Source organism: Aulonocara sp. 'chitande type north' Nkhata Bay, linkage group LG18, assembly GCF_057382095.1.
Source record: "Aulonocara sp. 'chitande type north' Nkhata Bay isolate Kocher_YH1m ecotype deep benthic linkage group LG18, A_spYH_male_GT1.1, whole genome shotgun sequence".
Taxonomy (NCBI): domain Eukaryota; kingdom Metazoa; phylum Chordata; class Actinopteri; order Cichliformes; family Cichlidae; genus Aulonocara; species Aulonocara sp. 'chitande type north' Nkhata Bay.
In genome coordinates, this window is record NC_141361.1 from 39527025 (window position 1) to 39599113 (window position 72089).

A 72089-nucleotide genomic window follows, 5' to 3' on the forward strand; every position below is an offset into this window, starting at 1 on the left:
ATTTGAAGGTAAAGTTTAATAAAGTTATTTGTTCTGTTTTTGTAGTCTGGCCCTGGACAAACGGCAGCTTAAGACAAGCTGAGTGTGTTTCCTGAACTCACGGAAAAAAGTATCAAGAAGTCTTTGAAAGACACATTCAGATGCAGAAATCAAAAGAAGCTCTGAGTTCAGATGATGCAAACAATGTCATGGCTACATCTCCTTTACAGACAAGCAAGCCAGCTATGCATGCACGTGCGTGTGTCGCGCACACACACACACAACATAGTTTTTAGTCTGAGAACCAAAATTAAACTACCAACATACAGAATAAATCATTTTATAAAAATAAGGCAAATTATAACGTATCACACTTAATATACAAAAACACTCTAGAATTGTTTACTGTCGCTATATGCACAAAGGCTTATTGGGACTAATTCATAATTATTTTAATTCATGCCAAAGTTCTTAAAGTCAAAGTACCAGAAGTAAAGCACAAACACATGAAATAAAAACACAAAGAAAATTAAGAATAAATAATATCAACATTTGAAAAAATATAATATCAATAAATAAATACATTACATACTGAAATCAAAGTCAGAGCGATATATATAAAAATATAAGATAAAAGCAAATGAACATACTGACTGATCCAAGGCCTGAAACTTTATGGCACCGTACACTGAAGGCCGTCCTTCCATCATATGAATCACTCCACACTGTCGCTGCCAGGCACGTCTGCGCCCTGTGCTTTAATACCCAAGCTAAAATACCAATGGTTTCCTCTGTCTCTAAAGTCCTCAGCTCCTCCAGGGTTAGTAGGTCGTCACCTCCAGCTACTCCCTAAGCTTGCAAAACTACATCCTAACGTGTGTCCGTGTCGACGAGGGTTCAGATGAACCACTCTTTCTTGCTCTCATCAATGGTTTCGGTGAAGGCCGGATCGTTGACAATGATCGCTGCGTCGGCACAGTCTGCTGACTCGGCTCCCTTTGCCTCGTTAGTGTGGTAGGAGCCTTTGTGACGAAACATGTGACGGATCACGAACACCATGATGCACAGGACGCTGAAGATCACCATGGAGATGATTCCTGGAAGAAAGCATGAGCAACGCAGTGAGCACTTTCTCTAACACAGTGAACTTCAAGTATATTTGATGCAGCATTTGAAGAACGGACTGAAGACAGCATTGTTGAGCATGTTGAGCTAGTCATTTTTAATGGCATGCTAACATTGCCAGAAATGACTAAACTGGTAAGCAATGATCATTTTGGAAAATGGCTCACTGAGGACCAGTCGCGGTTCCAGGAACCAGAGATGGAATTAAGGTTAAGAGATCCATTGACTTCCACTTATCCTTCTCAGGGTTGTGGAGGGGGGTTGCCCTATGGTTCATACCATAGGGCAAGATGCGGGGGACACCCTGGACAGGTCGCCAATCTGTCTCCGGGCTAACACGCAGAGACATACAACCATTCACGCTCACATTTACCTACAGGCGATTTAGAATCGCCATAACTGGTGAATATTTTGCAGCTCTGTTTCCTGCTTATTACAGAAAACTACCACAGCTGTTTCCTGATGATAATCACTTTTTAAATTAGCTTCAATAGCTTAATAATGTGTTATTAAATGGAAACAGGCAGCTCTCTTTCCTGCTTATTACACAGATGCTACCACGGGTAACAGTGGTAATAACTTAGAAGTTACCACATTATTACAATCCTCTTCCTTCCTCGTTACCCTACTATTACCACTTTATTACTGAGCTGTATTTCCATATTATTACCCCAGTTTTTGGGCTCTTATTAGCCTATAACATATATTTCAGAGTAATATTTCTCAGCTTTAACCACTGTTACTACCGTTATATTACTTGGCTATTTAGTGGCTATTACTTTGGTAATTGCATAGTAATAACTTAGACACATTATACTCGTTTCCCCCTTGTTACCCTACTATTACCACTTTATTACAGAGAAAGTGTAGAAAGTGCTACCCTTTATTCTTAATTCTTAATCAAAGACATATAAAAATAAAATGAAACTGAATTGAATAGATAAAATCAAAGATAAGTCTAATTAATACGTTGAAATACAGAATATTGAAGTATATATATGAGAAATACAGTTTGAGTAATGGAGATTTTTCTAATGTCTAAATTATGTGTAGACACGATGAAGTGTTTGTGTGGCTGCAGGAAAGTGGAAAGATAAGAAATGTGACTCTGGATAAGAGAAAAGTATGTTGTAAACAGAATCATAGCTGATATGATAGTTAATCAAGCTTAATACTGATGGGAATCAGGTATAAGTTCAACCACTACAATGAGTATGAAAACATTATAATGATTCAGGCGTCTCACTGAGTGTAGAGGCGGCCTGTGAGGCTGTGTGATCACATGTATGTAAGCAGGATGGGGAGTGAGGGCGATACTAAGGAACCACTAATCGAAAGTAATGTCTGACTTTGATATTATGGAGTCATCTTCATGTTCTGAAAAGAAGATTTCACATCTCACCAAAACTGTCCATGTTTGGTTCAACCACAGAACTTTCTGACTTCCCCATAAAAATGAGACATCCTGGCCCTTACACAGCTAAAGGGATTCTGCTAAGACACTGCTGGGAAAGCCGCCGGCCTCGCTATGACGAATGGTTAATGGTTAAAATAGCATCGTACAAAAAAGTGACTTGTGGCCTATTAGACAAACTGTATTTGGTCTCCTTTTAGTAGCTGGCTCTCTGCCACCTGAGGTGCAGAGGTGTGTAATGGGGGGAGTGGGAGGTGAGTGTAAAACAGAGTATGATAAAACTTATTTCTCTTGTTTTGTTTATGTCTAAAGTTTAATAAAAAAAGTTGAAAACAAGAATGTCTGACTTTGAAATGCATGACTTCATAAAAGGAATCGTATGTTGTCGTTGACCAACACAGACTGATAAAAAAAGTATCCCTGTGTTTTTGAATTAAAAAGAGATTATGTAGAAATGCACAGTCACGTTTGAATGAGCTAATGATCCATCTAATTAACGTAAAAGTGCACAGATGCCAGATGTCATCTCAGAAGATGTAACATCAAGCAAGAAAGGCGGGAGAAAGGTCACCGAGGTGTAAACGTTGTGTTCTGAAGAGTTTCCCTTTGATTAGCAGTTCACACGATTTGAACTGAGAGTTACACCAGAGACCAGAGGGATCAACCGCAGCTCAAACTGTGAACTTACAAACTGGGTTGATGTCTTTTGGCTTTTGCTCTGCTCATTTTTGCCATGTTAGATTATAAAGAGGATTTGAATTCTCACTGTTTCCTACAGAGAATATGTGGATCACCTCATGCAGTGAAAACAATGACTTGGATGTTTCTAACCTCTTTCCTCTCAAACATCAGAACAACGCCAACATTAGCTCAGAGCAAGATATAATTTTATTATTATACACGACCAGTCAGAGGTTTGGACAAACCTTCTCATTTAGTGGTTTTCCTTTATTTTTACTACATGTATCTACAGTATTATGTAGAAAGAAAAAGAAAAAAAGGAAAAATAGCTCTAAATATGTTTTATATTTTAGACTCCTCAAAGTAGCCACCCTTTGGTGCAAACACTCGGCCTTCTCTCAGTGAGCTCCATGATGTAGTCTCACCTCACAGGTGAGCCTGTCAATTCAGTTTTATTCATATAGCGCCAAATCACAACAACAGTCACCTCAAGGCACTTTATATTGTACAGTAGATCGTACAATAATAGATACAGAGAAAAACCCAACAATCATATGACCCCCTATGAACAAGCACTTTGGCGACAGTGGGAAGGAAAAACTCCCTTTTAACAGGAAGAAACCTGTAAAAAAACTTGGCAGAACCAAGCTCAGAGTCAGTCTGTCAGGGTTCGTTTGTGGAATTTCGTGCTTTCTTAGTGGGGTTGGGACCATCAGTTGTGTGCAACCCACTGGACGCCACGGCTGCGCTTTAAAGATATCTTTAAAAGAGACATGAAACTGTGCAGCATAAACTCCACCACATGGGAAATCAGCGCAACTCTACTCAGTCACTCACATCAATGCCTGAAAGATGTTTCCACAGCGGTGTGGACGCTACACCATTGCGCATAAGTGCAAACTACATTCAGGACCCGTTCAGGGATACAAGAAAATCCATCCCTGGCCACCACCTCTCACCGAGGGCAATAGCAGCCTGGAACAGAGTCTAGCCTCTCTCTAGGAGATTGGTTCCAGAGCCCAAATGTTGCATTGAGGTGAGCCCCACCATATAAAAGACTCCTTTCCCTACCAGAGAGGTGACCTTCCGTGTCCTGATAGCCAGCCTTGGTAGCCGGGGATTGGACCCCTGTCTGCTTCCCAACACACATTGCACCCGGACCTAATGGTGCCTCCTGTGGGTGGTGGGCCTACAGCAGGGCAGGCCCATGTCGCTGCTTCAAGCTGTGCCCGGCCAGGTCCCATGGGCTAAGGCCCAGCTCCCAGACACGCTCCCTCCAGCTCCATCCTCAGGCCTGGCTCCAGGGTGGGGTCCCAGCAATCCTATTCCAGACAGGGTACACTCGTCCGTTGGTCTTCTTTTATCCATAGCAGTCGACTGAATTGCTCTTCGTCTGGCCTCTCACACAGGGCCAATTTGCCTTGGGAGACCCTACCAGGGAGCAACAAAGCCCCCAACAACACAGGCCCTGGGATCACTGGGACAGACAAACCCCTCCACCACGGTAAGGCAGCGTTTCATGGAAGGACTTTTACTTCTCTCATTCCAAATTAATATTCCTGGTATCAAATATCACACACATATCGGGTGCAAAATAAGACACTTTTTCATGAAATTTAGTGTAATGCACAGTAAACTCAGGTGTGTGTTTCACATTGTGCTGGAACAGACAAGTTGCACTTATCAGTGCTGACTGATTCTAATGTGTTGCAACGGTTAACAATCTGTATTAATAAATTAGATGGTGATTATTTGCAGATGGCAGTCGCTTTGAGTCACAATGAGACAGGTTAGGTTCCACCAGGTGACCTCTGGGCAACCTTCAACTTGTCCCAGACAGCATAAAAATTCAATGTGACCGAAAAACTGAAAAATACCAGCGGCTCCGGGCGTTCCCCCTCAGCCTCCTGAGGCAGTTTTCAGAAAAGTTGACCTGTGACCTCGACCTTGAAGACAACATCACTGAGATTCAAACTGCTCAGAGATTTTTAATAGATACACCTATGGTATCAGTTTTAAAATCATACATCACCTCGTTTTATGTACATCAATCTGTGCATTTTCCAATTATATCGACAAAAACAGCAGCTCAGAATCCTGGTATACTTAAAACTAAACATACCTCCTATGACAGCCGAGTTGCGATCCACACCATCACCACTGAACTTGTCCTCATTGAGGTTGAAAACAGCTCCAGCTGTGAACAAAGCAAACATCTGTTATCTATCTGAATCCTGAGAAACTTTAGAATTTTACAGTGGCATGCCCCTATGTATGCTGAAACCCTATGTCAGGGGTGTCCAACGCCAGGCATCAGGGCCGGTGTCCTGCAGGTTTTAGATCTCACCCTGGGTCAACACACCTGAATCACATGATTAGTTCATTACCAGGCCTCTGGAGAACTTCAAGACATGTTGAGGAGGTCGTTTAGCCATTTAAATCAGCTGTGATGGATCAAGGACACATCTAAAACCTGCAGGACACCGGCCCCCGAGGCCTGGAGTTGGACACCCCTTTCCTATGTTCTATGTGTTTCTACCACCTTCTATGTGCCAGGGGTCTCTGGCTGAAGCCATGGGGGAGATGGTCAGGGGGGAGGCTCCACAGTTTGAAGGAACCAGTATCCCATGGGTGCTGACAGGTGCTGCTATGCTGGAGCGCAGGGCAGCTTTCAGCGGTGCTACACTGTTAAACTGAACTCTTGACAGGCAGCCCATGAAACCCGGTGTGTTGTAGCGCTCGATCAGGATGGGGTCAATCTGGCCTGTTTCTAAAAGAAAGAGAAAGCAGCTTTAATATTTTTTTTCTGGAAGCAATGCAAGTAAGCAAAATTTATTTATATAGCACTTTTTAAGACAAGAAGCTATAACAAAGTGCTTCACATGGGAATATAAAAGCATATCAAACAAAACAACATATTACACACAAACATCACCCAAACGTGTTTTAAGCTGTTTTTTAAAAGAAGCCACAGAGTCGATGGAGCGTAGCGGGGGAGGTAAACAGTTCCACAGTACTGGAGGTAGGGTTTGAAAAGCGCAATCCCACTTTGTTTTTAAATGTCTCCGTGGAATAGTCAGGAGACCACTATCATTGGAGTTGGAGAGTAGGGTTGAAGAAGCTCAGTGATACAGGCGGGGGCCTCGCCCAATGCAACTACGACTGAAACTCTTTTTTGGGCCTAAAAGCATGTTAGTCTTTAAAATATTCACTGTGAATAAATATTTAAATATTTTAAATAACAAAAATAATATAATAGCAATATTTTAAATGTGTTTATTGTTCACAATCCAATAAACTTACCTTTTAAGGTTAGGTTTTTAAAGTTAAACCCTCTGACTTCTAGGCCACCCTTACATCATCAGAGCCCTGTACTACTAAGTGAGATTGTCCTTTTTTTGATATACAGGGTGGACCATTTATATGGATACACCGTAATAACATGGGAATGGTTGGTGATATTAAAGTCCTGTTTGTGGCACATTAGTATATGTGAGGGGGCAAACTCCTCAAGATGATCGGTGACCATGGTGGCCATTTAGAAGTCGGCCATCTTGGATACAACTTTTGTTTCTTCAATAGGAAGAGGGCCATGTGACACATCAAACTTATTGGTAATGTCACAAGAAAAAAATGGTGTGCTTGGTTTCAACGTAACTTTATTCTTTCATGAGTTATTTACAAGTTTCTCTTTGTTCACAGCCATTGACATGTTGAAGAGGTTAACACGTGAGGAGCGGATGGAAATTGTGTTGATATCTGGTGAACGCAGTAACCGGGTCATTGCAGCAGATTTCAATGCAAGACACCCTACGAGACCACCCATCTCCCATGCTACAGTCAGCAAACTGCTTGCTAAGTTTCGTGAAACTGGTTCAGTGTTGGATTTGCCAAAATGTGGACGCAAGAAAACTGTCACTAATGAAGAAACATCAGTGGCTGTCCCAGCTTCATTCAGCAAGAGCCCGCAGCGTAGCACTCGCCGCATGTCACTGGCATTAGTCGAACATCCCTTCGGCGGATATTAGCTACTCACAAATGGCACCCTTACAAACTCCAGCTACTGCAGCATCTCAATGAGGATGACCCAGATCGGCCACAGAATTTGCAGAATGGGCAAAACAAAAACTGGAACAGGACCCTCAGTTCACGCAGAAGATTTTGTTCAGTGAGGCAAACTTTTATGTGAATGGTGAAGTTAACAAACAAAACCACCGCTATTGGTCTGACACTAACCCACATTGGATGGATCCCTCCAAGACTGTTGGACCAACAAAAGTGATGGTTTGGTGTGGTATATGGGAACAACAATAGTGGGTCCATTCTTCATCAATGGAAACCTCAAGGCCACTGGATATTTGAAATTGCTACATGATGATGTGTTTCCCTCTTTATGCACTGAAGCTGGCACGTTCCCTGAGTTTTTCCAGCAGGATGGTGCACCACCACATTATGGGTGCAGGTCCGAGCATCCTAGATGAACAGTTTCCTGGAAAGTGGATTGGTCGTCGTGGGCCAGTTGAATGGCCCCCAAGGTCTCCCGATCTGCCCCCTTAGACTTTTATCTTTGGGGTCATCTGAAGGCAACTGTCTATGGTGTGAAGATACGAGATGTGCAGCACCTGAAACTACGGATACTGGATGCCTGTGCTGGCATTTCTCCTGCGGTGTTGCTATCAGTGTGTGAAGAGTGGGAGAAGAGGGTTGCATTGACAATCCAACACAATGGGCAGCACATTGAACATGTTTTACAAGTGGTCAGAAACTTGTAAATAAGTCATGAAAGAATAAAGTTACGTTGAAACCAAGCACACCATTGTTTTTCTTGTGACATTACCAATAAGTTTGATGTGTCACATGGCCCTCTTCCTACTGAAAAAACAAAAGTTGTATCCAAGATGGCCGACTTCTAAATGGCCACCATGGTCACCGCCCATCTTGAGGAGTTTGCCCCCTCACATATACTAATGTGCCACAAACAGGACTTTAATATCACCAACCATTCCCATGTTATTACGGTGTATCCACATAAATGGCCCACCCTGTAGTGTTGCTCTAATGATATTAGAAACAGTAAAAGCTAAATGCCATTTCTACTTTTTACTTCATTTTTATTTTATTTTTTTTCAACACAAAACATATTTGGATTCTAAGAAGTAGAAGCTCATCATTTCAGGTAGGAAAAAAGGCACACAAAAAAGTTAATAAGTGACTGGTACAAGAATAAATAGGACAATATTCAGATCATAGAACATCACTCAGCATCCCTTCATGGAGTCAGTCATGCAAAAACAGGAGCCATATAAACACACACACACACACACACACACACACACACACACACACACACACACACACACACACACACACACACACACACACACAAATCTCTAGACTCACCAAAGACTTTGCCAAGAAAGATACTTTTGACCAAAGTGAACTGGGTGTCAGAGGCCTCAGGCAGCGTATATGTGGACACTGGATAATGGTCCAGCTGGATAATGTGGACAGAGAAAAGCAACAGTCAAGTTTAACTGATAAACTGAATCTTCTTTAAACTTTGGCAAGTTTTAAGACTCCTGTCCTTGATTTGGTGAAAAGAAGTTTGTTTAAGCTAAAAACTAGTTTTTTAATATAATTTGATGTACTTGATGTACTTTTTATAAAGAACGCCCTAAATGGGCGTTCTTAAAGTCAGCAAAGAGGCACAGAAAAGAAGATCAGACACCAGCGAGGGAGGATAAGAAGGACAGACGCAACAACATTGTCATCCCCTATGTAGCCGGTGTATCAGAGAAACTCAGGAGAGTTTTCTCCAAGCATGACATCCCGGTGCATTTCAGACCCAGCAACACGCTCAGACAGAAACTGGTTCACCCGAAAGACAAAACGCCAAAACACAAACTTAACAATGTGGTGTTTGCTGTACAGTGCAGCGAGGAATGCTCAGACCTCTACATTGGAGAGACCAAACAGCCACTTCACAAGCGCATGGCACAACACAGAAGAGCCACCTCCACAGGACAAGACTCAGCAGTCCATCTGCATCTAAAGGTCAAAGGTCACTCTTTCGAGGATGCCAATGTTCACATTTTGGACAGAGAGGACAGATGGTTTGAAAGAGGAGTGAAAGAAGCATCTATGTCCACTGTGAGCGACCATCTTTGAACAGAGGCGGGGCTTACGACACCAACTCTCTGCCATCTATAATCCAGTTTTGAGATCCTTCCCAGACGCCTTAACGCCCACTCACATCCTGGGCCATCTGACCTCAGGAATTCGCATGATAAGGTGGGGCCAGGTTTCACAATGAACCCACCCGAAACTCTGGTTGATTGGGACCCACGCCCAGTTTCCCACCTTGACTCAGGCGATTAGAGGATCATCAGGGGGTCCTTTTGTCCCTCTGTGGGGGGAAACTCCCACTAGGTTTATATCTGGGACTCTCCACCATTTGACCTTAGAACTGAAGAAGCTTCTCGGATGAGAGGTGAAACGTCTTCAAGCAACTTAAAGAAGTCCAGACGCTTTTCTTTGCAAGCTCCTTAGACTACGATGACCTGGATGACTGAGAACCTTCACAGACATACTTTTTATAATAGAATTATTCTTTCAGCAGATGTAATTTACAATTGCAACTAATTACAATTTGCAATTCAGGTGAACTCAGGGTTTAAATACATTTTTCTACTCTGACTATCAATATATCAAACTAGCACCTTTAGCAGCTTATCTCAAAGTAGTGACTTTAAGAAATATATACACTACCAGTCAAGGGTTTGGACACACATTCCTATTTAATGGTTTTCCTTAATTTTACTACTTTCTTTTTTATTATCATGATAATAATAATAATAATTATGATAAGATATAAGAGTTGGAAGAAAATAATACAAGTGTGATTGTGAGTAGTGAGAGTGAAGTGAGCGTGACGTGTTAATGTATTCAGTCCAGGATTAATGTAATTTAGGAGACAATTATAACAATAATGATAATAATAGTTAAAGCAACATTAACTCAGTATTATCACCATCAATCATAATAATGACGATAATAATAGCCATAAGTATGACCAATGACCAGCTATGAACAATAACAGTCATGACCATGACAACAGTAACATCGTTATAAGAAGAATATAATAGCTCACAGCGGTATTCTGCTAAAATAAGCTGGAGGGATGATTCAGAGGCTTTGCCTGCAGGGTAGGAAAGGTCTTTTTCTCTTTCCTTTCATACGCCCCCCTCCTTTTTGGTAAATGGACTAGTTCGTATATAGCTCTTTTCTAAACACTCAAAGTGCTTTACTTAACTTGGTTCATTCACCCACTCACACCAGTGTTGAAGTCTTGAATGACTGGTAATAATACGACTGGTATGGAGCAGAATTCGAACCACCAGCCCTCTGTTTATTGGACAATCTGCTCTACATCCCAAGCCACTGGCACCCACTGCTCTCTTCCTTTTTGGAGTTAGGACCATAGAGCTCTGGGCTGCCCCCAGACCTGATTGGAGGGAACCCTGTGTATGGCCCCCTTTAGATTAGCCCCCAGAGCCAAAGGAGAAAGCCTGTTTATAAGTGGATCGGTGATCAGGTTAAACGGTTTTGCGTTTTTGTTTTTTGTTTGTGTACAAGGGGGAATCAAAGGTGGTTAGAGGTGATTAGGATGTGAAATGGGAGACGAGGAGAGAGGGAAAAAAATAATTAAGATATATCAGGCAGTAGCATACATTATTTTAGTGATGATAATGGACCAGTTTTTATTGAACTCAGCTGATTTTTGTTTGAGAGCAGGTGACTTTTTTTCTTAGGATATATAATCTAATAAAAGGTTCTTTCCCTGTGAAATGGACGGATGGACGGACGGATGGATGGACGGACGGATGGATGGATGGATGGACAGATGGATGGACGGATGGATGGACGGACAGATGGATGGACGGATGGATGGATGGATGGACAGATGGATGGACGGATGGATGGACGGACAGATGGATGGATGATTCTTTTGAACCAATTTAAGCAAGGGGGTGAAATTCATGCTGAACAGGATTTGGTCAGCTTGGAGGAAACATTAATATTTAATATTTAAGATCTGCCCGGTCCTCCTCATCCATACAGAGTGGCAAAATAGTGGATTTCGACCAGGTTATAGAGAAGCTGAGACTTTTGAAAGCAAATCTATAACCCAAATGTTTGCTGCAAAGAGTGGGGATCCTGAAGGAGCAATAAAACATCTACATAAAGAAGAATTTTGTTGTATATTAGACATTGAAATACCTTTAATATTGCCATTTTGTCTTATAGTAGCAGCTAGACATATTTGCCTGGCACCAGTGTGAAGAGTAACGCTTTGTGTAATTAACCCATTGGTGGTGACTGTGGCCACTGGCGATGTGTAAAACGCTCTTATCCAACTGATAAATGATTCTCCAAATCCAAATTTCTTAAATATTGCAAACAGAAATTTCCAGCTTACTTTGTCAAATGCTGCATTGAGTGATACGATTAGTGCCAGTGTTTCTTTTTTGATACTGTGAAAGCTGCGTTAACTTGAACATAAGCCATACTAAATATGTCTTATATTTTAGATTCCTGTAAGTAGCCACCCAGCTGCAAACCCTCGGCCTTCTCTCAGCTTCATGATGTCGTCACCTGAGATGGTTTCACCTCACAGGTGAGCCTGTCAGGGTTCATTGGTGGAGTTTCTTGCCTTCTTAATGGGGTTGGGACCATCAGTCGTGTTGTGCAGCAGTCAGGTTGGTGCACAGCTGACAGCCATGTTTGACAGCTGTTAGAGTTCATATTATGGCAACAACCAATGAGCTAAGTAAAGAGAAACAACAGCCCATCATTACTGTAAGAACTGAAGGTCAGTCAGTCCAGAAAACTGCTAAAACTTTGAATGTGTCCCCAAGTGCAGTCAGAAAAACCATCAAGACTACGATGAAACTGTCTGACATGAGGACGCCCCAGGAAAGGAAGACCAGGAGTCCCTCTGCTGCTGAGGATACAATCATCCGAGTCACCAGCCTCAGAAATCACAAGTTAACAGCAGCTCAGATTAGAGCCCAGATAGATGTCACACAGAGCTCCAGTAGCAGACACATCTCTACATGTTCAGAGCAGACTGTGGGAATCAGGCCTTTATGGTCAAATAGCTGCTGAGAAACCACGACTAAGGAAAAGCAACAAGCAGAGATTTGTTTGGGCCAAGAAACACAAGATGAGCCCAAATTGGAGAACTTTGATTCCACCCGCCGTGTCTTTGTGAACGATGGTCTCTACATGCACGGTTCCCACCATGAAGCATGGAGTTGATGGTTTGCTGGTGTGGGGGGCTTTACTGGTGACACTGTTGGGGATTTATTCAAAACTGAAGGCACACTGACCCAGCATGGCTACCACAGCATCCTGCAGCAACATGCCATCCCATCATGTATTGTTCAACAGGACAATGACCCCAAACACACCTGCAGGCTGTGTGAGGGCTGTTTGACCAAGAAGGAGAGTGATGGAGTGCTGCACCAGATGGTCTGGCCTCCACAGTCACCTGACATAAACCCAGTGGAGATGGTTTGGGATGAGATGGAGCGCAGAGTGAAGGCAAAGGACCAACAAGTGCTCAGCACCTCTGAACTCCTTCAAGACTGTTGGAAACTATTTGAGGTGACATGAAGCTCATGGAGAGAACGCCAAGAGTGAGCAAAGCAGGAATCAAAGCAAAGGGCGGCTGTTAGGAAGGATCTAACATATAAAACATGTTTTGAGTTGTTTCACACTTTTGTTTACTACATAATTGCATGTGTTCATTCATAGTTTTGATGCCTTCACTGAGAATCTAAAATGTAAAAAGTCATGAAAATAAAGAAAAACCGTTAAATGAGAAGCTGTGTCCAAACGTTTGATAGTGGTTAGTGTATATTTTCTAATACTAAGTTTTGAAGCAGCGTGTATCGCCAGCTAAAGAAAAATTCCTAGTTTCTGTTATTTCTATTTACACATGGAAAAAAATTTGTGAAAGCGACAAAGAACTTACACATACATATCTCAGTAACACAGGGGTAACAGCATGTAAATAATTATTCTATATAATAAGTCTTTGTTATAAATTGTGTCTTTGATGACATTCCAGCAAAAAGTGCTGCATTAAATCACTCCTAATACAAACTTAATACTCACTATTAAATATTTGCTACAGCTTCAAACTAAAAGAATTTTCAGCTGAAGACTTTTATTATTAACTTGACTGCATTTTGCAATTCATCGCGTATTGTAGTGGCAGGATTCACTAACCTGTAGCCGTATCTCCCTTAAGTTCCTAGTTATGTTGACAGAATGTGGCTGACCGTTGGCCATGTTACGATGGTCAACATCTATGGTATACGGTTCTGTGAGTCTTCCAAGGCTGTAGCGGATCTGGAGAGTGCCTGAAAACACAAAGAAATACGTACATTTCTTACAGTTCATAAATGGTAAAGGGACTGGTTCTTACATAGTGCTTTTCTACTCTGAGCATTCAAAGTGTTTTCTACAACTTGCCTCATTCATCCATTCACACAAGCACTTTTTTTCAATTGTTCTTCTACAAAGGTGCTTGCTATCTAACATTTACACCGACACTCCGATGCATCAGAGTGCCACTTGGGCTGAGTATCTCTCCCAAGTATATTTGGCATGGAGACCACCCTAGATAAAGTTTACAAAGATGAGAACACATTAAATGTATCAGATACGACACTAATAAGCCTACCATTGTGTCTGAGAACCACAGCCAAGTAGTCCTGAGTTCTGGAACTGATGTAGACAAGAATGCTGGGAGCACTGTAGGTGCTGAAGCTGAACACAAGCTCCTCCTTAGTCAGGTTGGCCTCACTTGAAACACCAACACCTGACAGACTCTTCACGTCCCTCAATGCAAAAGGTCCCCCCTCTGGCAGCAAGTCGTAACGCACCAATGTCCCCGTCTCAAAGTAGCCGCCTACATCTAAGGTATAATTAAAGAATAAAGAACATTAAAACATAGCGGAAATTCTTATTGATTATTAAATCTGAACCCATCTAATCTCAAACAGGGTGTTGGTCATACCATCAGTGCAGAAGGGTCCATCGTAAGCAGTAAGGGAACAGTCACAGGAGTAACCATTGTAATGCTCTACACACTTTCCTCCATTTCTGCAGTGCATCCTGTAGCTGTTGCAGTGGCCCTGGCAGCCTGGATTCACACCTGGAGTCCCTTTTGCCCATTCCTCCAGGTCAAAGGTCACACCATTAATCTTCAGAGCTCGCATGCAGCCCAGAAAACCCCTTTGACCACTTGAAGCACCTGGTATAGATGTAAGGCAGAATAATCCAGAACAGCATTAAGAACACCTTCAAATAACGAGTAATTCAATGTGATATGCAGATTAGCACATTACTGTTGAATGAGTTTCTTGTTTTTCGTGTGCTCCAGTCTGCAGTGGCTTCCAGCTAACGGTACAGAAATCAGAAAATAATGACATCTCATGCCCCACTTAGACTGGAGGTGCCAGGGATCGAACCTAGACAACCTACTCTACCTCCTGAGCTACAGCCACCCCAATTGAAGTCAGCAGCGAAGTCAGCACACTATACACAGTGCAGGTAGAGCACCACTTTTCCTTTCTGAGTCGCCTGACAGTTTGCCAGAATCTCTTCAAGGCAGTTTGGAAGTTTTTTTCCATTGTCTTTCCTCCCACACCCGAGTTTTTGCTTCAGCCACTGCCGTCACCACATTCCACTTGGCCTGTTAGTACCTATTGGCTGCCTCCAAAGTCCCACAGGCTAACCAAGCCCGATAGGACTCCATCTAAAGCCTGGTGGTTCCCTTCACCCCTAGTGTCCACCTCTGGTGTTCAGGGTATACCATCACAACAGGCACCAACAACCTTGTAGCTGCAGCTCAGTGCAGCAGTTTCAGCAATGCAGGTCCATTTAGACTCAGTGTCTCGTGTCTCAGAATGCTGTAGATCAGGGGTGTCCAACTCCAGGCCTCGAGGGCCGGTGTCCTGCTGGAGGGCCTGGGTCAGCACACCTGAATCAAATGATTAGTTCATTACCAGGCCTCTGGAGAACTTCAAGACATGTTGCGGAGATAATTTAGCCATTTAAATCAGCTGTGTTGGTTCAAGGACATATCTAAAACCTGCAGGACATCGGCCCTCGAGACCTGGAGCTGGACACCTGTGTTGTAGAATGCTCTGCTGGAGGTGGGAGCTGAAGATCTTGTGGCGTCTGCCAGGCATTCCCAGCGCACCCTCGCTATACATTTAGGTCTAGCATCCTCTCCTATCACCTGATCCAACTCACCACCCTAATATTAGCATTAGAGTAGGGTAATTAGTATAAGTACATAAGCATAATTCTGGTGATTTGATTATTATTTTGTCCATCCATCCATCCATCCATCTTCATCCGCTTTATCCGAGGCTGGGTCACGGGGGCAGCAGCCTAAGCAGAGAGGCCCAGACCTCCCTCGCCCCAGCCACCTCCTGCAGCTTATCCGGGGGAACACCAAGGTGTTGGGACATGCCCAGAACACCTCACCCAGGAGGCGCCCAGGAGGCATCTTTGTCAGATGCCCGAACCACCTCAGCTGGCTGATTTCAATGTGGAGCAGCAGCTGCTCTACTCTGAGCCCCTCCCGGATGGCCGAACTTCTCACCCTATCTCTAAGGGAGAGGCCAGCCACCCTTCGGAGGAAGCTCATTTCTGCCGCTTGTATCCGCGATCTCGTTCTTTCGGTCACTACCCACAGCTCGTGGCCATAGGTGAGGGTAGGGATGTAGATCGACCGGTAAATTGAGAGCTTCGCTTTTACACTCAGCTCCCTCTTCACCACGACGGACCGGTGCAGCGTCCGCATTACTGCAGCCGCAGCCCCAATCCGTCTGTCGATCTCCGGCTCCCTTCTCCCATCACTCGCGAACAAGACCCCGAGATACTTGAACTCCTCCGCTTGGGGCAGGAACTCATCCCCGACCCGGAGTGGGCACGCCACCCTTTTCCGGCTGAGAACCATGGCCTCAGATTTGGAGGTGCTGATCCTCATTCCCGCTGCTTCACACTCGGCTGCGAACTGTTCCAGTGCGAGCTGGAGGCCCTCACCCGATGAAGCCAACAGAACCACATCATCTGCAAAAAGCAGAGATGAGATTCTGAGGCCACCAAAGTGAAATCCCTCCGCCATTTGGCTGCGCCTAGAAATTCTGTCCATAAAAATTATGAACAGAACCGGTGACAAAGGGCAGCCCTGGCAGAGCCCATCACCCACCGGGAACGAGTCCGACTTATTGCCGGCAATGCGAACCAAGCTCTTGCAACGGTTGTATAGGGATCGAATGGCCCGTAGCAATGGGCCAGACACCCCATACTCCCGCAACACCTCCCACAGGACACCCCGAGGGACACGGTCGAATGCCTTCTCCAAGTCCACAAAACACATGTAGACTGGTTGGACAAACTCCCATGCACCCTCAAGTATCCTTGAGAGGATAAAGAGCTGGTCCAGTGTTCCGCGACCAGGACGAAAACCGCATTGTTCCTCCTGTATCCGAGGTTCGACTAGCGGACGAACTCTCCTTTCCAGCACCCTGGCATAGACTTTCCCAAAGAAGGCAGAGGAGTGTGATTCTTCAGCCTGGTGGCTCCCTTCACCTCTGGTGTCCACCATTTGGTTCGGGGATTACCACCACGGCAGGCACCAACCACCTTGCAGCCGCAGCTCAATGCAGCAGCTTCGGCAATGGAGACGCTGAACACGGTCCATTTGGACTCAATGTCCCCCAGTCTCCCTCGGAATGCTGTTGAAGCTCTGCCGGAGGTGTGCGTTGAAGATCTCGCGGACTGGGGCCTCTGCTAGACGTTCCCAGCACACCCTCACTACGCGTTTAGGTGCACCGGGTCTGTCCAGCGTCCTCCCCCGCCACCTGATCCAACTCACCACCAGGTGGTGATCAATTGACAGCTCAGCCCCTCTCTTTACCCGAGTGTCCAGAACATATGGTCGCAGGTCTGGTGATACAATTACAAAATCGATCATCGACCTGCGGCCTAGCGCGTCCTGGTGCCACGTGCACTTATGGACACTCTTATGTTCGAACAAGGTGTTCGTTATGGCCAAACTGTGATTTGCACAGAAGTCCAATAACAAAACACCGCTCGGGTTCAGATCAGGGAGGCAGTTCCTCCCAATCACGCCCCTCCAGGTCTCGCTGCCGTTACCCACGTGAGCATTGAAGTCTCCCAGCAGGACAACAGAGCACCTTCCAGCACCCCCCCCCCCCCCCCAGGGACTCTAAGAAGGCTGGGTACTCTGAACTGCCACTCGGCGCATAAGCGCAGATGACAGTCAGAGCCTGTTCCCCGACCCTAAGGCACAGGGAACAAACCCTCTCATCCACCGGGAAAAACCCCAACATACCGGCAGCAAGCCGAGGGGATATTAGAATACCCACCCCAGCCCACCGCCTCTCACCAGGGGCAACTCCAGACTGAGACAGAGTCCAACCCCTCTCCAGGAGGCTGGTTTCAGAGCCCAAGCCATGCGTAGAGGTGAGCCCGACTATATCTAGCCGGTACCTCTCAACCTCACGCACTAACTCAGGCTCGTTCCCCACCAGAGAGGTGATAATAATAATAATAATGGATTGGATTTATATAGCGCTTTTCAAAGCACCCAAAGCGCTTTACAATGCCACTATTCATTCACTCTCACATTCACACACTGGTGGAGGCAGCTACGGTTGTAGCCACAGCTGCCCTGGGGCAGACTGACAGAAGCGAGGCTGCCATATCGCGCCATCGGCCCCTCTGGCCAACACCAGTAGGCGGTAGGGTAAAGTGTCTTGCCCAAGGACACAACGACCAGGACAGAGAGCCCGGGGATCGAACCGGCGACCTTCCGGTTACAGATACGCTTCCCAACCCCCTGAGCCACGGTGCTATCGGGCACGGTCGCCCCATGCCCGATAGCACCTTCTCACCCTTTGGGAAATTTGTCGTCAAAGTCAGGACCATTAACATTTTTTTTATATTTGGATGATCTGCAGCCATTAATAAATTCAGACAAAAACTTAAAAGATTTTTTATAGTTCAGACTCTGATGATCACAACATAACATTTTAAAACATAAAAAAAAAGACCAAATATACTGAATGAAGCACACATGCTTGTTCATTGCGGTTTGAAGACATATATGAAGAAGAGTAACATACTCCTCATGAGTCCAAATGGGACCATAAACATATGTGGCACACAAGTCTTACCAACATAGAGATCACTGTAGAGCTCTGGTTTTGCATGGCCCTGTAAGGTGGTGGGCCTGACCATTCTGTGCTGTCCATTAAGTTGCAGCACTGCCTCCTTGATGTTTTTTTCAGCCTCCACACGATGCCACTGGTCATTATTTAACGGCACTTGTGAGCGGACACTGAGCTCCATCTTCTCAGTGCCAATGCCAAAAGAGAATAAAACCACTGAGTCGGCTGTGGAGTCAAACATGTCAAACATTGGAAATAGTTAAAATTTTCATCTCCTAGAGACAGATAGTAATAAACACTGATGATTAAGTTATCTCCGTTTACAGGCTACATACCACAGGCTTTTAAATCCTTATTCAAAAAGCTCTTACTTGATCCAAATGTTTTAGCTAAATATAGACCCACTTTCCTTTCATTTCAAAATGTTTTGAAAGAGACGTCACCAAACACTGACCATTTGCATTTGCAAAGGAACGGTTTATTTAATGGTTTACTTAAAGTGCATCGTAGCACAGGAGCAGCACTAGTGAAGGTTATGAATTATCTACTTATGGGTTCTAATAGCAGACTCCTCTCCATGGTTGTCCTGACAGACCTCAGTGCACAATGTTTTACTACAGAGATTAGAACTCGCCACTGTGCTGGTTTGAATCATATCTATCTGATAGACTCCAATTTATCCATATAAACGGGAGTCTTCTTCACACACTTCTCCCTTAAGGCCAAAACAGAGAGAATGAGGAGGAGCTTCTTCCCCCAGGCTATTCGGGCCCTGAACCAGGTGTAGGACTGGACTCTCCCAAACACGTCACTATAAGACTGGACTCTCACACACGTCACCACACGCACCACCACACATTTCCTATAATCCTATAATTCCTATAATTTATAATCCTTATCTTTATAATCTCTTCTGCTATTTGCACATTTTTACTGTAAATTCCTAAGTTAATTTGTAAATTTTTGTAGTAAATTGTAAATATTGTAAAACTTTTCTTCTGTCATTTAATGGTCGGGCATTGTACAGCTACAAGCATTTCACCCCCATGTCATACTGTGTATGGTTGTGTGTGTGTGACAAATAAAATTTGAATTTGAATTTGAATTTAAAAGTTATGAATGGAGTTCCACAGGGCTCCATGCTGGGACCAATATTTTTTACATTATACATGTTTCACTTAAGGAATATTATTATAAAACAACAGATATTTTAAAACGACGTTTTCAGTGGGAGAAACGTGTCGTCACTCATCAGCTGACTTCTTCAGTCTCAGCTGATCAATGAACTGACCTCACAGCCCATTGTTCATTCAGTCAGCTGGTTTCAGTCATTATGCAAATGCAGTGTTTATCAGCTGAGACTGAAGAAGTCAGCTGATGAGTCACGACACGTTTCTCCCACTGAAAACATCCAGATGAACAGAATCAACCTTTGGGGATTATATCTTTAAAAAGGACCTAATATCTCAACTGCACATGTGCAAAGGTCTCAACAGTATTACAGTAGTACACACACACTGACCCACCTCTGAGCTCAATGTGAAGGAAGCTGGTGCTTCCCAGGATTTCTAGAAAGACTCCATGAGTAGAGGACGTCTTAAAGTAGAAAGAGATGTCAGTGCTGGTTTCATCTCTCAAAGAAGGATAGTGGAGGTAAGAGGCGGGGCTTGTAAAGGAGGCCGCATTCCGGAAGTTTGCTATAGAAAATAACCACAAGATATAAAATATATTTGTCTATGAAACAACATGAAATACGTGTGTGTGTGTGTGTGTGTGTGTGTGTGTGTGTGTGTGTGAGACTCACAGTCCCCTCGGCATCTGAGTGGCCCTATGGTTAGTTTGGCCTCAGATCCAGCTCTGCTTGTATCACCAACCACAACCTGACTGACTGGCAAGTGGTCTTTGTAGACCAACAGGCCTGAGTCCTCCTTCCTACATACACGGACACACACAGAAAGAAGACATGACAGTCAGCTCAGGATTATGTCAGCTAAAAATATTTCCTTTACTTTAGATTTGATTTTTTAAATCAATTTTGTCTAATTTGTGTTATTACATCATTCACATATACATTTAAGAAAGTACTGAAGGGCTGATCAGGGTTTGGCACAAGCTTTCATTCAAACACTGAGTGAGGATTATGAGGATTATAATCTATAGCAGGGGTCAGCAACCCTGTGGCACGCGAAGGGTTAACTGATGGCACGACCATAGCTGGGCTGGCCATGTGATTTTTCGTTTTTATGGGCCGATGGTTTTCTGTTGTTTTTTTGCTTGTTGTTTTGGGGGTTTTGTAACGTTATAAACAAGGAAAGGTGGTGAATTGGCCAGATGCTGGAAGATGTGTAAAAATAACTCAGTTATTTAGAGCTTCTACAGAGGCAGCAGGTGGATGAGGGAAGGGGAGGCAGGAGGAGGAGAGCCCCGAGGCAGCTGCAGGTCCGAGTGTCAGGTGAACTGAACTTCAGGTAAGAAGTTATGACCTGCAGTCTATCTGGGTCAGATATAAACCAAGTTTAGGTGGAGTTTATTTTCGTTGTGCTGACTTTTTACAGTCAGTTACAATAACTCGTGCTGCGTACTAGCTAGGATGATGGAGTTTCTATACAGCTGGGTGGGTGCTATGATGTTACTGATGGTGAACATTATTTTATTCATAAGGTTAGTAGAGTTGCCGACCGTCCCGTAAAAAACTGAATCGTCTCGTATTCAGAGAAAATATTACGCGTTTCATGTTGAGCTGAAAAAGAACAGTTTGTCCCGTAATTCAGCTACAATGAGAAAGACACAAAGCTGGAGTTACTCTGTGTTTACGCTGCACAGCTGCCTCTTCTTCTCTCATTCTCTCCCCCTCTCTCTCCTGTTGCTACTTTAATCATGAAACTGATCAATGATCAGCTGATCGGCTTTTCTCTCTTGTTTATTTATCGCCCACTTTGCTCCAGAAAGAGGAAACCAGCAGATGTCACGTTAAACAACAGCAGCACGTTTAAGCTTGATCAGCTGTTGTTAGAATTTATTTAATATTAATTTCTAGTATCAGCTGATGTTTGCTGGAGCCACAGCTGTAAAGCTGCTGGTCATGATATGGTTTGGTTATCTGGTGAGAGGGAAACATGAAGATGAAACCAGGAGATGTCCTTACTGAACCATCAGAGCTGAACAGGTGATGGAGAAACAGGTTTACCTTTTAGGTGACATGAATGAGTTGAAGTTATGAACTGTTTCTGAGAGACAAATAACACCAGGATCCTTTTCTAAGGGGCGGGTCTAGCAAAGTTTTGCCAGGGGGGCAGGTAGGGCATTAACAGGGAGAGGGGGGCACTGTCATGGTCCTGAGTCTGAGGACTCAGTGTTTTGTGTTCCTTGTGCTTTTGTTCATTCAGAGTGTGTATTCTGTGATTTTGCCATTTGTTAGGTTTCTGTTCTTTGCCTGCCTGCTTCCACTTCTCTGTGTTCCCTCTGTCTGTCCATGGTGTTATTGTGTCTGCTCATGAGTCTGCCTGTCAAGTTCAGTGTCCGGTCTGGTTCTCTGTGTCTGTTAGTTTCCTGTTTTATTCTGAAAGTTCATGTCTCATGTCAGTGTGTTCAGTTTTACCTCTCCCCTGTCTCGTTAGCCTTATTGCTCCCAGCTGTGTCTCCCTCCTGTGGCCCATTCCCTGATTACTCCCCGTGTATTTAAGCCCTGTGTTTTCCTGTGCTCTCTGTCGTGTCGTCTGTTTAACTCCATGTCAGTCTGCATTATTCTGTTACCTGGTATTCATTCTGCGTCTCTCTGCCATCTCTCTTTGTGCATTTCGCTCCTCCTCCCGTGAGTGTCTGGTTTAAGTTTTGTTCTTTAGTTTTCCCAGTTTAGGTTTGTTTACTCCCCGCTCTGCTCTTCCTGTTTTGTCACTTTATCACCTCTGCAAATAAATTTTCACTCGCACCCCAGTCAGTGCCTGCATCTTGGATCCTTTTCTCAATTCACCACACGACTGCTGTGCAGCCGTGACAGGCACAAAGATATACTTTCTTATTCTTGTTTAAATAATTATCTGAATTTTACAACCAAAGTTTTTGTCTGATGTAAAATGTATAGAAATCATACATATACCAACAAGACTGTGCATCACTGTCACAACAGCGTCTGTTAACATTGTTGTGAGGATAAACAGCATTTGCATTTTCTGTTGTTCAGTTCATTTGCTGTTATGGATAAAAAGTCTTTTTTTGTTTCCAAACAGCTGATAACTATTCGCTGACAGCTGCCAACATCTGTGAACAAATATAATTCTGTAAAGTTTTTCTATATAGTGTGTAACTGTTAATATAGAGCGTTATTAAATGTATTGCTAATGCAGTCATATGGCACACTGACTTCTGAGGAAACTTTAGATGCACTCATCACCAGAAAGGTTGCCGACCCCTGACCTACAGGATGAAACTATAAACTCTAGTTTGTAACACGATACAGCTCAGCTGAGCGGCTGAGTGAGGGTACACTCACCAGGCACGCAGGTCTGCATCACAGTTGCAGTAGTGTTTGGAATCAGTACAGTTGTGTTCAATACCACAGGCACACTTCTGGATCCCTGGTCCTGAACCCCCCCAATAAGAATGCTTTTCATTGGCTCTTCCGAACCACCAAGTGAAAGGGACGCCATCTGGAGGTCGAACCAAACAGCTACAGTGTACTGCTACTTAAACACTTCTGAACACACGCACCATTCAAAAATATCACTTTAATGTTTACAGTATGTGTTATGATAATAATGATGGGCAGTCTGATGAACAGAGTAAACACATTCTTTATAGTGAGTGAAAAGGTCGATAATAGGCATCATCACCTGGACCGCTGAGCAGGCGGGACATTCGGCAAGCATAGGCGACGTACTGCTCACAGTACTCTGCACTGCTGGTTACTGACAACATCTGGACACACGAGACAGACACGAGTATGCTGATTTGTCATTTGTCTGCTAAGAACATTTCTTAGTCTGTGATATTTACGGTCTGTGACGTGTGTTGGAATGAAAACCAACCGAACAGCTGGGTTCTTCTTTATTGTTTAGAGCACTGTGGACTGATTAAAGCCATCTAGTCCTGAACAGGTTCAACTGTTTAACATGACTATAAAAACCTGTGACTCAAGCAGCCAGCCCCGTACGACCAACACCATTCTGCTTATGAACCCATCGAATCGTTGGACTTCTCCCCAAAATATCTGTAACGCTGAACAGTCGATTAACAATGCTTAGAAGATGAACTTTGTTTCTGCTTCAGTTTTGTGTCTGCATGTTTATTGTTAGCAAACTGTTTTGTTAAAAAAGAAAAAGTGCAGTGCATGTAGGAAACGGAGTGTGTAACATTAAGTGTGTACCTGTTCCTCAGTCATATTGTAAGAAATCTGCAGCACTGCGTTGCCCTTGTCTGCACTGGATACTGACGTCTGAGGAGACAGGTCGTTCCTCAGCGTGGTCCAAACCACATCCTCTAAGAAAAACAACCGACATGTAAATATTCTCTGCTCCTTCTACATCACAGATTTACCTAAATACAATCAGTCACATGATAAACCTGAAGTAATTTGTGCTGGAATATATTCTTCATGCTGGTTTAAATAAAGATTGAATATCTTACCTGTCATGTCACAGTGGACTCTGAAGGGGGTTATAGAGCCGCTGCCATCTGGGTCTATCCAGTAGCTCCCCGAACTCTTGCCTTGGTGCTTATACTCCTCACATGATTGCTGATACAGTGCTATCAGGGGAAGCAAGGTATAGTCTGTCTGTGTGGATCCATTTTCACCATAGAGTCAGACGCAAAAGCCAAAAAGTTGGCACCAATATGACACAAGTCAGCAGCCCGTCCCAGAGCTGGAAACGTCTAGAAAAGTAACCCTGGGCACTCAGTTCAGTCACAGGAATTTACTCTACTGGCAGCCTCAACGACTGCTGCTGGTACCTTTCAGTATTGTGACTTGTGTCTGCAGCCATGTAAGGTTGCATGGAAAATATTGGTAGTAATAATAATGGTACAGTATTTGAATAAAGGGAGGAACAGTGTATTTGATGGATAAATGCAGAATGAAAGCCTTAGAACTAGATGCTAACAGGATCTGGGCGGTTGCCCTGACTGTACCACTGAGTGGGCAGAGATTAAAAAACAAAAACACTGATGTTCACAGCTACCTTCAGCCTAAAAGAATGAACTTGATAAAGAATCCGAGCATCTTTAAAAAATCGAACATTTTTCAGGGAACCTGAGCAAATAGATCATGAAATAACCAACTAACTAAAAACCAGTCTTATGATTAACATAACATTAGGATTACCATTAATTAAACAAATGCCAGAGTATAACTGCACTTACAGGTATGGCAAGTAGCTCCAGTGTAGCCAGTGCCACTGCAGTTGCAGGTGAATGCGTCCCACGTCTGAGAGCAGCGGCCGCTGTGCTCACAGTAGTTTGGAACACACCTGACATGTGTCGAGATGAAATATTATTTTACATCCATAATCCTTATTATTGCTGTTGCATCATTTATGATTTATCATTATTGTCATTTCATTGACACATTTATTGAAACTGGTGAGGTTACAGTAAAGTCTGTATTTCAGGTGTAAGCACATAATCTTTCATTGCAGGGGCAACTGTAATCATGTTACACACATATTGCATAATTAAAGGGTTGAAGCTACGGGCAGCGCGATGTCTGGCCGATCAATGGAGCAAAGTTCAAGCTGGAAGGATTGCTTATATATATACAATTTAACATATATTTTCTATGATTGTTTAAGAAAGGAAATAAAGGCCGTGTGCCCTGTGCTGTGGATGTTTGCCTGGTAACAGATGACTTAGAGGGGGGTCATGCACTTAGATTAACGACACAGACACATAGCCTGTCTGGGTAAACTGATTGCAAATGTTGTGTAAGTCTAGAAAAGTGTAATAACAGGAAGCATCTGGAGGAACAGAGGAAGTAGCGGTTCCTTTTTAGAATATGTCCTCGCTGGAGTTACTGGTCATCATAAGTATAAATATCACACCCACCTATTGTCAGGGGGAGATGGAGCCTGATGTTTCGCAGAGCCCATTTTCACCACATATATGTGTTTTAATAAAATCATTTGTGTTGACCCACTATGGACTTTCAGTCGTATGTCTCTTCCTCAAAATTCGAACCGCGACACATGAAACAGCAGGAAACTCAGTGAGAACACGACTTCAACCCCTCTCCACCCTCCAGCCTGATGGAGGTCCCAACAACAATCCACTGTGCTTTTAATTCTTTATTACAATCTTAGCTTTGGACTTCTGGGATAAATACCTGTCTATGATGGCACACATATCTAGGCTGACATTTTCAAAAGTTCCAATGAGGCCCTGCTCCACCGCCTTGAGGTCCACCAGGTGATCATCTATGTGGATCATCTGCATGCAGCCCTGGAAGGAGCGCTGATGTGATCTGGTGTTAGTTTGCAGAAAATAACCTAGACAAAGACGGAGAGCAGCAAAGGCATTATTATCACCAGCAGAAGTATACTGGAATGAAGCTGGTGAGGACGGCACGGTTTAATCTCATTTAAGCAGGATTCAAAACATGCAATTATTTCAGGCACCAAAAATCGGGTCTTGAAGGTCGATGCGAGCTTCTGTGAAAATAAAGTCATTGTGCTTCAGGACAAAACAAACATCTACTTTCATTTTGTTTGATAATCAAGAAACTTGGACTAATTTTACCCACGCGGATGTAGCACGCAGTCATAGCCTGTTATTGCACGTTTTAAATTCACACTTGCATCAGTGCTGCTTTCTCACACTGTGTTTTTAGGAGAGAAGAGAAAACTTGGACACACTTGATAAAACATCAAATTACTCTGGATCATGTTTACTCCCATTTTTCAGTAATCACCTTGTTGAGTCTGTGTTTCCACAGGCGCCGCTAGTTTAGAGACGTATTCCTCATGAAGAACACAAGACAAGACAGAACATCTTCAGCCGCTAACGAGGGAAGCTTTGGTCAGAACCAGGCGGTGGAGCTTAGTGCTCATCAGCTGTCTGTAGCCCAAATCCTTCAAAGAGCAGCTTCCTCACAGCTGTTTATTCCCACGACAGTTACAGTTTACACAACACAAGCACCTCCCCATGTAAAAGCCCCCAATGGTTCTAAGACAAGGCACTGTGTGTGTGTGTGTGTGTGTGTGTGTGTGTGTGTGTGTGTGTGTGTGTGTGTGTGTGTGTGTGTGTGTGTGTGAGACCTCCTCCTGACCAAAAGGGTCATAGAAGCAGGAAGCAACAACACAAGAAGCAGATCTGTCAGAGAGGATGTGTCTACAATAAAACCTCCCCCAGCACAGAGAGGCTGCAGAGGTGCTCAGGATCACAGGGATCTCTTTGCTACTGCTTGAACTAAGACTTTACAAATTTAAGAAACACAATGACAACATTCAACAATTAGACTTAACACACCTCCAAAGTAATATGTTCCTCCAGTCTGGATCTGGATGGGGATAGCTGTTCTAACTGTGGAGGCCTCATCTCCATCAACTGTCAGCATTGCATAGTTTTCCAGTGCATTCAGGTGGACACTATGCCACTGTCCATCATTCAGACCTGAACCTATGAGGGAAAACACATGAAGAAAAGTTTAACAGGAAAACACAACAGCGATCGAAGTGAAGACAAAGAGACCAAAAAGGACCTCGAGATAATAATTAAACAACCGAAAACCAACGAGCTGAGCTCACTTGATGAAATGTCTATACGTGTGTTCTTCTTCTGTGTCACATTCATATAGACGGTGATTTTTGCCTCCGTCAGGCCCAGCTCCACCCAGCCATCCGCCAGGGCGGTGAACATCAGAAGGCCGTTGGGATTCCACGTCCTGAAAGACAGACTGACTGACAGGGTGTCGCTGTCAGTCTGACCCGGCAGCCGCAGGAAGGATGTGGAGTTGAAGAAAACTGGGGAGGTGTTGGATTCGGAGCAGGAAAATGTCAGGTTACGCTACAGTGGAAGAAAGAAACCGATAAAGAGATTTATGGAGACAGTACCTAACAGACTTTTATTTTGAAACTTCATTTTATTTGGCGATTCTAAATTGAAAACGGTTGTCAGGCAGTTTAGGTGCTCAGAGTGTGTGGAATAAAGACTTGATGCTATAATTTCCACTTCTGCGAGTCCTCTAGGGCCAGCGTAGGTCTGAGTAACATGAACGTCATCAAATGTTGGGCGCGTGGATCCACGTGCATGTCTGTTTTTTACATTTCGGACATTTTCACAGTGAATACGTTACTAAAAGCCAGTCTAGTCACAGACTAGGAAGTCCACTCAGTTTGAACATCTGAGCTAAAAACACAGTGGTTACTATGGAGTGGAAAAAAGAACCGGCAATCAAAATTAGCTCTAACGAGTTAGACAAGTTTCAGACAAGAAATGTGCCACCTGAGGAAGGAGAGATTCAAAATCCATTCTTAGAGGACAACCACAGTCTTAGTGTGGGAGGCTACAGTATTCTGGTTTTAGTTTCAGATAGCAACACCCATGGGTGCTGCCAACGAATCACAGATTCACTGTGGTTAACTGGCAGCCTGTGATTACACTGCACTGTTCAATGCACCATCACTGGGGTGGTTTATTTAGAACTGTAAAGTAAAGAGATTTATTGCAAGACGAAGGTTATGTAGGCTTGTTCATGACATTTGAAAGAGCAGACCATCAGAGACGTTCTTCAGTTTATTGTTGAGTGAGCAGCTTGGTGGGGTGGCTTCTGGGAAAAGCCTGAGAACTCTGTGAAAACAAATCTAAGGAGTGTCCTGGGAGGGCTTCGCTGAACTTTGAGGAGCTCACTAGTATACTGACAGAAGTAGAGGCGATATTGAGGCCTCTGTCCTCTTTGCACAGTTCCAGAGCTGTGAGCACTTGGAGGTAGCTGTAGCTCAGGTGGCAGAGCAGGTCGGCCACTAACCAGAAGGTCGGTGGCTTTTACCAGTAAAAACACCCAGTGTGATGAACGTGGGCGATGTTGTCCTGGTTGGAGAGAATAACTCGCCCAGACAAACGCATTTCCTCGGACACAGCTGTTCCTGCATTGTTCACAGTTTAAAGCTTGCTGCACAGACCTGCTCAGTTACTGCATCCACTCGAGATGAGTAAACGCACTGAAGCAGCTGGACACGGATGAACAGCTGTTAATCAGCTGGGAGGATGTTGTGATTTATTGATCTTTTACGTGTTACTACTTGGACATGCAGGAAACACTAAAACATGCTCTGCTTCTCATTACTGCAGTGAATGTGTAGAAAATGTGTTCAAACAGTTAATGGTAATTATTTATTTTATTGTAAAAGCTTGTTACAGGAAGTGTTTTACTTTGAAGAGCACTTGATACTGTTGACCATAATATTGTATAACAGTGACTGTTGTTGTGACGAACAGAGATGGGCAGTACGCGTTACTGTAATCTGATTACTTTTTTCAAGTAACGAGTAAAGTAAGGGATTACTATTGCAAAAACAGTAATTAGATTACCGTTACTTTTCCGTAGGAACGCTGCGTTACTGCGTTACTAAAACCGTGATTTTTTGCGAGAATGTCTCAGGACAGTGACGTAAGCAAGAGCGCCATTGGTGACAACAGCTGTGTGCAGATCAACAATGGATCATATATCAAGTGTGGGAGAGAGTATGAGCGTGCAGCGTCTAAAGCGTGGAAGTAACAAAAAAAGTGACAAAAACATTAGTGTCCGCTGTGCGTGGGAAGAAAACTTCTTTTTACAGCGAAAAAACCCCTAAACTTCCAACAAGCACCGAGTAGCTACGACGTAATGGGAAACTCACAGAGAAACTGCCGTATCCTTCCACTGACCGCGGCACACCTGCACCAGGGTAACCCTCCGCCTACCCCACTCCTGCTTTACAGGTGAAAATAGAGCAACAGGACCGCTGAGTCTTTGACTTTATTTATTTTCTGCTGTGTTTTACTTGCATCTATTTGAAAGAGTGAGTGTAAACACAAAAAATATTTTATTTTATGAGCTGGAATGTGCAGAAAATAGGTTTAAATGTTAAACTAATTTCTTCCAGTCAGAGAATGTTGCATATAATTAAATGTTTGCTTGATGCATAAAGTTAAAAGATTAAAACTAATAAAACAAGTTTTAAAAAGAGACTTTTCCACTTGATTACATTTTGTATGATGGATTATGCAGAAAAAGTAGAATTGGGCTGAAAGATCTATCGCTTTATCACCTCTTCAGGTTGTAAATCGTGTTTTTAAAAAGTAACTAAGTAACTAAGTAATTAATTACTTTTGAAAATCAGTAACCAGTAAAGTAATGGGATTACTTTCTTGGGGGAGTAATCGGTAATTAGTTACTGATTACTTTTTTCAAGTAATTTGACCAACACGGCTCAGGAGTTTGAGCAACAGTGAAGAAACTACCGGAGCTCCTTTTAATGTTCTGACAGGTCGAAAGTGTTCAGGTTAGAGACTGTTTGGGACAAATCCACAGGAGCAACAAACAATTAAATCCACTCAATTAACTTTGTTATTTAAGAAGATCCCAATAAAGAAGAAAAATATTTTACATTGTCTGGCAGAGGTTAACACAAACAACAGTAATATATGGTTTAAAAAGTACGTTCAGAGCTGTTTGGGTCACGACGAATCGAGGCATGTTACTGAAGCTGAAGAAGAGTTTTCCTCCACAGACGAGTGGCCATGACATATTTAGTTTAGGAAAAGATGCAAACTGCCAAATAACAGAAAAACTGCAAAAGGGTTTTTAAGATCATTGCAGCATTCGAGTCTACATTTACACAAGGCTGGGCACATGAACTCAAAGAGAAGACACTTCTTACAAAGCTGGTGGTGTCAACCTTCTTCCTGCGCACCAGACTAGTGATGTTTTCCCCGTTGTAGGTAATTCCCTCCATGCAGCCAACAAAGTTCTCTTTGCCTCCTGAGGTTGGCTTCACAGACACAGGAAGTCCTCCAAAGCTGATCTGAGGAACACAACACAAAGCAACACTGGGGGATTCTGCATCTCTGCAACCACACAGAGTCAAACGATTCGCTTTTTAAGGTCTGCTAATAACAGCAGACAACAACCACTTCACTCAACTGTGAAGAGTAAATGAACATTTCAGGCGTTACACAGATGAACCGCAGTAATGTTGTAAACTGTAGGAACACCAGCAGGAATAAACGGACTATCAAATATACACAGTGAGATAAGCTCCGTACAGTGTTGTTACAAACTGTTTGCCTCCTTCCTGACTTCAGATTTTTTTGCATGTTAAACAAACAACAAAGACTTGACTGCAGTTGTTGCTGACAAGCGTGGCCCAACCAGTCATTGGGTTTAGGGTCAATCACTTTGTCACGTGGGGTCATGCAGGTTTGGATTTCTTTTAGTAAGAAACACCTTCATTTAGAAACTGCATTTTGTGTTCACTTGCACTCTTGCTGCAATCCTTCTGTTACAAAGACACTCGTCTCGACCCTCGCTGCCTCTCTGCACACCCTTCTTCATGCTTTGCGTGCACCGTCTGTCCTTGGATGGTTGACCAGGTATTTAAGCTCACTTACCTCTGTTGCTTCCAGCCTCAACTTTGTACCTGTCTCACTCTCACACTAGAGTATCAGAAGTACCAAAGAAACAAACAAAAAAAACACTGGATAATAATGTAAATAAGACCAGTAAACAAAGTAAACACGGGGCAAAAACGCTTAATTTTAACAAGTATTCTGATTTAAAAACATGAACACAAATGTTGGCTGACAGTAGCTCTTAGATGTGATCCTGAGGTCACGCTACGATGTCCACCACAAAGTATTCTATTTTTAAATGCGCCCTGAGCTCCCAAACAGCCATTCAGTAATGTTTTTGAAACGATGAAGTGATGTGAATTTATGTAGCCTAAATGATTAAATGGTCAAATTCTTTTGAAAGACAATATCTTAAATATTGAGCTGATCTTTCACAAAATAATTGAGCCCCAGGCATTTGAACTAAGTGACCTAATTATTTGTGAAAGCTTTATCATGACAGTGTTGTGTTGTTGCTGTGCCAAAGCAGGAACTGTGTGTGAAACATGACGAGTGGGTTCATTTCTGCCAGAATCTTTACTTTTCCTGTCAAAGGTAAGTTTCTTCCTCCAGCTTCACCAACAATCTGTTCAAGCAGTGACTGCAGAGTTACTCTTAATGGTGTACTGTGCACAGTGCCCTGAATATAACTGAACGATGGAACCTGTGCTCCGGCTGACAGGGCTGATGGATAACTAGGACATACATTAGCAGCAGATATGCGTACCTGTGCACACGTGTCCTCTAAACACTGAAGCCTCAGTTAAAGTCATTAAAAGGAAGTAGCAGATTTCACTGCATGCCTAATATAACCATAAACATCAGCAGAACCTAAATCATGCTGGAGACGAGGAGCTGAAAGTCAGACTACCTCCATATAATACGGTTTATATGTGAACAAACATTGTGTGTCTTCCTTTCGAGGTGACATCCAAACTAAGAAGATATTTTCCTCTTCAATTAAGACTTTGGAGAGGATTCTTAGAACCTAGCAAGTACTTCATTAAATAAGTACATCATAGGATCCAAACCCCCACAACCCTGACAAGGATAAGCAGAAGAGAGCGGATGGCTGGAAGCACGTTTTATTTCTATAGCACATTTAAAACCAAAGTGATTACACATGAATAAACAGGTTCCTGCTAAATGAGAACACACACATTCACAGTTTAAGTCAAATGTATGATTCACTGAGCCGTGTGGAGGGTGTACCTCGTAGTCCAGGTCCAGGTGATCAAATTCTCCATTGGTTCTGAACTGCTGAGTGTGGCGGTCTAAAGTAAAATTGACATTCCTGCGGTAACGCTCGATGACAACAGAGTGCCAGTGGTCATCATCCAGCAAGCTTCCACTGGTCACAGCCGTGTGACCCTGAATAGAACCGTTCTGGTTGCTGCCTGGACAGACACATCACATCAGTCATGAAATCAGTGGTTAATAAAGTTTAACAGAACTCGCTCTGATACAAACACCAGGAAGATTAGAAAGCTACCTAAGTTGATGCTGAGCAGCAGTCTCGCTCTGTGAAGCTCGAGGGAAATGTAGTCCCCCTGCTGCCCCTCTCCGTGAAGCAGCACCCCGTTTCCTGCTGTGGTGCGAAACTTCAGAGAGATGACGTCCTTCACAATTTTTAACTTTTTACTCCTGAAGCGGTAGGAGATGACCCCGTGCCCATCGAAACCAATCACATCAGCCCCTGAAAGATGCAAAAGCAAAAGTATGAACTCATTGAAACGTATTAAATGAAAGTTAAACACTAACATATAATTCAAAATATAGTGTATTTGTGACTTTCATCAATACATAGACATCAGCGATAGGAATACAAAGGTGTTGTATTCTGCTGGCCCTCAGACTTTGTAACACAACAACATACATTTGCTAGCAGACAGATTTGTAACTATAGGAACATATTAGCAGACGTCCGGCTGCATTCTCAGCCATCAGCAGCTTTCAGGAAAGATCTTTTCCTGCGACTTTCAGTCGCTCTAAATCTCGCCCTTAACAAATGTACTGGGGACACTTTCCACCAAGTGCAACTTCTTCTGCACAGAGATGGTTTTCTGCTTGCAGTGTGAGCTTGTTGTGTGTCACAGAACCTGTTACTGCACAGACTTTGCAGCTGAGCGTAATGTGCCAGTAGCATGCAATCATCATTTGTGGCCTGAGAAGCTGATCTGATGAGCAAAGCCTCTTACATCAACTTACTCTCAGCTACACTTGCATGACTGAGAGATCCAAAAAAATCCTAAACTTAACTATCTACAATCTGCAGTTAGAACAACAGTTTGCAGCTGAAAGTCCAACTGCTGCATCTCACATGGAAAGAAAAGAAAGAGAGCGAACTTCACTCAGAGATGGAGAAAGATGAGAAAGACAGGAGAGGAAGAAGAGAGCTTAGATTTAAAGGGAAGGACTGCTGTTAAACCGGAAGATTAAAGCTAACATGTAAGTCCTCATGTTTTTAGATCACACATCTGTACACGTGACATTGTTTTGTATAGAAATATCCTTGTTTTAAACATGAACAAGGCTGAGACCATGATCACAGCTCCTCCTCAACCACATTCTGCTTTTCTGTCCTCCTGCTGAGCCAAACATTCGAAATAATACTGGATTCTTCTCTGGGCCTTAACCCACATGTAAAATCTGTTCACCAGCTTGGACAAATCCTCTCTTTTTTTTTCTGCCTGTCCCGTTTGGTTCTTTTGCATCAGAATTATTGTCTAAAGGTGAAGAAAGATGCCCAACGGATTTACTTTACCAAATGGACCATCCCAGCCCTATTGTTTATTTTATTTTATTATCACTTGCTAAATACGGGACAGACTTGACTGGGGAAGAGAAAGGGGAGAAAGTGTGTGAGCACCGGTGTGTACACCTGTGAGCATGGACACGCTTGTATTTAAAGGTTCCTTCATCTAACGATCTGCAAATCGTCTCTTTCTGCCTCCAAGCCAAACAAAATGCCGCAGCCAGACTACTGACACGTTCCAGCAAACATGCTCACATTACTCCTGTTTTATATTCTTCACATTGGCTTCTAATAGATTTTAGAATTAGTTTAAAAATTCTCGTTTTAACATACAGAGCACTAAATGGCCCCAGATTATTTATCCCAGCGTCTTACACGCTGCTGCTGCTGGTTGTCTGCGCTCACAGAGTTTGTTGGTTGTTCCCTGAACACGGCTGCAGAGTAACGAGGACCGTCTACCACCACGTCTGGTGATTCTTTTAAAAAGCAGTAAAAACCTTTCTGTTTAAACAAGCTTTCTGCTGCTACCTGTTAATCTGACTGCGTTTCACTGACTTGTCTATATCGTCTATTTTGGTACCAAACGTTCAGTTTATTTTAGCCTTTGTGTGCGGTGCAAAAGATCTAAATAGTTCAGACAGACGCAAAAACTTGGCAAACTGTGTGGTGCACCGGTCAGCAGCACCAGAACATCTTTGGTCCACAGCGATGTCCATGCAGTCTGACTCCTGCAAAGGATTTTCATCCAGGTATTAAAATCCTCATTGGGTTTTAAATCCACTGTCGTGCTGTACAGAGGCACAACTGCAAGAAGTGTATATTTGTCCAACAAAGGATGAACTTGTACTTTCCAGTTTTCAAGAACTGCCTATCCTGTAGTGGCCAGACGCAGGTGCCCACAGGTCATGTACTGTAAATCTACATCCACATCACATGCATGGTGTTTCAATCAGGTATCTTCAGCTTGCACTTACAGTATGAGCAGCCATACAGCTCCAGGCGCACCCCGACGCGACCCGCCCTGCTCCAGTCCACTGGGATGAAACGGATGTAGCGAGCCAGGATGGCATACTGCAGCTCGTGGCGAACTACACCCTCGCTGTTCACATTCCCTTCAAATGTCTGAAACAACATTTGTTTTAAAGAGAAAATCAGATCTAAATGTAGTTTTTATTCATTAGAAAATGAATCAAATAACATTAAACCACATGTTTTTTTTTCATTGGTTAATTAGAAAAGTGAAAAACACCTTCAGGCAGCTGTTGATGTGATTTGGTGTTACATTTAAAAAAAACAGAAGTCAAATCGGAGGTTTTGTCCTGATAATAACATGGTTAGTACCCATTAATCCATAAATACTGGAGACTCTAAACGGAGCAAATACGCACCACAGGTCCACACCTGTGAAACTGACTCACACTGCAACATTAAACACAGGCTTACGTTACAGTGTGAGAACGAGGAGCAAAAGAAGAAGACTAGAAGGAAGAGGAGTAATAGTTTCAGTAATAGCACCGTGCCACAGATCTAAATTTAAAATATTCCACCTGTCAGGGTTTAGTCTTCCTAAACCCTGACAGGTGGAATATTTTAACATCAGCGTCGACTTGAAATGATATTTGTGTCGATAAGTCGGTCCGACTGATTTCCTTACCCAAATGTTTCCATCCTGTAGATAAGGTCTCCAGTTTTTCTGTGTGTCACTGTAAAGTAGCCGATACTTTGTGGTCCAATCAGAGCTACTATAGCAACCCTGTGTTGCTATGGCAACCACCTGCTTCTTAGAACCAAGGTCTACTTGTAGCCACGGGTAACGGTCTGTATCCAATGGCGACCACCCTCCAGAACCTAGATTTTGGGATGTTGTAAGTTTGGGAAGGGTTAAAGATGTCAGAGAAAAAAGTGAGTAGATGAAGAAAAAACGACATTTAGAGCCTAATCGTCTTCAGTGTCTGCACTACTTTATCTGGAGAATTATTCTGAGGCTTTGCCCACACGAACTTTAAGCCAAAAACACTGCACACATGAGCTCACATGCCAAATGCGATTTTTAAAACAGTGAAAAAATGCCCACAGATGATGTATCTAAAGAATAAATATATCAATTCTCATTTATGTCTAATCTAATCATCTCTTAAATTAAATGGTCATTATTATTTTATACTGTTAACATTTACATATGCTCTACAGGCAGCCAGATGTTTATAGTCAGGTGAGGTAAAACTTCACATGGGAACCAGTAAACCCACGAATCATGGTTATGTTTACAGTCACATAAAAAAGAAAAACGTTGATACCTGAGACGTTACTGAGCATTAGAACAGCTTGTTCAGTGTTCAGTGTTCGTTTATGACAAGATCAACACTTTATGTTGATGTTGAGTCCAAGTCAAAGTTCAATAAACATGTTCAGCTGAGGGGCCGAGCTGCATCTCAGCAGGAGTCTGCAAACCGCTTTCTTCTTCGACATAATTATTTAGTCACAATTATACAACTAATACATGTCGGCACTGTGAGCTAGAGTCTTAACAGAAGCTGACATTTAACACCAAAGCTGTGGAAATGCAGCCATGAATGGACCCAGAAACCGGTTTAATATTAACCCCTCCACAACCCAGAAATACAAACAACCTCATCCTCAAGATTCCCGAGGCATACCTTGTTTCCGGCTGAGTTTGGCATAACCGGCTCCGTTTCCTCGGCTGTATAGAGACGACCCGGTGAAGGAGCTGTAAGGAAGAGGAGTGGCCAAGCTGTCCTCACACTTCCCTGAACCTGAAACAGAAGCCCACAGATGTTTCCTTCAATGCTACCAACAGGCCAACGTTTTACCGTGTGCTGCACTTCTACATCGCATCCTCATCCAAGACACGAAAACAGCAGCACGAACTCACAGCAGTCGTTTGCAGCTGCTCACCTGCGTTTTCAGGTAAATATTCATAACTCCACGTAATCCGCTCTTCATGTTGATAACAAAGTTGGCTTTGAGGACATTATTTTACACTCTAATGAGAACTGATTGATGTGTCTTAATACCCAGCAGACAAACACCAAAATCCATCATTTGGACATTTTGTTCCACTTGTACAAAGAACCAATGTTCTCGTCTGTTTATCAAACAATTGAAAGCTGACTGAACCCACTCGTTTGTTCGAGCCAAGGTTAACACGACATCACCGACATTAACTCATCTGTATAACTGACACTGGGAGGTTAGGAGGAGTGTGAGGCTGATGCTGCTGATCTCAGCTCTGTGAACATTTGGATGGAAACTGATGAAACTGGGTGTGATGACACGGTAACAACAAAAAGATGTTTAATGACTGCGTCTGAGATTCTCTGATTAGAGTTTAGAGAGTTTAGAGTTCCAAGCTCCAACGTGTCCAGAACTCTGCTGCCCGTATTATTACTAGGACTTCTTCTACCCACCACATCTCCCCAATCAAGAAGCAACTTCACTGGCTCCCGGTCAAATTTCGCATCCATTTTAAAATAATTCTGTCTACATTCAAGGCTATTCATTCTCTCTCTCCACCGTACCTCTCTGACTTATTACAGATGAAGCTCCCATCCCGCTGCCTCAGATCTTCATCTTCTCTTTCTCTCTCTGTTCCCTCTGCTCGTCTGATCACAATGGGAGGGAGGGCCTTTAGCTGCTCTGCCCCTCGACTTTGGAATTCCCTACCCCCGGACCTCAGAAATATTAGCTCATTCTCTCTTTTTAAGTCCACCCTTAAAACTCATTTGTTTAAAATTGCCTATTCTTAAATTTCTGTATGTTTTAACTTTTATCTTCTATTCTTATCATTGTGTATATTTCCAGTTTTTATCTGTTGTACAGTGTCCTTGGGTGCTTTGAAAGGCGCTATTTAAATAAAATGTATTATTATTATTATTATCTGCTGAAACTACACACTATCTGCTATCAGAGGAAGAGAGCAGAAACACTCAGCACAGCAACATAACCGATGTATAACACGTGTGTGTGAGAGAGAAAGAGGGAGACAGGTGCTGAGCATAGTGATGAGCTTGCTCATATGCATTACAAAACAAGCCTCGCATGCATTCAGCAGCATAAAGAAAGGAGACAAACACGACGTCGTCAGCAGACGACCTGAAATCAGCGTCTCCACCTGATCTTTCTGACAGCAGTACGTCTGAGCTCCTGCTGCAAAACCACAATGATGATATTCCTACAAATCCAGTCTAACTGCTTTTTTAATCACATCGAAAAATAAACTGAGTGGTGCAGAGTTGATCTAGGCTCTAATTTAGTTTCCCGTGTGATGACAGCGCTGCTGCTTCTGGAAGCTGACCCGCCTGCAGTTTAGGGCTGCTCAATTAATCGAATTTTAATCTCGATTACGATCTGGGCTTTCAACGATCATTAAAAATGACTGAGCCGATTATTAGCCCCTCCCTCGTGCTTTACTCTCGCGCTGCTCCGTTTGGCAAATCGAGCGCACCTCTCTGCATTTCGAACACGTGTCACAACAATTAAGAGCAGCGGTCTCCAACCTTTTTTGCGCCACTGACCGGTTTATGCCCGACAATATTTTCATGGACCGGCCTTTAAGGTGTCGCGGATAAATACAACAAAATAAAACTAGTACCGGTACCGAAAAAAGAAAATTTATTCATAACACACGTGAAAAGACCCAGGAAAACAGAGTAAACGATAAAAACGATAACAAAATAACGCTGAAAACCGATAAAAACCCTGAAAACTATACATTTCACACCTGAGCCTCAACTCTCGCGGCCCGGTACCAAACGACTCACGGACCGGTACCGGTCTGAGGCCCGGGGGTTGGGGACCGCTGATTAAGAGGACCCGAGGGAAGCTCGGAAAGCTAAGCAGAAGTTATTTGGAGAGGAGAGTGACTGCTGTTGGTTGAAAAGAGGTAAAAAACCTTCAGTGGTGTGGAAACATTATGGGTTCAGTCAGACGTGGATCAAGTGGACACAGTGTGTAAACTTTGCTACAGTGTCGTAGCTGCACCACAGAGCAACACTGCAAAGTTCACTAAACATAGATGTTTACATTTTTCATTTCTTATATTGCAAACATTTGCACTGTTATCAGTATTTGCACTATTTTATATTATTTTTTGACAATCTTTAAAGTCATTATTCAATACTGTAACGATGGTTAAGTGTTATTGTACATGTTGGTTATCTTTGCACACTGTTGTTGTTCCTTTAAGATTCATGTTTGGTTGTGCTGCAGGAAGTAGGGAGGGTGGTGTGGAGGAAGGGGAGGGGGGACCTGGGTTCTGTGTTGTGTGGGTGCCAGGCTGAAGAGAGGTGTAGCACGAGGGCGCTCTCCCCTGAGTTAGCAACCCGCTTGCTTATGTGCCGAATAAACGGACAAACTGAGACCCAACCGTCTGGTTCTTGTGAACGTTACATTGGTGTCAGAAGTGAAGAAAGAAAAAAGAACCCCAGAACGCCCGAGACCCTGTTGCCGGCGACGCTTGCCGTTACGAGACGAGGATGTTGCCGGGCAGGATTAAGAAGGAGACGGAGGAGAGGGAGGTTCGTCCGCGCTCGCCCGCCCATGGAGTGAGGGAAACGGTGCTGCGGCTGTCTGCCGAGGCTGGATTTTCTCCAGGTTTGACTAGGCTCGGGAACTGTTCGCACAGCGGCCGCGATTCCGGCGGGAAGGAGTCGACCTCGCTTGGCGCGCCGTCACGTGATGTAAACAAACATGGCGGCGCCCAGCAAGCTGCAGCGCATATAAAAACGCCTAAGTTCAGCGGCAAGACGCCATGGGAAGTGTTTATCGCACAGTTCGAGCTGTTAGCTGTTGCAGCTGGCTGGTCTGAGGAACATAAAGCTCTCCAGTTGGCTTTGTGCCTGTGTGAGGATGCAGCTGCATGCCTGCTGCTGCTGACCGAGGAGCAGAGGGGAGATTATAATGCTCTGGTCGGAGCACTTCAGAGGCGCTTCGGGCAGTATAACCAACCAGTGCTGCTGAGGTCGGAGTTCCACAACAGACGCAGATTGCCAGGTGAGCCCCTCCGCATTTTGGCCCATGAAGTCAAGTGCCTTTGCCGGAGGGCGTATGACAGCATGCCACCATCAGTGCAGGCGGAGTTAGCTCGGGACCAGTTCCTGCAGGCCCTGAGCCCTAAAGAGCTCCGTATGCAAACTCAGCTTGCTCGGCCGGCCACACTCAGTGCAGCCCTGGAGCTAGCGTTGGAGAGGGAGATGCTTGCGGGATCCTCTGGGGGCGCTGATGACGCACACGTGGTGAGGGCTGTGTCAGCACCTGTGGAACAGACGGAGACGCCAGCGGGCCTGTGCAGTTTGGTGCAGGCGGCTTCGCTGCAGTCGCCTTCCCCTCGGGCTGGCCCACACCGCCGACCGCAGAGCTGCTGGAGATGTGGACAAGTCGGACACCTCATCAGGCAGTGCCCCAAGCTTGCAGCGGTTCAGGGAAACGCCCATGGGCCCGTGTAGGCGGGAGTACACGGGCCTGGGAGAACGACATCCCCACTCCACCGCCACCCCCACCTGGTGCGGCCATCGCTGTGGGCTGGACCCAGGTTGGCGGCTTTTGCCATGTTCCAGTGACGATTGCGGGGGTGTCCTGTACGGCCCTGCTGGACACGGGGTCCAATGCAACGCTGGTCCGACCCGATGTTGTCCCACCCGGAGCTGCTGTGCAACCGACTAATGTGCAACTTAAGACTGTGACCGGTGATCTGGCCCCAATGAGAGGGAGGGGAGTGTTCCAGTTCAAGGTGGGGGACCTCGGTGTGTCTTATGCTGCCTGGGTGGCTGACGTGCAGGACGCCTGCATCCTTGGGCTGGATTTTTTACGAGCCATTGGTGGTGTACTGGACTTAGGCAAAGGCTTCCTCGCACTCCCTGATGGGAAGAAGGTGCCGCTTATTCCCCCCCCGGTCTGCACAGCATCTGCCGCGGCGTCCACCTCCACCGCAGAGACCCCTGCAGACCCGCCAGCAGAACAGCGAGCGGAGGAGGAGGAGAGGCTCTCAGCAGTGAGGAGTATCTGGTCAAAGAACTGTGAGGGGCTGACTCCACAGCAGCAAGAGAGTCTATGGCAGGTACTAAAAGAGTTTAGTGACATTTTTGCCCTGACAGAAAATGATGTTGGCTTGACACACTTGGTAGAGCACGTCATTGAGACCGGGGATGCCCAGCCTATTAAAGTGCGCCCCCGCCGCCTGCCCCTGGCTCATCAGGAGGCTGCAGACAGAGAGTTGTGTGAAATGATGAAGGCGGGCATCATAGAGCCATCTGATAGCCCGTGGGCCTCCGCGGTGGTGATGGTGCCTAAGAAAAAAAGTCCTAGGATGCGTTTCTGTGTGGACTACAGACCACTCAACAAAGTGACGAAGAAGGACTCTTACCCCCTTCCTAGGATTGATGAGTCTCTCGACTTAGTAGCCGGGTCCTCCTGGTTCTCCACCCTGGACCTGCGGAGTGGCTACTGGCAGGTGCCACTGTCCCCGGAATCCAGACCGAAGACAGCCTTCTGCACTAACAGGGGACTATGGCAGTTCAAAGTCCTGAGCTTTGGTCTTTGCAACGCTCCTGCGACCTTCGAGAGGCTTATGGACAGTGTGCTGGCTGGCGTCCCACGGCAACGGTGTCTGGTTTACCTGGATGATCTTCTAGTGCACGGGAGCTCCTTTGATGCTGCCCTGGATGCCCTGAGACAAGTGTTGGAGAGGGTGGCGGCTGCAGGCCTGAAGCTGCATCCCGACAAGTGCCACTTCATGAGGAGGGAGGTGGAGTTTCTGGGCCACAAGCTGGGTCGTGAGGGCATCAGCACTTTGGAGGAAAAAATTCACACCATTACCGAGTGGCCCACACCAGCAGACCAGAAACAGCTCAAAAGCTTCCTAGGACTGGCGTCTTATTACAGGAGGTTTGTGAAGGGCTTTTCCTCCATAGCCGCACCACTCTTCCACCTGCTGCAGAAGGACCGTGACTTCATCTGGACCCAGGACTGTCAGCAGGCGTTCAACACCCTCCGCAAATCGCTGACAGAGTCCCCAGTCCTCGCCCCCCCCTGACCCCACCCTGCCTTTTGTCCTGGACACTGACGCAAGTAATGTGGGGCTGGGAGCTGTGTTGTCGCAGGTTGGGCCGGAAGGTGAGAAGGTGGTGGCGTACTTCAGTCGGGTCCTGAACAGGAGTGAGCGGCGCTACTGTGTCACACGACGAGAGCTGCTGGCTGTGGTGGCAGGGGTGAGACACTTTAAGTACTACCTGTGCGGCACAGCATTTGTTATCAGAACTGATCATGCTGCCCTTCAGTGGCTGATGTCTTTCAGGGAGCCAGAGGGACAGGTGGCTCGCTGGCTGGAGGAGCTCCAAGCCTTCAATTTCACTGTGGAGCACAGAGCAGGGACGCACCATTCTAACGCAGACGCCCTCTCTCGCCGCCCATGTGCTGCAGCTGGCTGCCGTTACTGTGAGAAGCGAGAGGAAATAGAGCGGGAACTCACGACAATAGACGGAGCAGCACAGCTCGCCTGCAGGGCTCTTCTGGTGGTGGATGCAGTGGAGTGGAGGGCACGGCAGGAACAAGACACGGACCTGCTGCCGGTCCTGCAGTGGCTGGAGAAGGGGGAGCAACCCCTTTGGGATGAGGTCACTGGGTTTTCCATCTGTACCAGGGGGCTATGGGCCAAGTTTGCAGCTCTCAGGCTGAAGGAGGGGGTGTTGGAGCGTGCCTGGAAGGATCCTGCCACGGGGGAGGAGAGGTGGCAGGTTGTGGTGCCAAGGTCGCTGAGGTCAGCGGTGCTGGAAGCCTGCCATGGGAGCACTGGCTCCGGCCACTTTGGGGTCTCTAAGACTCTCTGCCGCCTCCGCCAGGGCTATTACTGGGGTCAACAGCGGAGGGATGTGGAGGACTTTTGCCGCAGCTGTGATGCATGTTCCTCACACAAAGGGCCACAGGACCAGTCCCGGGCTCAGCTTCAGCAGCAACCAGCAGGGGCTCCAATGGAGCGAGTAGCTGTGGACGTCATGGGCCCATTTCCTCGCACAGACAGAGGAAACCGCTATGTTCTTGTGGCCATGGACTATTTTACCAAGTGGCCGGAAGCATACGCCATCCCAGATCAGGAGGCTGAGACTGTCGCTGATGTATTAGTGGAGGGGATGTTCAGCCGCTTTGGAACAGCAGAGACCCTCCACAGTGACCAGGGGCGTAACTTTGAGTCCAAGGTATTTGCTGCCATGTGTGAACGCCTTGGGATTAAGAAAACCCGCACCACCCCACTTCACCCCCAAAGCGATGGACTGGTGGAAAGGTTTAACAGGACGCTGGCCCAGCAGCTAGCCATCCTTACCTCAGAACACCAACGGGACTGGGACTACCATCTTCCCCTTATCCTCATGGCCTACAGGTCGGCAGTGCAAGACTCCACCCAATGTACGCCTGCCCTGCTCATGTTAGGGAGAGAGCTGAGAACTCCTGCAGAGTTGGCTTTTGGGAAGCCCCCGGACGCGCCAGAAGCACCACCAGGCCGGGACTACGCAAGGAAGCTGCAGGACCGGCTGGATTCTGCACATTCCTACGCCCGGGAGCAGCTGGCGAAGGCAGGCCTGCGCCAAAAGAGGAATTATGACATCACCACTAAGGGGAGGCACTTCCGTGCTGGGGAGCTGGTGTGGGTCTACAGCCCAAAGAGAAAGAAGGGACGGTGTCCTAAACTGGATAGCAGCTGGGTGGGGCCTTGCAGCGTCCTAGAGCGAGTGGGGGAGGTTGTTTACAGGGTGCAGTTGCCTCCTAGGGGGAGGATAGTAGCGCTGCACAGAGACCGGATGGCCCCCTACAGAGGGCAGTCCCTCCCCTCCTTTCCAGAGGGACGTGTACAGAGCGTCCATGACCCTGCTCAGAGGGGCCCCCGACCGGGGCTGCGTTCCCCTCCCTCGGACTCTTCACCCCAAAGCCCCGACGCTCTGCGCCCACCTCAGGGGCTCAGGAGGTCAAGGAGGGAACGTAGGCTACCACCCCGCCTCAGAGACTGTGTCGTTCCCTCAGGGACGAGGAACTTATTGCTGGGGGGGCAGTGTAACGATGGTTAAGTGTTATTGTACATGTTGGTTATCTTTGCACACTGTTGTTGTTCCTTTAAGATTCATGTTTGGTTGTGCTGCAGGAAGTAGGGAGGGTGGTGTGGAGGAAGGGGAGGGGGGACCTGGGTTCTGTGTTGTGTGGGTGCCAGGCTGAAGAGAGGTGTAGCACGAGGGCGCTCTCCCCTGAGTTAGCAACCCGCTTGCTTATGTGCCGAATAAACGGACAAACTGAGACCCAACCGTCTGGTTCTTGTGAACGTTACAATACATTGTTATTGTTAAATAAATATCGCCAAAGAATCGAGATCTCAATTTCAGTGAAAATAATCGTGATCATCATTTTTGCCATAATCGAGCAGCCCTACTGCTGTTCACCCGACCACTGAACAACCTCCATCCATGCTTTTGTTCTTCATCATCATTTTTAATATGCAAATGCAAGAAAACTGTGAATGATTTCTGATGTTTTTTCTGTTTCTGCACTGAACTGAAGTCTAAACCAAAACTGCTGCTTTGTTGTAGTTTTACATGAGGGATAAAGAATGAAACCAGACGACTGTACTGGGCCATTTCCCCTTGAATCAGCACAATTTGTCAACCGACGTCATCAAGGCAGACATTTGGTTCACTTTAGATCAAACATTCTTCACCAACTTTTGACCATATCCTTTTTAACCAGCTGTTGTGAAGTGATGAACATCGATGCTCCAATCACGGCTGACAAGGTCAAAGATGTTGACTCAGCTGACTTTTTTCAAATGGAAACAAAACTAAATGCATGAACTTCAACAGTTATTTGAGCACAGGCAGGAAAACCCAGCAACCTCAGCAATGACCTAAAACACAGTTTTAAAAATAACATGTAGGGGAAATTAGCCAAAAAAAGCAACAGAAATATTTGCTGAAAGGCCGTCAGCCAATTTATTTTGACATGATTATAAAGGCTGAAACAGTCGGAGTGTTTCACTGGCGCCAGAAATGACAAACGGATACAAACATATATTTAGGAATGCATGTACGTACAAAGAAACATATTAGAGGTCAGAATCAGCAAACACCCCACGGTACTGTGTTATCACCACACAATATTATTGTATTCTTTACATTTTCAATACGCTGAGTTTTAGATTACGTCCTCTAAGTTAAACTGTTAGTTTTCTTACTGCAAAATCAGACTATCGATCACAGAAACACTGTGACTGAAAGCCAACATAAATGTTGCCATAATACAGAGTCAAGCTGCTACTTCTGCTCCAAGTTTGTGATTAACTGGGGTAAAGTTGGCAATTACAGGCAATCAGTTTCTGATAAAACACCAATAAACTGTGATAAGTCATCAAAAATCACGTGTTACTGTCTGCTTAGACATAAATTCACATTTAACTATTACATCTGCACTCAGCGAATGTCCTGATTTATACAAATACCAAATAAAGTAACATGTTACCAACCAAAATACAACCAGCTGGTAGCAAGCTGAGCGCACTCTTGTAGAGAACCAGACTCGTTAGTCTGGTGGTATCGATTCTACTTACCAGTTCCAGCTGCACTTGCACTACAATCAGATGATTTTAGTTCACGGTGGTGGGAAACAGTCTACAGCATGGATGTGGCCGTTACTTTTATTTTTGTTGGGCAAAAATGCAAAAGTGCGAGTACAGGGGAAAATGCATCCAGAACAGAAACAGCTGTATTACAGTTCTTTGCAAAGCAGACACGATGGAGCTAATGAAGACAACCTGGCCAACGCACAGAGCAGGAGAGCTAATGTTACGATTGTTAATATCCCAGAGAAGTCTGAGGGTGATGATGTATTTGGCTACATCATCCCAGGCTTTAGAAAAAAACTTTGAGAGAAGAACCTTGAGTACAGCAGCACTTATCCCACCAAACTGTGGCTCTGACATGAAGTTTTTCCTCCATCTGAGGTGGAACCTTTCCTGTCCAGTGTGGAAGAGGCCTACAGTAAACCACTGTTACACATGATGATGTAAACGTTGAAATGAGAAACTATCAGCTGCACCTTAAATGTCTAAACACTGTTTTGTTATATGCAACAACTGGTTATCATGCGTGCTACTTTGTACTATTTTCTGTGAACTGGTTTGGTTGTTCCTTTATGAAGCTATGACAGTACTTCTGAACGCTCCGCTAAGGCGCTCAAGGTTAGAGATGGAGTCCTACCTGCCCGCGTTTTTGTCATGGGGAGATTACAGGATGGCTTTTTCTTTTTTTCCCTCTCCACTCTCTCTGTACCACGTTTGACTCTGTAAGTGTTGGAAATCGTAAACATCTGGCAACAAGTCGCAGGCTTAGTCAGACTCTGAGCTGCTCTCCTAACCAGGGAAAGATTCATTTGCAGTGTGTAAACTAAATCTATTTTGTCTCTGTGTCTTATTTATTATCTTTTAAAACAAAAAACAGAATGTCCTGCTGTAAAGCATACTCGATGCAAACCTTTGTTAATTATTGTATGTACTTAATTAAAAAACACGCCTAGAAAGCAGGGACGTCACAATACCAGAAGATTAGTAGTGGGAACAGTCCCAGTACAATTATGTGATTCCCATTTTGATAGCAAATTAAAATGACTGTCCCAGCTACGTAACCACAATCGTCTTTAAAATCAGTGACACGGTGGTGATAGACCACGAGAGGACACGACACAGCCTGATGTTAGCGTGGCTGCTGTAGCCTGTTAATGCTACTGTGAGCTAAAACAGCAGTTATGTTAGCTTAAGCATTTCTACAATGGCCTCAGAGAACACTTGTGTGTCTTTCACAGTAACAGAAGGGCAACACTGGAGGCTGCTTGATGTTGAATTGAAACCTGTAATTCTTTGAACAGATGCCAGACGTTCAGGTGCTCTGGTAAACTGGAAGCATTTTCTCTCCCAGTATAAAAAGCATGATAGCACTGGTTGCATATTATCCGTTGTTAACCTTTGGTCACTGACTTTGAATGCAACAAACTTTCATACCCGACTCTGCCCTTCTTATCACTGAGCTGGAGCAGCGCTGCCTAGCTGTAGTTTTCAGTGTGTATGCTGGGTCCTTATTCTTCTTCGTCACCACCAGCTGCATGCATGTGCTGCCCCCTTCAGTTCCAGCAGAACTGGAGCCTCGGTAAATATGCTGCTCACAGTACCTTATACTAAATTATCCATCCGTTCATTTCTTCCATGTGTCCACTTCAGAGTAACTATCGTCATGGTATCAGAATTTCTGTGTCAAAATCAATACGGGCTCTGGTCACAGCCCAATAAAAGATCACAGTTCTGTCATATTCAGTTACTCTTATTGGCTCCTTATTAAATCCAGAGTCAAATTTTAAAAAGCTCTGATGCCCATGGTTTTTGGGTTGGGTCTGCTACTGGTCTCAAGTGTAGATAAATGGGAAGGTTGTATGAGGAAGAGTGTTTGGCTGAAAAACCTGTGCCAAACCAAACATTTGACTGATTACGTCACATGAATACGTTAAACAGATTAATAAGATTATCCAAGTTACCAGAACCAGTCAAAAACAAGACAAAAGTCAAAAAGCCCGTGGATCATGTTGGCATTTAGAGTTTTCTCAACTTTTTCTTTATTGTCCTGTGTGCATTCATGATGCCTTTCTTCCCTCCTCCATATGTGCTTATATGTCCCTAATACATGTGATTAGTTCTACCTGCTTTATACTGTGTGGTCTTTGGGGGTCTCCCGATGCTCCTCTTTTCCCTTTCCCATCACTGCCCAGCCAGTCACCGGCCGCAGCAGATGGCTGCCCTTCCCTCAGCCTCATTCTGTCGGAGCTCTCTTCCTGTTGAAGGGCTCTGTGTGACTGCTGGGGCTCTTACCTTTTGCATCAGCAGCTCCATGAACAGAACAGCTGCTGTGATCTAAATAAATACAAGCTACACTGAGACTCCTGCTATTTATAGCTCCATCTGTGGAGCATGCATGGATATATTACACAGTCACAGATGGTGTGTATTGGTCATGCTATTATTCTGATGTGTTGTTGAGATTCTGTCTAGAAGTCCACGGTGGACCGAGACACGAGTGTGTCTCCACGCAGAGCTGCTATTTCTACTGAAGCCCAATCCTTTTACACGTTAGACAGAAATATTGGTACGAGCGTAATTTTCATATGAATGAATGTTTCCAAATTAACCTCGGTTGCTACGGTAGTGTGTGTGTGTGTGTGTGTGTGTGCGTGCGCGCGCGCGCGACAGCCTACTTACGGGATGCTGAGGATGCAGCGCTGGAGTTGCTGATGATGTTACAAAAGACGGGCAGCAGTAACAAAGCGCTCCGATGAAACATGTTATCCGCACGGTGAACGAGACGAGCACAGACAACAAAGCAGGTGCAGGCGGGATCCCGTGCCGCGTTCCCTCCGCTGGGCTGTCTGTTGTTCCAGCGACACACAGCCGAGACGCGGTTTTCCTTTATTAGCAGCCAGGAGCAATGGTTGTCCGCCCACTGCGTCGTGTACGTCTTTGCTTTCTCTCCTGTCCCATCAATCTGCCCAGCGGCACCCCAGCTGACTTCAAACGACACCCTCCGGTACCAGCCTGTGAGCGGGACGCGACTGTGCTGCGGGCCGGGCCTCGAGCTCCAGGTGCGTGGTCAGACAGTGCGATGGAGGAGCAATCAATACACCGCAGGAGCAATCGATACACCCCCACTCTCCACAATACTTGGTACGGTCTGATATGTACAACAATACAGGGTTCTTTGAAAGGAGGGGGGACAGAGGGGTAACAGAAGGGTCCGCACGCGTCCCGGAGGGAAAACACAAGAGAGGTGGCACAAAGCACAGAAAGGCCTGGAACAAAATATCATCTTCAGTTTATTTTTAACATAAAAACATGGAAATCAGCCTCCACGACAGACTCACACCACAAATTCAGACTAAAAGATACATTAAACACACAAAAACAAAAGGCCTGAATTAATATATAGAAATGGTTCGGAGTAAAAACAGGCCAGTTTACACCATAGCATACTAAAGACAGTGCGCTCACACCACAGATGTGTCCCTGCTCCTGTAAAGAGCAAAGAAATAAACATAATGAAATATTCTTTAGAAATGATCACAAAGCAGCTCTTAATGAGGCTTCAAGGATAAATGAATGATGACAACTTCTTTGTCTTATAGTCAAATTTCAGGACTTCATGAAATCCTTTTTACAATGTAAGCGCATTTTTGGGTGACTTCACTTCATGATCAAAATCAATAAACAAACAAAAAACAGTGTAAAAAGTATTTACACTCAGGTTACTCTCACAAAAACAAGATTTAGACGGAGCTTAATGATGGTACACTTTAAGACACTGTAATCCTTGGCAATGTAACTAAATGACACATTTTCAGGTGTAATGTAGTTATTTTTATGTAACATTATTAACATTGTAACTATTTATATATAATTAAATAAATAATAATTAAACATAAATAGTTACTAAACCCACTTCTGTTAGTGTTTGTTTCTTTAAGGAAGAACAGGAGAGTGATTATCTTTTAAAAGATTTCATTTGTTTCAGCAGTTGAAGTTTCAGCGCTGGATCAACGGTCTGCTCTACACAAAGGATGACCCTGCAATACACTTTTATACCACAACAAGAACAAGTCTGATTATGACTGTGTTCTTCTACGATGTGGCCGGTCGTGCCATCCTGCGAGTGGATCTTCTCCTGCACTTCATCCTCGTCTGACCTCGTCTGCATCTGCTCCTTTTTTGGAAAAAAATAGACAAAGAAAAAACACCTCCCTAACCTAACCTCGCTATATTAATATTATATAGCAATTCTCAGCCTGTTGTTCTCTGCTTATTATCCAAGTCCGGGACATTCTGTTCGGACTCTCTTGGCACAGAGAAATATCGCCCTGACTTTAACTAGTTATGAAGTTTAAGCATGTTTGCAATTCCCTCTGCAGCTCAACATGTCAGTCTCAATATTCAACTCAGTCATTGTGCTGAATTGATGCTGAATTGATGACACAGAGTTAATAAGCAAAGTTCCAATGTGTATATAAAAATCACAAAAAAAACTTTGCTAAATCATTTCATTCCTAACACACCGTCAGTCAGTTTCTATTCAGTGTGAAATCCAAACATAAGCCATCTTGAAGTATTTTACATAGTAAGGTTATATATTAATCTAAGGTTGCTATAGAGAGAAACCTAATGATTACATTCAAACAAGCGCTTAGCAACAGTGGGAAGGAAAAGCCCCTTCTCTGTTCCTCATGTTCCTTTTTATTCCCCTTTTTCGGTGGATTTTACAGTTTTTGTGTCTCTAACACTTCACAAAATGCTTGTTACCACTTTAATTTCACTTCCCATTGTCTCCCCAGCTGTGACCTGCTGAAAAGAAAACATGGCACCTGAAGACGGCACACTGAAGGAAACGTGGTGAACCAGTCACAGGGCCATGGGCAGTAAATGGTAAATGGTAAATGGCTTGTATTTATATAGCGCTTTACTAGTCCCTAAGGACCCCAAAGCGCTTTACATATCCAGTCATCCACACATTCACACACTGGTGATGGCAGCTACATTGTAGCCACAGCCACCCTGGGGCGCACTGACAGAGGCGAGGCTGCCGGACACTGGCGCCACCGGGCCCTCTGACCACCACCAGTAGGCAACGGGTGAAGTGTCTTGCCCAAGGACACAACGACCGAGACTGTCCAAGCCGGGGCTCGAACCGGCAACCTTCCGATTACAAGGCGAACGCCCAACTCTTGAGCCACGATCGTAAAGGCTCATTGATGCATGCGAGGAGCGAGGGCTGGCCTGTGTGGTTTGAGCCAACAAACGAGCTACTATAGCTCAAATTGCCAAAAAGTTAAAGCTGGTTCTTATAGAAAGGTGTCCCAGCACACCGTGCACTGCAGAGCTGCTCCAGACCAACCAGGTTGACTATGTTGACCTCTGTCCACCACCAAAAGCACCAACAATGTAAAAGTGAGCATCAGAACTGGACCTCAGAGCAATGAAAGAAGTCGGTCTGGTCGGATTGCTTTTTACACTGCATCGATGGCCAGGTGTGTGTATGCCGCTTACCTGGGAACAACTGGCACCAGGATTCACTATGGGAAGAAGGCACGCTGGCAGAGGCAGTGTGATGCTTTTGGCAAACCTTGGGCCCGTCCCTGGGGTAAATGGTAAATGGACCGGCTCTTATATGCACTACTCTACCTGAGCACTCAAAGCACTTTATGCCTCATTCACTCATTCATACAAGCTCCTTTTTCCATAGTTTTTTCCTAGGTATTCTCACATTCATACTGCATTGGAGATTAACTTGAAGTTAGTATCTTGCCCAAAGATATTTGGCACGCACGCTGGGATCGACTCACCATCCTCTGGTTAGTAGATGACCTGCTTTACCTCCTGAGCTACAGCCATCCCCCTGGTGGCTGGGTCTAACTGAGTCCATGCATCAACGGGTCAGGGCTGTTTTTTGGGGGGAGACCAACACAATATAAGGCAGGTGATGATAATGTTATGCCTGATTGGTGTATATTTACTGTATAGTTAGCAGAAAGGTCAGGTGATGCATTAAATAATGATATCATCATCATCTGTGAACTGACATAATGATCACTTCCTTTGCTAGCTACTCTTGACCAACTATAAGCGACTGAGCAGCCCAAAACATAACTAAATCCACCTGCTGAAACCAACCAATAAACAAACCTCAACAAGGGACCCCAGACCAAAACATGAGCAAAACGAGTCAAAAAAGCCTAACTTTGAAGGTCCAACGTAACAAAACAGTTCTAGAGGTCAACCTGGAGGTTGGCAGCACAAAAGCCGGTAATCTAACTGTTCGGGAGATCAACCTGAAGGTCGGCCACACAGCCATTAAATATTCCTTATTTCAGGAGGTCGACCCCTGAGGAGTCCATGGCAGAACAGTTCAGGGTGCCAACCTCTGAGCCAGCGGCGACAATGGAGCAGTTGAGGATGTGGAAGATGGCGGTGACAGAGTTCAAGAGGCCATCCATGACACTGAAGATGCCCAGCCGCTGGCCTGGAAAGTGGCCGGTGACGGTGAGGTACTAGATGTGGATGTGCGGGCTGAGCAGGACCAGACGAGGCAGGATCAGACGGTGGTGTGGCAACCACAGGCGAGGTAGCTGGACCAGATGGCAGCGTGGCAGTTGCAAGCGATGGAGCAGGTGGTGGTACTGCAGGTGACACTGATGGCTGGATGGACTCCTCGGAACCTACAACAGAGACAGACGGCTGAAGCGACCCCTCAGGACCTCCAGCGGAGACAGAAGATGGTTGGACGGGCACCTCGGATCCTCTAGCTGGAACGGATGGCTGGAGTGTTTCTCCAGAACCTCCAGTGGAAACATGAGGAGGCTGGATGAGCTCAGCTGATTTCATAACTGACGCAAGTAGTTGCTGGCTGGCTCCTCGTCTGTTCTTTCTATCTAAAATATAACAGCACACTGGAGTAAACTCTCTATCATCTCACACTTCTGTTTTATCAGTTTTCTGTTTGACGTTTATTCAGCTGTGTAAAAACTATAACTTTAATCTCAGCCAAACCGATTTACTGACGAACAAATAAAACACTGAAAAAAGCCAAACGATAACATCTTTAAGTTATCTAAGTGACTTATATATCATGTTTAACCTGAGTAGCGAAAGATCACGGGGGTTTGAAAATGATGTGTCGGGAGTTTGCTGTTCTCGCCGGCTCTAGTGAGCCTTGAACTACCGGTCAGCTATCGAGCTGGTGGGTAACAGACGTCTCCGAAAACATCGGAGCGCTTTTGCAAATATGTGATGTCTTGATAAACCGAGCAGATATTTGAAGTTTACACAGCTACTTTCTATAGTTGCAAACAGAGTTGCAGAATGGTACTGAGAAAGTCACTGTCCATCGGGGGTAGCCCCTCCCACAACCAGGGAAAGACTGACACACATCTGGTGTACTAACGCTTCCCATTCCTCCTTTCCGGAGCTATGCAGTCGATAGTGATTCCACAGCTTGAATAATTTCTCTTTCCTGTGTCACTGGGTCCGGCATGGTCAGGTCCTACTGGCACGATCTGAACTGGCAGACTGTGTGGAGGGAGGAAGGGGACCCAAAAGCAAACACTGAGGAAGACTGTGCTAAGGTTGCAAAACAAAAGCGAGCCTTATTTGGGCTGATTCATGAACTACAAAACCAAAAAGTGAGAACTAAGACCAGACTATGACTTTATAACTTTGACTGTGATTCTAACTGTGACTTAAACTGAGAAGTAAACTATGATTTTAACTGTGACTATGACACTAACTATGACTGTGACTGCATGGGGGGAGCGTAAGTAGGCAACCTGACAACTAACAGTAAGAGACACAAGACTTAAATACCCAGGAGGGTGATGGAGGGAAGTGAACACACATGGGGAATCAGCTGACACAATTGACCATAATGACACCACAGGGCAAGTGTAAACAAAGCACATAGAACATGGAAACAAGACTTTTGAAACAAACAGGAAACATGTCGAGACGCAGACATGCCATGAACTTGACAACAAGAACCACACAGGCATCAAACATGAACCAGGGAGACTTAGTACAGGGGGAGATGATATATAAGGATCTAAAAACCAAAGGACTAAAACGCCAACCTGGACATCGTAGAGATTTACTAGATAAGCTAAACTGAAACTAGAACACAAATGAATAACAAAATACAGTGAAACTCAAAAACGCTGCGGTCCCAGTACTGTGACACTCTGCTGGTTTGAGATCAGCTGACTGACCTGCCTTGAGAAACTCTTTCAGTTTTGCTTTGTGATTTGGGTTATTATTCATTTGCACTGTAACATGCTGTCTGATCAGATTTGCAGCATTTGGTGTGCACCTCAGAATTCAGTAGGCTGGTTTCACTGGCAGCTATACATGCCCGTGCCATAACACTGCCTCTAAACTCGTTGACAGATGATGAGATATGCTTTGGCCATTTCCAGTCATCGGGATACAACTTCATTTTGGTTTCATCTGTGCAGTTTGCAGATGTTTCCTAAGTCTAATCTGGCCTTCCTGTTCTTGAGTGTAACCGGTGGGTCACACCATGCTGTAAACCTTTTCTATTTCCATCTGGTGCCTCTTCATTGTAGGCTCTTACATGATACACAAACCTCTTGTTCTTGACTTGGTTAGATGTTGTGCAGAGGTTTTATTTAATGAATGGAAAATTCTGGAGTCATCCATTGTAGCTGTCCTCCATGGTCATTCAGGGTTTCTGAAGTCGCCGGGTTAGCCAGTGCATAGCTTCCCTGCATCCATGACTTGGTAAACAAGTCATAGTTTAGTATCTTATATGTGAGGTTGGAACTCACTGCAGACCAAGTCTACCTACATACCTGCTCAAAAGCATAGCTCAGGGGCTTGTGGCAGTTTACAGTTTTTATTTACAAAGAATCTGTTTAGTACATCTAACTGTTCTTCTTATAACCATTATGAACTACAGTCATAATGGTTATAATTGACAATAGAACATATTAAACATATCCAATATTTCAGAAAAACCATTTTTGAATTTGATGGCAGGAACACAACTCGAATGTTATACCCTTCATCTAACATCCATGGCCAATTTGGAATTACTAATGAATTGCTGCTGCACAGGGAGAACGTTCAAATGTGGCGGGGCGTGGTCCGTGGCGTGGCTGTGGGGGAGGTTGGCGCACCTGAGCGGAATCAGCACGTCACTCCTCCCCTGCACATAAATGAACTAGGGCCTGTTGTTGTGTTGTTGCTGATGTGGATGTCGAGCTGTGAGCGGAGAGCTGCAGCTGTGGTTTGTACAGCAACCGTGTGTAAAGATGTCCTGAATGGTGAATCGTGGTCGTGTCCTGCCCCCTACCTGTCACACCATCCCAGTATCAATGGGCCCCAGCTGGGTTTTTAGCTACGAACCTTCTTGCTGTAAGTGCTGGAGCATACCAGACCCAACCCAGCTCAGTAGATACGGCGTGCTCAGGGTGATGGCCATCCAGATCCTCAGGCCAGTGTTTATGAAAATGACGAACAATATTTGTAACAACACTGACTCACACTGTACAGATAACCAAGCCTATTTCATCATTTCAGCATGTTGCTGCAATACATAGTTATTTTGTCCTGTTGCATGAGGTGATTCACTAGAAAATGCGTATGTGACAGGAAGCAACAACCAGATGTTCTGTCAGAAAAGGGAACTAATCTGGTCGTTTGCTAAGACTCCCAAAGTGGTAATAAATGTTTCCATAAAAGGACAGACGGCAGTGAGGAAAAGTTTAAATCATCCATACAGTTTATTTAAAAGATACAGATGCATTGCAAACATATACATTATGTTACAATACAAGAACAGTCAATATAAAAACCATCAAATCATAAAGCAGAATACAGAAATATGCAGTAGGTGCAGAAGTAGCCAAAACGTCATCATTCAGTAGCTTTAAACTGTTGAAATGAAACCCCAGTTCCAAAAAGCCTGTGTCAAATCAAATAGTTCATTTTGAATTTGATGTCTCAGTTTAAATGTGCAATGTTTTCTGTATTGTGAATAACATATGGGTTTATAACATAACTACATATCAGCCTGGTAATAATACATGTTTCCAGAAGCATCCTGGGTTGATCTTTTCATTCAGCTTTTTGGCTACATCCACATAACACCTACAAACGATTAATACCAACATCACTTTATCCAGCAAACATAGAGCTGTTAGCTCGCACTTTCTCAAATATATGATCCCACTCTGCTCTGCTGCCTGAAAATCACAAACCAGAGACTGACCAGACAATCAGTCGTTTCATTTCGGCAACACATAATCATAATTCTACAGCATGACTATAGTAGATATAGCTGTAACGTAACACATGAAGTATGCATACCAAAAGTAATTTCATAGCTGTTCTTGAGTATGAGTCTAATACATGTTAACACAAATAGAACATTATTGGATGATTTCAGTTAGGCACTCTTGATTTAAACACGTGACAAACATGAAGCAGGTTTAAAACTTAATCTGACAGAGCGGCGCAGCAGGAGACGAGTGAAGTCAACTAAAGATTGCTTATTATCAGGGTGGAGTGAAGAGTATTAGATTAAAACGTTAGATTGTCCAGTTAAAAAACTTTTCCTTAAACAAAGATTCAGAATATCAAACTTTCACATGCATTATTATAATTATATAATTCAAGGCAACGTGTTTTTAAGTAGCCTAATAATTGTATCAGTGTCTGTAGGTATCAAATAAAAGTACACTTCAATAGTATTTCTACATTGTTTATGTTTAATAAGAGAAGGATTCGTTGCATATTAGGCTACCTATATGATTTCTTTCTAGTATTTACATATGAACACAAAAATGACAACAAAGCAAAGATGGAACCAGCCTTCAAAGCGGTCGCCACAGCACACTGGAAGTTTGACTGCTAATCACGTTTTGGTACCTGTTGCAGTTCAAGTTCTGTCTGCTGAGCTTGGGTTGGCAAAGACTCAGCTTTAAAATCTCTCTGGGTTCTCAGCTAGCGTTGCATTAGCATGCTGTCTGAGCCGATGATTGAGCCAAAGTTGTGTTAGCAGTATAAAGAGTTTTTTTCTGCCCTGGATGCAGTTTGCACTGTGCTACCACGCTGTTATACAAGAAAAATAAATGTTCACATCTCCCAAAGCGCCAGCATTTTCCTCCACTTGCACATGAACTGAAATCAGTTGTTCAAGTAGTAGGAAGAAAAAAAACCATATAAACATGAAACAGATTTTGTTTTTGTATCTGCTTGGTGCACAGATGCCTCTCTGACATCTGTCTGTGAAATGTGCTGTAAAAACCAACTTGTACTTAGACAACTGAAGAACCTTTGTAAGTAACAACATAATTGTAACTAATGTAATTACTGAATTTGCTACAGTAAAATGTTACATTACTGCATCACTGAAAAATGTAATGTAATTACTTTGTAACGCAACACAACGAACACGGGGCCAGACTGGTTTGGTGCTGCAGGGATATAACAAAATGATTGTGGCCATCATCTCTGACCTTTGCCAGTTACATTGGTGACAGATGGCCTAAAGAATGCATCAGTGAGAGACGTTACAACAGTAGACCAACACACATGTGGGTGTTTAGTACTCGTATAAAGAGTGTGGTGTCCGCTGTGACGTTGTCCTGGTGCTCTGGCTATTGAAGCTAATGTGTCTCTTCAAACAAGGAATCTTCTTACCCACCAGCCTCTTGAAGTGGCTCTGAAACTTCTTTCCTAGAAAGGTGTAAAACACAGGACTAATGCAACAATACAAATAGGCAACGTTTCGGGTCACATAAAGTGCATAGTCCAAGCTTTCTGCGCTAGAACACGATTCTTCAATGGAACTGGAGATCTGTATTGCTCGAAGAAGTATGACGATATTATATGGAGTCCAGCAGGCGAAGAATGTGAAGATGATGACAAATATGAGCTTTATGGCACGGCACTTTTCTTTCATGCGGGTGGACATGATGCGTATGGTGATGCTGATGTAGCAGTACATCACCATGAACAGGGGGAGAAGAAAGAAGAGCAGAAATTGCTGGTAGTAACTGAAAAGACGCCAGCGCTTCATGGTGTCCTCTGTGAATCCGGACTCCTCGCACATCAGTCCAGTAACAGCATGCTTCCAGACATTTCGAAGAACCAGCTCTTTCACACTCGCTGCAATACTGATGCACCAAACGATCACAGATGCAATGATAGCATATAGCTTTTTCCTGCTCTTGGCAGCTGCCACTGCATGCACCACTGCTAGGTATCTGTCAAATGTCATAAGTGTAAGGAAGAGGATGGAACTGTAGAAACCAATAAAGTAGGCACTGCTGACCATCTTACATAGGGCATTTCCAAACATCCACTCAGATAGATGGTACGTGGCCCAGAAGGGGAGGCTGGCGGCAAAGAGGATATTGGACAGGACCAAATTCAGGAGGAAGATGTTTGTCACTGTGCTGAGCTTCTCATACTTGTAGATGATGAAGAGGACAAGCCCGTTGCCAAGGTAACTCAAGAGGAAATTGACATAGTAGAAAACTGGGATGAATTTTGCACCAAATTCATTGACACCTTTCTTGTCACAGAGCTGGACAGTTTCACTGACCACGTAGCTTTGGTCAGTCGTCTCTGTGTCGTTAAACAGAGTCATGAAGATACTAAATTGGTCATCTCCATCGTCCATGGCTGCGGTTTACCCTGTGGCACAAGAAACATTAAAGACTCGTTTTAGTCAGGAAAAAAATGCTCATAAAACACAAGAAGGAACATCTGATGAGTTTAGGCACCTTGTCCCTTAGTGTGAGACTGCCAGACAGGGTTCTGCTAAAACATCTCAAAGGATCTCAGGGACAGCATGATATGCCATTATTCCCATAGCTATATAACTAGCTATGACACTATATTTGTGCACTAATGTAAATCAGCGCACAAGTAATCATTCCAATGTAAAATTCACAACAATAATTGGTTTCTCAGGAGCAATGGGCTCCAAAGAAGTTTATTCCAACTTCTCACAGGTTGATGAGATTAGCAAATTACTGCATTCTGCTTTTATTCCTATTTCACAGAGCATCCCAACTTCATGCTATATATTATCAGACACAGTTTGATGGGTACAAAAATGGCCAGGACTATTGAAGATCAATATAAGGCACTCCTTTCAAAGATATAAGGACAGAGTAGCATTATGAAATAACTAACCCAATCTGTCACGGTTCTGGGTCCGTTGGACCCAGCAATTGAGTTTATGTTTTGGTTTACTTTTGCATCATGGATTATTCTTTGTTTCTCTGGTACTTTGTGTTTCAGTTATCTTGGTGTTTTGGATTGTTTTCTCATTCTCTTGTTGTAGTGATGTTTATTATTAGTGTTTCATGTTTTATTGTGAAAGTCTGTGTCTTAGGTTAGTGTGTGCAGCTTTGTTCCCCCTGTCTCGTTAGCCCTGATCTCCCCCAGCTGTGTCTCCCTCCTGTTGCCCATTCCCTCATTACTACCCTGTGTATTTAAGCCCTGTGTTTTCCCATGCTCGGTGTCGCGTTGTACCCTCAGATTATGCCTGTGTGTTTCTTTGGTTTCTGTAGTCACGTCACTTCACGTTTGGTTTTCATGCCAGCAATAAAGCTGAGGTTCTGATTTACAATTCTGTGTTCGAGTCCTGCACTTGGATCCTCCTCTCCGCCTACCCGCACACAGAGCCCTGACACAATCATTGCATACTCCATCCTGTTGGGTTCATTTGTTTCAAAACGGAGAAGAGAAACTGCTGACTTAAACAAGCCCTGATCCTCTCCACTGGTGTGTAATAGAAATGACTCATTTTCAGCAAAACAGGCTCATTTACATTTGAACTTTAGAGTAGGCTGTTGTATTTGCAATGTAACAATCTGGAATAATGTTACATTAACCAGGCTCATCCCAACACAACGTGATTATTAAAAGTGCTCTTTTGCAAAAACAATAAAATATTTATAAATACCTCACATGTTTAACTTGCCACTGCAGTCCCATCAGATTGCAAACTGAAACTACATTTCTTCCTCTGAATTTTTCTGAATTGGCCATTTGTAACTACTTTTGATTTTCCCTCCACATTTAAAAACTGTTTATTTGCCTTGTTTGGAATCATCAGCACAACCTCACCTGTCTGAATCTACAGTTCAGACACAAATCAGACAAAAAACATAAAATCCGAGTAGAAAAAGTGATATTTTTACTGTAACAACCACAAACATGTTTATTGAATCATATTTCATAACTTTAAATGCAAATATAAATGGTCAATTTTAAAATCCTACGCACAAGTTTTGCAAACAAAGTTATTTGCAGCCATTTACCTTTTTTTAATGACCATTTCAAACTATTTACAGAACAATCAGCTGTTCTTCAATAAGATGCCACAAATGATTTGTGCCACTACAAAACAATAATTTCTGTCCACTATAAAGGAAACATCACAGCCTGATACCTGCAGGTCTGACAGCAGCAGGTGTGTCACTGCTGTTTCTACCTGGAGACAGCAGTCGCCTCATTGTTCTGACACACAACACAAAACTATCCACAACACCACACACTAACTACACAAGACAACACATTAACTACACAAGACAACACATTAACTACACGCTCCAAACACGCTAAACGTCACAAATCTCTCACATCTCAAAACTCGCTCTCTCTCTTTTTCTGCTCTCTCTCTCTCTCTCTCTCTCTCTCTCTCTCTCGCCGTCACTCCTCTCCCTAAACAACCAAATGTCATGTCGCCATATCATATTTGATTGGTCGACACGGTGCATTTTTCCACCAACACGAAAGGGCTGGGCTTTTTGCTCATAAGCTGTCGCGGCTCGTAGGATGAGCTGTGTGGAATTGTTAAAGGACCCAAAACGCAGGCACTTCAGATGTGAGGAAGCTTTATAAAGAAGGTGGAAAATACACAAGGCGAGGATGGCGAAAAACAGAACTGGGTAAACCTAAACTGGGAAAACTAAAGAGCAAACCTGAAATGATAACCAAACGGGGAGAATGACACAGAGACACAGACAGACACAGGGAAACCACTCAGGATGACGGAGGAGATTGACGCAGACCAGAGAACAAAACACCATATAAGGCAGATGAACCAGCAACAGGCAGGAGAACACAGGGCTTAAATACACACAGCAGTAATCAGGGGAGACAGGAGGGGAACACACCTGGGAGAAATCACAGCTGACGAGGCAGGGGAAACGTAAGCTGAACACACTCACATGAGACAAGGACCTTCAGAATAAAACAGGAAACTAACAGACACAGAGGACTCTGTGTCTGTTAGAGGACCAGGCTCATTGTTAGACACTGACCTTAACAGAGACTCACGAGCAGACACAGTGACACCATGGACAGACAGAGGGAACATAGGCAGGCATAAAACAAAACTCTAACATACAGCAAACCTTTAAGCAGTGGAGCGCTGGGCACTGCTTAAAGCTGTAGCGCCCAGATTACTTCCATAGACAGCTCCTTCAGCTGATGTAAGATGCGGTCTGTTTGATGAAAAATAGTAACGCGACTGCATTTTCTTGTTAGTAACGGTAACGCCGTTGTAACGATAGGAATAGTAATTAGTTAGATTACTCGTTACTTGTAACGCCGTTATTCCCATCACTGCTCATCAGAGCAGTGATGGGAAGAAGTCTTCGGGAAGAAGAACAACCACATTCACATTCATTCACCAGTGTATGAATGTATCTACATTACATTCAGGTCACATTCACATCACATAACATTAACTGTTAATACCTTATGTTACTGTTGCATTTAAGTCCATGGGAATTATGTGTTTTCCAAAATTCCAATCTGGACTACACACAAAAATATGCAAGATAAGGTGGTGAAAAGATGGTGGAACATTGTAATCCATTCTAAGTACGATTAACAAATCAAGTTTGTGCAGGTTTACTGACATGGACTTCAACAGTCAGTCGAGGAGCAAATTTTGTTGTTTTATTTAAAAACTGGTTAATAAAACGCAGCATGATAACTAGTAAAGGTCATCGCTATCCAGATCTTTACGTTTCTCAATAGCAGAAATCTGCAGGTCTTGCACAATTAAGTATTCCATGTAATGTTTCCTCTTCATTGAAATGAATAGATTTCAGTATTTTGTCACTTAACCGCAGCTTTGATCGTCAGACTGCGATAACATACCAAAAGAAAAGCGACGTGGAGTAATATCACATCTCGTTTCACTGCTGGTGCAGCCCTCAGTTCAACCTGCTGAGTTCAACACTGCATTCAATTCTTATTGCAGGAGAGTTTACTTTAAAACATCGGTACGGTTTACTGTTATTATTAAGAATAGTTAAGGGTTGATTTAAAGTTAAAAGTGTATTAAAAGGGTTATATGCCATGAGTTACAGTCCTGTGCAAAAGTCTTGATCCAGCCCTAATTTTTTTAAATGTTGCTTTCAAAGAGTCATGGTTTGAAATTGTTTTTAAAAAGTGTTCATCAGCAGTGATGTCCAAGCTTTCTGAAGATCCTTCAGAGTTTAGTCGCTGGACATCGGATGTCTTTTCACTCACTTTCACAAAATTTTCTAGATACTCTTTAAACAGAAGTCTAATACTGCTATCTCACTTTCAGTCGAGGCTTTGTGCGTCGCTATTTTCAGAGGAAAGTTTACACTGAGCGATGAATCATTCACACATAAAAAGACACAAGATATGAACCGGCGCTCCGTCTACACATAACAGACCATAAAAAAACAATTTTAAATTGTATCTTTAAGCAGTTTGTTACTAGGAACCTGTTGCAAAAACACTTACTTGTGCCCATTACTTTACTTAAATAAAAACACTAAACAGAAACATTTTGCTGTGTATGAGAAAGTGTGTTTGACCAAACCTGCACATATAAATAATCTATTACAAGGTTAACTCATAAATCAGTTAATACCTGCACAAGCATGCTTACTGTAAACTTGAATGCTATGATTGTTAAAGGCTCATTATCAGTATTAGTGTATATTATTTTGATCAGATGTTTAGTTATGGAAACAGATGTTTCCATAACACAAGTTCCCATGGAAACATCTGTTTCCACTACGGTTGCCTATTTATTCATAAATAGTTATAAACAATAAGCAATAGAATAAGAAAATATCAACACAACAAGTGTGTGTGTTGAAATACACGTCATCATAAAATGTTAATGATACTTTAAACTATATTTAATAACTGGACCTATTACATAAGCAGTTCAGTTTGTAAGTTTCAGTCAGGTTACCGTGACTGTTAATATCAAAACTAAAACTGGTTTTCAGTTTTAAGTACAGCCATCTGCTTCGTTTGACATGATGAAAAACCTTCATCTCCCCCCTGCATTTATTCTGCATCTCCAGCTTTGAATATTTAGAGTTAATAAAGAAGTTTTAGTTACATATAAATATTACACCTATTTTTGAAAAAAAATAAAGTCCTTGATTTTAATGTCTTAAAGGCAATCAAACTCACCCGTGGAGAGAGTGCAAAATGGACAACAAGGAACCCAAGAATGCTGAGCCACTGGAAGATTCACGGCAACTGAACGTGTCAGTGATCAGCGAGTGTTTAAAGGGGACGTCTCAGAGCAGACCTGCAGAGGGTAGAGTGTGAGGAGACAAAGGGTGGACTCCAGCAGTCTCCAAACCATCTGATTCACTTTTAAAGAGACAAAAAGAAGACTGATGCAAACAAGGATTTTTGTTCTTTAGACTTCAGTTGTAACTGTATTTATGTTGGCTTTAAACACTTCTGCCAATAACACACACAAAATCATTTATATGTGTGGAAAATGTTTTTAATTATCTATACATCTGAAAGCATTAAAAAACTGCCCTAAAGCACAATAGCTAATAAGAACAATGTCAGGTTGCAAAGGTGTAAAACTTCTGTGTAATAATGATAGTTGATCATATCTGATACCACTTCCTTTCTTCTTCCTCTTTGCACACATATTTCAGTTTTGGTTCTCTGTCCAACAATAGGAAAGAGAAGTTAAAGGTAACGTCAGTCATAAGATTGCTGCCACTTTGGAAAGAATAATATCCAAACTAAACGAGAGATCTGAAACGAATGCAATTTGTTGTTTTCTTAGGACGTTGTGTGGGGATAAAAGAACCCACGTGATGGGGACAGTCATATGTCTATAAAGATGGATAAGCTGAGCAGCTGGAGAATTCACATCTACATCTACAATTATATAGTTATAATACCACAGAACTATAAACAGCAGTTTGACAGCCACATCAGACAAAACTGATGGGCCAAGAGGAAGCTTCAGAAAGCTGCTGGTGAAATGATTCAGATTTACACCCCCCCCTCACTCACACACACACACACACACACACACACACACACACACACACACACACGCACACACACACGCACACACACACACACACACACACACACACACACACACACACACGCACTTAACAAGAACATATGTGCCTCTTTCCTGGAACTATAAGAAAAAGAAAAGGTGTGAAACAGCTGCTGATTTCCTTGAACAATCATTTCTTTTCATACCTGATATCTGTCCCTGCAGAGACACCACCCATTAGACTGTGTGCAGAAAAACAGACGAATCAAAGTGTTGTTACGGTTGTAGATACAACTGATGTTGAAAAAGATATTGCTTATGTTTATAAAATGATTCTGACGACACTGACTGCTGAGACACGTTTCTTTAATTTCAAATGTTTCAATATTATACGTGAAACAATTGAACTACTGGGTAATGTTTAGTACACAGTCCCAACGGCTGATTCTGCTCATCTGGACGTTTTCAGTGTTTAGTCATCATCCAGGTGACTTTTTCAGTCTGAGCTGACTGCAGGTTTCCAACCTTATAAACAGGACATTTGCACAGTGACTGAATGAACAATGGGCTGTGAGGTCAGTTCCTTTAATTAATTCAATTGATAAACATAATAATAATAATAATAATAATAATAAAAGCCCACTGATCAATGTCCATGAGTCCCAGTCACAGAGAGTTGGGGAATGGCTGCAATCACAGCATGTAAGATGGTGACAGATGGACCCTTAGGCCCCCTCCTCGATTCAGAGATGGTCTTTCCCTTTTCACGTAAATGGACTTCTTGACTCCGCCCACAAACCAGCGTTCCTCCCTGTCCAGGATGTTACATCCTCATCATTGAAAGAGTGTCCACTGGCCTGTAGGTGTGCATAGACTGCAGAGTCCTGGCCTGACGAGGTGGCTCTTCTGTGTTGTAGCCAGAGGTTCTTTGGTTTCCCCGATGTATAAATCCTGCCAGTCCTCCTGCACTTACCAGCGTACACTATGATACTCTGTGTCGGGGACCCGATCCTTGGGGTGGACCCGTTTTTTGACACAGCGTGTTTTGTGGTTTAAAAGCTACCTGGATAATTGAGCATGCATCATGAGTACAGAGTCTACCAAAGAAGAGCCCTTCACAGATGAACTCCTCAGCCCATCTCTGAGAGGACAGTCACCATTCAGAGAAAGCTCATTTCCTCCACTCGTATCTGTGATCTCATTCTTTTGGTCACTGCCCACAGCTCATGACCACAGGTTGCTTTTATGCTTGGCTTGCTTTTCACCGTGATGGACCGGCACAGTGGCTGCATCACCCATCCATCTATACATCTCCTGCTCCCCTCACTTGTGAAGAAGACCCCAAGATACTTAAACTCCTCCACCTGGGGCAGCCACTCCACCTGTTTCCGGCCTCAGACTTGGAAGTGCTGATTCTCATTCCTGCCGCCTCACACAAACTGTCCCAGTGCAAGCTGGACATAAAAGTAGAGTTTTCATGTTGTCATATACATCTGCTATAGAATGCTAATATATAATGAGATATGTGTAATAAGCTGAAGGGGTTACATGAAGAGGATGTGGGATGTATGGAATCTTTGAAGCATCTACACTAAAGTCAAAACAACTCGTCGTTCAACTCCGAACAGAGATGAGGTACAACACACACTCAACAGCAAGAGGAAGCCAGGATGTCAGATCATCGTGTCATTTAATTTTAAATATAGAAACAGACCAACTTGTCATTAAACTGAACCCAAATGTGTTTTCCAGACCTGAAATTTTAATATGAAGTTATGAACTTTGTTCTTTTTAATATATTGTTTTCAAACTGTCTTGTCAGTAAGCTTTTGCAGCCAGAGCTCGATAAATGCTCTACAGGCTCCTCTTGTTCCCAGGTTTCTTTTGTCTCTTTATGTATTCATTTCTATTAGAGTTATTTCAGCTGTTATAGTTTAAGTGCAGTATGACAATGTCTAAGCTGACAGGCAGGAAAAAAGGAGGAACTGCTGCACCTGCACGAAGCAACACAGGAAGAACAGAAAAGCGTATTTGGTGATGTTCATGGACTCTAGACTGCATCCAAGTATTAAACAACAGTTTCTTTACTTAAAACGAATCGGTTCTTTTGTCTGTACTTGAATCACATGCTGGTTGAAGTAAAATCCACTGCGGTGCTGTGCAGAGACAAAATTACAAAAACTGCGTCACTGTCCTAAAATGTAATGATCTGAGTGCACAAGTCCAACCATCTCCATAAAACATTGTCTGAAAATCTTTGTGACAGTAGGAAAAGTGTTATGACCAAATGATAGTGCATCCACACGCACACATAGCTTCAAGTGTTGCTATTTTGGAAATTTGTTATTTTGGAAATGTTGACTGAGACCGAGAGCAAAAATAACAGGATAAAAAGCTGAAGAGAAACCACAGAAAGCCGAGCATGGCAAACATGCCTTCTTTATATCGGTGGTTGTGCGTTCGCTCTACATCTGCACAGGAAGCAGAAGGTTACGGTAAAAGTGAAACCACAGCTTTACGTCCTGTTTTATGAATATCAGACCGTTTCCCCTGAACACATACAGACACACACATCTGCAAGTCTGTGTGAAAGTCAATTATGTTAGAAACTAATACATTTGTAACATTTATTGATTGGTGCATATTTGTACATTTCTCATGATTTGTGACAGAGGCAGCAGTGAGTGCACAAGTCCACTCAGCTCTGACAGTCTGCAGCAGTCTGCGGCACTGACAGAGCTTTTCTTCTTGATGGTTCCCTTAAAAGAAGACCATACAATGAATGTGGAGTAAATATAGCTCAAAACATCTTCAGCGCCTGCTTCTTCTAGCAGGCATAGTTGTTTGTTCATAAAGCTGGTCAGTGCCAGCGGCCCACGTCTACCCCGTCTGCGTGCCCTGCTGCGTGGCTTTGTGCTGTAGTTGATGGAGGATTCAGCAGGTCAATGGCATTTCCTTCCCTGAGCTTTAGAACTGCTTGCTTCAGATTCCACCTGCAAGGAGTAACGAATGCGTGTGAGGAATAGCGACCATCAAGCTTTCACATCAGTCCCTATGGTTAGCGTTCACATCCTGCTTCATTTGTTTTTGACGGCGGTTAAAACAATTATGGACAGTTTCACAGCAGTCATCATACAGTGTGCTGAAGAGTGTTCGGCTGCAAATACGATTCAAGGCCTAGAAACCCGTAGATGTTGTTTCAGCTTTGTTGTTATTTGTGTGGATGTGTGTTTGTGTGCTTTTTAGTGTTAAAGTTGAAGCCACGCCTGAGACTACTAACACGGTAAAGGGTTGTTAGTCAGTTACAAAGTGAATATAAACTATTCACTGAATGTACCCAAAACACATTACATAAGATTTCTATCAGGACGCACAGCCCTGAAACACACACGGTCTTTACAATATAAAGTGTCCTAAAATGACTAAAAAATGACTACTGTCAATGTGTCAGCTCAACACAACACTCTACAATAAAGCATGTGAAGTGTTACATTATTCTGTGATATTTTCAAAAATAATGATTTTTGCTTTTCTCCATTAGTTATTCATTAATCGAAAATGTAAATACAACTCAAATATCAACGGCACTATATGCATGATATACCACACACACACACACACACACACACACACACACACACACACACACACACACACACACACACACACACTAAAATGTAATATGCTGATGACGAATGGCAGCGTCTGCATGTCAGTCATGTTGATGTCAGCCTAAACTGGCGCCCGTCAGTCACATCACTATGTCAAAATAAACTGAATACAAATTCAGCAGCAGCAGCAGTTCAGTTGTGGCACAACTGTCTCACCTGTTTGTGTTGGGATCCCTCAGTGAAGACGCACACAGATAGCCTCCGGATTTAATCCCTGTCACAGGAATCTTTATCTGCAAAGCAATTTACACTCAGTACTCAATACATTCAGAGTTCTTTGCAATAGGATTGAGTTTGTGATTTACATTTGCTCACTATGTGGATTCTACACCAATTTTCTATACATCTAAATACTTTTAAAAAGCTACTTGTAAGCAAATACTTTAATTATACGCAGAAGGAAAACCAGTTTAGCTGCACATGCAAAACTAGAAAAGAAAGAAGTCAGGGATGACAGCATCGGTTGTCTGTGTTATTGGCACACTTGCCCTCCTAAAGGACAGTACCTGTGCAGTGTGCTTATCTACACGGTTGTATCTGTCAGTCAGATGGATGTTGTGGACCTTTAAAGGTGGCGCCCCCAGGCTTTCCATGGCAACTGGACATGCCTCCAACTCCTGCAAAGCCAGCCTGTGGTAGTCTGACGCAGCAAAGTTCTCTAAGTAGACAGCAGACAGAATGATATATGTGAGTGAACAAAAACAGGAAAGCTAGAAAATAATACAACATTTTAAAGTATGAATGGAAACAGTTACTCTTTTTACTCAAAACTTAAAGTTAAAATAAGCTTTCACAGAACACAAACCAAGAGTTTAGTTTTTAAAAAGGTTCATATGGAGTGAATTTGGCAGGGATGTGATAGGACGAGGAGACAGTTATTCCCTTTTATTCAGAACATAAGCGTCACACTTCTATACTTGTATAGACGTTAGCTGGTTAGAGAATTACGAGGATGTCTGTTCCAGTTTTAGTGAAAGCAATGCTAAACTGGTGGCCAGCGTTAATGACCTGGAAAGCCGACAGAACATGCAGGTCTGGTGGAATCCATCGAAGGTGAGTGCAGAGCCCATCGCTCACCTGTTGCTAAGCCAAACTTAGCTCAGAGACCATGGCCTGTAATCATTCGCCTTTATCGCTATCAGATAAAGGACCTTCTGATCCGCGAGGCTCGGCGGGGAGGGAAGTTGCAATAACATTACCAGCAGAGAGAAGGGATGGCTTTGCTCAGCCGCTGATGCGAGGGATTATGTGGACAACCTATCCACTGTATTTGTATCATCCTGAGCATCCATGTTATGTTATTAACTACCGCAGTCACGTTATCCTTTGCTGCAGTATGCAGGAGGCTAGATGATACCTGGCTGCTATGGTTACGGGAAGACTGTTCAGCAGTGGTTTTAAGTATTTGCTCATGTCAGCACTCTGCATACTTGTATACCGTAATTGTCGGGCTATAAGCCGCTACTTTTTGCACAAGCTTTGAACCCTGCAGCTTTTAGTCAGGTGCGGCTTTTCTATGGATTGTCCGTGATTTTTGTCATATCGTAAGAGGATTTGTTTTGTTTGTTCCGCTGTTGTACGGCACTACCGTTGCCTGGCGGAAGGATCGGGGTTCAAGAGTGGTATGTTAGTCACATGTCCGTCCGCCAGGCAACGTAGTGCCGTACGAAGTAGCGCGAAAAACAAACTTCAAAGTAGCGCTACGCATTCAGCGGGAGGCGTGGATGACGAGCGGCGATAAACTTGCGAAAAGCAAGTTATGCTCAACTCCACCGGTGGATTCTGACAGCGTGGAAAAGTGTGCAAACATCCACGATCACTAACGGATTTCTAAGGGCTGGACTGCTGCATGATGGAGAGGAGGACACCGCCACGGCCCTTCAGAGGGTGTTCGACTCTGACACTGACAACGAGGATTTCTTTGGTTTTGAAAGTGACAACGAAGGAGAAGCGGAGAGTGGATGACGAAGCCATCCTGAGCCTGTTTGTATCCGACACTGGAGGAGAGGACTTTGGTGGTTTTAGAGCGCAGGAAGAAGAGAAAGATGGTGAATGACTGACTTTTCTTCTTGTTAAAGCCGTGTCGCTGCACCTGAGCCTAAAAGGTAGTCTGAATCTATTGTTCTGGTGTGCTGCAGGTTACTGTTATGTACTACATGTGCAAATATGTACCCATAACTTGTTTTTCAAAATATTAATAAAAGGGGTGTGTCTCCAAACAGCCATCTCTTTCCTGACAATTCGCTTTGTGCATATTCTCTTACATATGATAAGTCAACATTGAAACACCTGCGGCTTTTGGTCAGGTGCGGCTAATGTATGTACAAAACAGGATTTTCCCCTGATTTTAGCTTGTGCGGCTAATATTCAGGTGCGCTTTGTAGTCCGGGAAATACGGTACATACATGCACGTATTGGTGCCGCTTTTATTTTACTTTTTTCTTTCTCACTTTTCAACATTTGTGTATCTGGTAAGATGTTCTGTTCTGATGTGGTTGAAGGCACAGCCATATCTGACCAGAAGCTTTAAGGTTTAATTACGAATCTATTCTACAGAATTTTTGTTTTCTCTTTTTGAATAAGGTAGGAAGTGTTTTGGTGAGCTCGCTGCTTTTCGTTTTGGCAGCCGTCATCAGCTGGGGAAAAAGTAGTGGGGGTGGTTATGGAGTAGTGAGTATGGAGGGGTGGGAATGATCTGATTCTAATAGTAACGTTTTAGGAGGCACAGTGGCCTCGGTTGTGTTGGTTTCATTTGTGTTTGCAGGACAACCTTACCCTATTGTACATGCATGGCTCTATCTGTGCACGAATCTCTGTCGAGGTTGGGTAGTGCTGTAGACTCGTTAGGTGGAATATTGAGGTGTAAACCACCCTGCTAAAAGGATGTTCTCACACATCAAACAGTGCAGGGCAGCGGTGGTTTGTTTTATATTGTTTTGTGTTGTTTAAACAGGAAACACACATTTGCAGGTCGGATAGCACCCATCTCACTGGGGGAGGGGCAGCATTTTCACTCCACTCGTCAGGCCAAAGCCAGAGGTGTTTCAGTCGTTACGGATCCAGATGTGTGCTTTGAAAAACATGAGGTCATTTCTGATACGTTAAACTCTCGTGCCAATCATGAATCTTCCCGATGCCCCAAAATACGGAAAACATTAGTGATTTAATTAAACTCTTCTTGCAGACAAGAATTTTCTAAAATTCATGAAAAAACAAATCTGCTTTCCCCCAAACGAATACAACAAATGAGATATTTAGCCTGACGATTTAGGATACACTGAAAGACTTTCTGAGGGGGCAATTCATTTCTTATTCAGCAAACATGAGGAAAAAGGGAGTGACTTGAATTAGCTAACCAAATCAAAGAAATACTTCAGCTATATCCAAGGATTAAAAAAAACACAATTATATAATAGACGGTAATGCTGCAGACTATGTTTGACATCCTTTCAACACTCAGTTTAATGTCAGCTTCTAAAGTGTAAGAGTTTGTTCTATATGCACAGACAGAGCTGACAGGATGCTATCCAACAGCTGAAGGGCATCCAGGCAAAACTGCATATTCCCAAAAACAGAACGACCAATGGTACCATCACCTCAGATCATGTTAGAGTAACAACACATCCAGGTCTCTCAATTCTCAACTTTATACCTCTGAGCTTCCACAGGAGAAAACTCTGATGGAGAACTTTTTAATTCTTTGAATATCCCACGCTCTCTCCGAAATGTAACCTATAAAAAGGAACCTATAAAACAGGCGGAAGTTAAGATTTCATCAGTCTGGAAAGTCTCCGGGCCAAGATGGATTTCCTGATTTTTTTTTAAAGCATTCTCAGTATTGTTTTCACCTCAACTGTGTGTAGCATTGCCATATTTAAAGGAGTCAGCCAAAGTCCCTTCATCGTTCTATGAAGCATGTATGACTGTTGTTCTAAAGAAAGGTAAAGATCCACTCGAATGCTCATCTTACAGGTCAGTCTCCTTACTCACTGACCAAAGTTTTAGTGCATAGGCTGGAAATCGTTTTACCATCAATCGCATCTGAAGATCAAACCAGCTTTATTAAAAACCAGTATCTGTCATCCGTTTGATATATTATATTCTCCTCGCACGGAGACTCCAGACTGTATCTGCTCCCTGGATACAAAGAAGGCGTTTGATTGTGTGGAGTGCGAGTATCTATTCTCAAGCTTGGGAAAATTCAAGTTTGGACCCAAATTTAATTTTTGGATAAAATTGCCCTAAACCCTCAATCCTTTCAAACTCCCAGCAGTCACAGCTGTTTAACCTCCAAACCCAGCAAGGGTGTCCCCTCAAGTCCGTTACTCTTTGATGTGGATATAGAGCCACTGGCCATGCTACGAGGCTGAGCAGATGTCTCTGGGAAGTGGAGGAGAGGAGTCATGCATAAAGTATCCCTGTATGTAGAGGATCACCTGGTCTTCTTGTCATGTGAATCTATACATCCTATTTTCTACATTTTTACTCCGTATGTTTGCAGGATGCAAAGTGAACTGAATACACCGTAAACACTGCAACACTTCCACGCCTTTTTCATTTTATTGGAGGGGCAAACACCCTTGAGTGAAAAACTCTGGTCTCCACAAGTCTAAGCATAATTTCCAGTATTACTATTGGGCATCTAATATATGCTGGACCAGGTTTTGGTTTAAT

The 72089-nt window shown here is 43.8% G+C and overlaps 3 protein-coding genes across 3 annotated transcripts in view; all 3 read right to left on the bottom strand.

Annotated features, from left to right (window-relative positions):
• Window positions 1-303: 303 nt before the first annotated feature.
• Window positions 304-48540, bottom strand: cntnap2b (contactin associated protein 2b). Its single transcript, XM_086272249.1, has 25 exons — window positions 48102-48540; window positions 36469-36585; window positions 35466-35659; window positions 34786-34933; window positions 32549-32752; window positions 32269-32453; window positions 30327-30470; window positions 27213-27471; window positions 26935-27084; window positions 25793-25955; window positions 24835-24941; window positions 24103-24222; window positions 23843-23955; window positions 23310-23394; window positions 22970-23126; window positions 20285-20412; window positions 20007-20177; window positions 18487-18705; window positions 14289-14525; window positions 13953-14186; window positions 13496-13629; window positions 8600-8693; window positions 5742-5969; window positions 5322-5396; window positions 304-1076 (listed from the first exon to the last, which is right to left on the bottom strand). The coding sequence occupies exons 1-25, from the start codon at window positions 48181-48183 to the stop codon at window positions 877-879; spliced, it is 3948 nt and encodes a 1315-aa protein (XP_086128375.1). The 5' UTR covers window positions 48184-48540; the 3' UTR covers window positions 304-876.
• A 6621-nt stretch (window positions 48541-55161) lies between these two features.
• ccr12a (chemokine (C-C motif) receptor 12a) lies at window positions 55162-63141 on the bottom strand. The gene is made up of 2 exons (XM_086272729.1): window positions 62895-63141; window positions 55162-58100 (listed from the first exon to the last, which is right to left on the bottom strand). The coding sequence occupies exon 2, from the start codon at window positions 58084-58086 to the stop codon at window positions 57004-57006; it is 1083 nt and encodes a 360-aa protein (XP_086128855.1). The 5' UTR covers window positions 58087-58100; window positions 62895-63141; the 3' UTR covers window positions 55162-57003.
• A 3026-nt stretch (window positions 63142-66167) lies between these two features.
• coa1 (cytochrome C oxidase assembly factor 1) overlaps window positions 66168-72089 on the bottom strand; it is a 14368-nt gene continuing 8446 nt past the window's right edge. Inside the window, exons 3-5 of the mRNA XM_086272585.1 lie at window positions 67922-68073; window positions 67572-67648; window positions 66168-66737 (exon numbers count right to left, since the gene is read on the bottom strand). Of these exons, the coding sequence (XP_086128711.1) occupies window positions 66605-66737; window positions 67572-67648; window positions 67922-68073 (362 nt within the window). The 3' untranslated portion in view covers window positions 66168-66604. The remainder of the gene's footprint in view (window positions 66738-67571; window positions 67649-67921; window positions 68074-72089) is intronic.

Excerpts from the sequence above, each read along its gene's own strand:
- cntnap2b (XM_086272249.1), bottom strand. The coding sequence starts at position 48,183 with ATGTTTCATCGGAGCGCTTTGTTACTGCTGCCCGTCTTTTGTAACATC. Across the intron at positions 34,934-35,465 it reads TACAGGATGGAAACATTTGG|ACATTTGAAGGGAATGTGAA; the intron begins GTAAGGAAATCA and ends ATGTTGTTTCAG. Across the intron at positions 20,178-20,284 it reads ACTCAGATGCCGAGGGGACT|CAAACTTCCGGAATGCGGCC; the intron begins GTGAGTCTCACA and ends TATTTTCTATAG.
- ccr12a (XM_086272729.1), bottom strand. The coding sequence starts at position 58,086 with ATGGACGATGGAGATGACCAATTTAGTATCTTCATGACTCTGTTTAAC.